The sequence below is a fragment of the Solanum lycopersicum genome, chromosome 2 (assembly GCF_036512215.1).
Source record: "Solanum lycopersicum chromosome 2, SLM_r2.1".
NCBI lineage: Eukaryota > Viridiplantae > Streptophyta > Magnoliopsida > Solanales > Solanaceae > Solanum > Solanum lycopersicum.
In genome coordinates this window covers 15,464,107-15,535,502 of record NC_090801.1, presented here as the reverse complement: position 1 = coordinate 15,535,502, position 71,396 = coordinate 15,464,107, and the positions used below count along the sequence as shown (strand labels likewise).

Below are 71,396 nucleotides of genomic sequence, written 5' to 3'. Positions count from 1 at the left end.
ATTTACATCTGGGCAGCAAGCTCATGTATTATGTTTTAGTAGTAACTTAGCATGGTTGGCCCTTTAACATATGTTATTTGTAGTTTTGATGATTTGACAAACTTAGGGACCTCATAAAGATACCGGGTTTTCTACTTGAGTATTGCAGGTGTATTGTTCGAAGTATTGCAGATTAAACAAAACTCAGGGACCTAATAGAGGTACCAGACTCTCATGATGATGAGCCAGTCAACTGCCAGCTGGAGATGGTGCAGAAAGTAGGTGCACACTTCCCGATGGCGTCAGAAAGTGTGACCCTTCCAACCAATGGCAAAGAAGTTTAGGAAAGTGACTTGCCCATATAAAAGGCACTTTCCTAAACACTTTTCTCTAGTTTTTGCAACTTGATAAACACTTTTCAAGAACTCTTGCAAAGGCTAATACAAAGCAAAGGCAGAATCATTCCTAGGACAACAGCAACATTTGGAGCTTTTCGTCTAGTTGTTTAGGAATTTATTCTCCTGTTCTTAAATTGTAAACCACTCCTAAATCTATAAAGGAATTGGTGTGTTGTGTTCAAAGTCTAGGTTGTCCAGGTGGGATAGCTTAGTGGGTAGATTGTTTTTCTACTTTGGCTTGTTGAGCAATAGAGGTCTATTGCTTAACGGTAAGATTGATAACTCTTTCTTACGTTTGGTGTAATCGTGTTTCGCTTTTGCTTTTGAAGATTAGTGAAAACGATTGAAAATCCTGTGAGACAGGTCGTGGTTTTACTCCCTTAAGCAAGGAGGTTTCCACGTAAAATCATTGTGTTGATTTTACTGCATTTAACTTTCTGGTAATTTTCTGAAGTAAAGTAAGGGACCTGATCCATTACTCGTTAAGTGAAGGCATACATTCTATCAACATACTTTTTTTTTAAGTTCATGATCCTTTAAATCTCCCTCTTTGTATATGTTAAGTCTTAGTTCTATGTTTACTCGTTTAGTTCTATCTCGTCTCTATTTGTGTCTAGCTTGAATACGTCTCTATAGGTTGAGCTTTGAATTGATTAATTATATGTGTTGTTGTTCGAACCTGCTTTCCTTTCTATTCGGACTTGCGGAAAATGTCAAATGTCCTTCCCAGGCGTCTAATTTAATGCAAATAGTATCATGTAAGGTTTATTTCTTCACTGCTTTGGCTCACATGCTAGAATGTTCAAGATTCACTCTATTGACATATGGATTTACTCTTATTTTTCTTGGTTTTGTCTACATCTTGAGCATAATGTCATATATTCCTCATCCGTCATTTCGTCATGCCCAAATGCTTGTCCCACTGCATGAAGTTTGCTGTTGATTATTTTATTCATGAGGAAAGCGAATGTGGGGTTATGAACAAGTAAATGGAGGGAGTATTAATCCATGTGTCATGTTATTTATTTTCCCTCATGAAAAATTTGCTGCTTGCATACCTAAAATTTTAATACATTGATTTGGGTGTGATTTTCTTTTAGATTTGGGTTATTTGTTTGATCGAGTTAATATCATAATCCATTAAATATGTTTCTTTCTTTAGTTGGTACGATTTAAATTTTGCTAATATAATTTTCCTTTTTTATTTGTCCCGCTTTGCATTCCCCCGTCGAGCCATAAAGGCTCAAATTATCCTCTATGAATCTTCCAGTCCCCTCTAAATGGTATACAGATCAAATGCTTGCTATACATTGCTGAATTTTTTTTTAGAAGTCGAGAAAACAAATTGATATACCAGCTGTATACACTGGTATACAGTCGGAATATATGATGCAGCCGTTCAAAAAATGCACGACGTGGATTTGATGAAAAATGCAAGTCAAGATTGATTTAATGGAATTACGGACGAGAATGAACTTAAAAAGGGGTCTGTATACAGTGATATACGCAAAATGTATACGTTGGTTTTCCAAGGCAAAAAGGCCCATAAAGCCTTAACATTGTTCAGCAGTCATTTTGGTGAAATTTGGGCCCAAACTCATATTTTGGATGAATTTTCCTAGATTTAGGACAGGTTCAAGGCTTGGTAATTTGGGTAAAAGCCCCAAATTTGACACTTCTATCCTTAGTCTTTGTTTATTATTGTAGCCTCTAACATATTATTTGATTTTTGGTTATGATTTAGTTAATTCCGAAAGATAGCTATTTTTTAGATATTTTAATCTGTTAGGACGCCAAGCATATGTTCCTCTCTAATTCGAAAGCCTAGTGTTTCAGTTCTAAATAGGGTGGTCAACGGATCAGTCATATGCCTGTATAGGTTGAGCTTTGATTCAATTAATTATATGTGTTGTTGTTCGAACCTGCTTTCCTTTCTATTCCGAGTTGCGGAAAATGTCAAATGTCCTTCCCAAGCATTTAATTTTATGCAAATAGTATCATGTAATGTTTATTAGTTCAATGCTTTGGCTCACATGCTAGAATATTCAAGATTCACTCTATTGACATATGGATTTACTATTACTTTGCTTGGTTTTGGCTACATCTTGAGATAATGTCATAAATTCCTCATCCGTCATTTTGTCAATGCCGAGATGCTTGTCCAACTGCATGAAGTTTGCTGTTGATTATTTTATTTATGATGAAAGCGTATGTGGGGTTATGGAGAAGTAAATGGAGGGAGTATTAATCCATGTGATATGTTATTTATTTTCCCTCATGACAAATTTGTTGCTTGCATACCTAAAACATCAATACATTGATTTGGGTGTGATTCTCTTTTAGATTTGGGTTATTTGTTCGATCGAGTTAACATTATAGTCTATTAAATATGTTTCTTTCTTTATTTGCTACAATTTAAATTTTGCTTATGTCATATTCCTTTTTTATTTGTCCCGCTTTGCATTCCCCCGTCGAGCCATAAAGGCTCAAACTATCCTCTATGAGTCGTCCAGTCCCCTCTAAATTGTGTACAGGTCAAGAGCTTGCAATACATTGCTGAAAATATTTTTTTTAATCCCGGAAAGTCGAGGAAACAGATTGATATACCGGCTGTATACACTGGTATATAATCATAATATACGATGCAGCCGTTCAAAAAATGCACAACGTGGATTTGATGAAAAATGCAAGTCAAGGTTCATTAATTGAATTACGGAGGAGAATGAACTTGAAAAGGGGTGTGTATACAGCGATATACGCGAAATGTATATGTTAGTTTTCCAAGGCAAAAAGGCCCATAAAACCTTAACAATTTGCAGCAGACATTTTGGTGAAATTTGGGCCCAAACCCATATTTTGGATGAATTTTCCTAGATTTAGGACATGTTCAAGGCTTGGTAATTTGGGCCAAAGGCCCAAATTTGACACTTCTATCCTTACTCTTTGTTTATTATTGTATCCGCTAACATATATATATATATATATATATATATATATATATATATTTATATATTTATAACCTTATCATTACTTTAACTTATTTCTCTTTAAAAAATTATCCCTTTAGTTCATTTTCATTTTTATATTATTAAGTAAAAACTAAGTGGTAATAAAAACAGTAAAAGAATTGAATTCACTTTGTTTATATTAAATATATTAAAATTATTATAAAAAGGTTATATAGTCAAATCTTCGGTCAATCGCGAGTTAGCGGCATTTCGAGGGCCTAACACCTTCTCGGAATGTACATTTGAACTTTGAACCCTTTTCAACTGATTTTTATCTGTTTTAAATCTTTTGACGAATAGTTTTACGTTTTTATTGATTTTAATAAAAATCAAGTGGCGACTCTGCAATTTGTGAAATCAATTTCTCTTAAATTATAAGGTTAATTGATTTTTCGAAACTTAGTCATTTTTTACTTTAGTTATATATCTTTCATAAAACGATGAGACCTTGAAGAATGCTAAGAAGGTCCTTTATGTGAAATCTTAAACCTAGTGGTAAGGTTATGAACCTTAAAGTTGAAAGTCGTAATGGTATCTTTCTTTTAATGAATGGTGGACATAAGGTTAGTTGGCTGGAACGACATCATATCATCCTTAGGGATGTCATTAAGTTAACCTCTTCTCCATTGTTAGACAGACCTAGGGACCTCTTTGGTAGGGTGAATGTGATTGGGTTATGAACTAGATGTGGAACCCTCATCATGTGATCCACAATGTGAATTACTCTATGAGAACAAAGGCTAGCACATAGTGAGTATGGTAAGGGAAGTAGATCTAGTTAACGATGATGCTAGAGTGCAAAGTAGACCCTTCATATTCCTTAACTATGTATCTACATGGGATGTGTCCAAGTTCTACCATTGAAAAGTAGAACACCCTGCATCGGACTAGTTTAAAACTCCGAATTCCATGCTTTGCTACCATGGTGCATGTCGGTTATTTTCTTTTCTAATATTATGGGATATCTACTAGTATTTGAGAAGTCTATGAAGTTTAGGTGGTGGTATGGGACGCTACCTAAACCATTGCACCCTTAGGCTTTGATTGTGGAGCTAGTTAATAAGTTTGTAAGTGTCCTTTCTATATTTAGTTAAATGAAGACTTGATTTTGTGGATTCAAAAAAAAAATATCATGAAAATTATTAAGTATGGATATGAGATAAAACGAGAAACGAAAGAGATTTAGATAACAGTACAACACATCAAATGTACATGGAAAGTAACAAGATGGCAGACTACTTGGCTAACTTTGCAATTAATGCTACTGAAAAGAAGACCTTTAGGTCATTTGAACAATTGCCTAGTATGGAGAGAAAGATCATAAATATCGAAAAAGCACAAATGCCATCCTTAAGGGTTTGCTCCAATAAGATCATTCAACAATATGTATAGGGATACTCATATAGATGCTACTAAATCAAGTTGGAGAAGCATTGACTAGCATCCTTAATACAAAGGGGAGAAGCACCAAACCTGGCAGTTAGGTGGAAGCCACAAGTCCCTGGAAGGGAGGATTACATTACCAGAAATATAATTACTGGACATTTACCAACAACAACAACAAAAAGATACCGAGAGCTAGAAAATAATAAACACCACTATGAAAAATTTACCATTTCAACAAAAGAAAACGACATAGAACACAACTAATGATTCATGCATTGTCTATCCATCAATTATAATACCAAAGAAAGCCAAATAGCTGAGCTTCTTGACAAGATAAAAGAGATAGAGAACTACATAGTAAGAGATATCATTACTAACCATTTACTATTTCAACCAAAAAAAATACAAAGAGAAAAGTACATTACCACCATATAAGCAACAATCCTATTCTTTGCTAGATCGGGAACTCCCTTCCAATTCTTCACATCATGTCTAGCATTATGGAGTACTTTCACAGAGAGCTCGGTAATAAAATCTTTAGCTCCAGGACCTACTGCAACTGTTCGATCGGTGGGATAATCACCTTTAACTTTCCACTGTCATTTTCCTTACGTTTCTTTTGGGTTGAAAGCCCTGTTGTCTTTCCTCTTCCCTTCCTTTTTTCTTTAAAAATACATAAAGATATTAAAATATTTGTAAATAAAACATATCTGATCTAGATATTTTGAAAACGGAAAAGGGCCTAAAATACCCTTAAAGTATTGGAAATGGTACAAAATTACCCTCCATCCACTTATTGGCTCCAAAATATCCTTCCCACCCACCTATTGGGTCCAAAATACCCTTGTCATCCACCTTTGGTTCAAAATTGACCACTTATTTAACGGTTTTATATTTAAACTATTTAAATATTTTCTAAAATACGTGACGCTTAACTTTTTGTTATAATTAAACTTATTAGTATAGTTTATAAATCAATCCACTACCCACCCCATTACTAATCAAATACCTCTAAATTAATGAGTCCGTCACATTAATAATGCAAGCTACTGCCAATTGAGTGTTTTTAAAAATTATAGAGGTAAAGTATCATGCATTCAAGTGACTAAAATAAAAATCACCGATTAAATTAAAAGTCTGACTATGTTCATTTTAATTATTCTTACGTCTCAATTATATTATGTTACTTCATAGGTAAATCTTTTTTAAAATAATATATTAATGTTTTTAAAACAAATCATAAATATTTATAAAATTATATTTAAAAAAAGTGCATGAATTAATTCGGGATGTATTACTTCTTTACCTCTAATCATAAATTTCTAATTCAATTTTGAAAGAAAGTGTCCTCCTTAATAAGCGGCTCAACCTAAATTTAATTGGGGCTTCGATTCGGACTCAAATAATTTTGAATGTCATTTTCAGGAATCTATAATTTCATCGTGTTTTAGTAGTGCTTATGACGATTTTGATATTATAATTGGATTATTAATTGGGTGAGGTTTAATTAGTAATGAGTGAATAGTGGGTTGGTTTATAAATTATATTAATACATTATAATTATAATCAATAGTTGAATGCCAAGTATTTTAAAAAATATTTAAAGAGTTTAATTTTAAAACAATTAAAAAAAGTGGTCAATTTTGAACCCAAAGATGAATGACAAGAGTATTTTGGAGCCAATAGGTGGATGAAAAGGGTATTTTAAAGCCAATAGGTGGATGAGGAGTAATTTTGTGTCATTTTGAATACTTTAAGGGTATTTTAGGACCTTGTCCATTTTGAAAAAAAAATACAATTTAACAAATGGATAAATTTACCTGGAGACGGGATCAAACTTACATTGGTGTTTCATTATCATTAGAAATATGCATATTTTTCATCATGGTTGGCTGCAACCACCACCACAACAAACCTATTAATATCCACTGCATGATTAGCTACAACATACTATAATATTATATAACTAAAGACTAGTCAAAAGTACAAATCATGAATTTAAAACATAGCAATTAACAAACAAAAGCAATGCCAATAGTAGAAAATAGAAATTAATTGTTTCGGTAAGTGAAAAACAATGTTTCTACAAACAAACTTATACAAACAAATTTTATCTTGATGACAAGTTGAAAATCAAAATCAATCTTCATCCTCAACTTCATCATATTCACTAGTATCTTTATCTATTGCAGAATCACTGAAGTCATCTACATTTTCCTAAAACTACTAAGTCGGCTTCTTCCTCGTTATTGAGAGGTGCATCAACACTAGCTCCATCAATATCTTCTCTTTCAATTCTGATGTTATCATGCTCCAACTCTACTTCTTCAATTGTTTCTCCTCTTTCAACTAAGTCAATCAGTTGATATTGTTCCATTTCATCTTTTTGTTCGGAAGATCATACAAATGGCGTGGTCTTACCCTTATCACTGAATGCCATTTTTCACTTTGACCATGTTTCACATAATACACTGATTGAGCATGTGAACCTAGAATGAGTGAATCACTTTTGTAATGAAGTTGTGTTATATCTACACAGACAAATCCATATTCATCTTTTTTGTAACCTCTACTTTGACTACGACCTTGAGGAGGAATTTCAAACCAATCACATTGAAATAACATAACGGATTTATTGTTCATATATTGGATCTCTAAAATTCTTCTTATCCTTAAAAAATAATCAGTATTTCATGTATGTTCATCACTCTTCACAACCACACCACTATTTTGAGTTTTCAAACCTAGCTCAGATTCCATTGTTTGAAATTGAGAACCACTCAAGATATATCCTCTATAAAAAAACTCGAGGATCTAGAGGTCTTGCCAAAATTAGTAATTCTTCAGTAATTTGGTTATCACCATTTTCCTTTAACTGTATCACCTGTAGTATTTTAATTACAAAATCACAAATAATATTAATGTTATTTAAAAGAATAAATATGCAAATCATCAAATGAATGATTTTACCTTTTTTCAAACCATAAAGGGAATTCCTCCTTGTGTCTCTTTGCTAAATTTCTATTATTCTCCTTTGTTAAAATTTCTAGATGTTCCCTGTAGATTGTGGAGATTTGAAAAAAAAATAGACATAATTGTTAAGTGTTTGTAAGAAATTGATTTAAAGGTGAGCCATATCTTACTCAATCCAAGGTCTTACTTCCTCACAATTCTGGAGAATGATAAAATGAGTCTGATTGATTTCTAAAGTATTCAAATTAGTCCGGAAACCCTCTGCTAGTGGTTTACCATGACAATTAAATATATATAAGCTATTGTTGTCAATGTTAGAAGAATTAGAATTCCTATCTGGACGATTTTGCATTGTTTCTATATCGCTCAAATATCTAGAGAACAATGTAATGCATTCCCATGCAATTTGACCCTCAGCAATTGATCCTTCTACACAATAATTGTTGCGTACATAACCTTTCAAGGTTCGTAGGAATCTATGAAGAAAAATATTAACATTTTTTAGAAATCTAAATCAAAAGAATATATTTAAAAAGTAAGAAACCAACCTTTCAATGTAATACATCCATCGAAATTGAACAGGACCACCCAACTTTGATTCATTTGCCAAATGAACCGTAACATTAAAGAACGTCGGCATGAAAACACGTTCTAATTTACATAATGTTACTAGCATGCTTTTATGTAGATGATCTAGCTTCTCCATAGATAACTCTTTAGAACACAAATCATTAAAGAACAATGAGAATTCAATTAATGCTTCATGTGCATCTTTTGGTAAAATATCTTTAATGATAAGTGGTACTATACGTTGAAAGAGAGCATGATTATCATGACTTTTAATCCCAAAAATTTTAGCTTCCTTGATACATCGACTAAAGTTAGAAGCATAAGCATCAGGAAACTTAACTTCTTTGATGAGCTGACAAAATTGAATCCTTTCGGCCTTAGACATCGTATAACTTGCTGGAGGAAGTATGTTCTATCCTCACTTTTTATGGTATGAAGGAAATTTTTTATCTTCATATCTTGTAAGTCCAATCGAGATTTCAGGGTGTCCTTTGATTTCCCTTCAAAATCCAACAATGTACCTAACACACTTTCACTAATATTCTTTTCAATGTGCATCCCATCCAAATTATGTCTCAACAATAAAGTCTGCCAATATGGAAGTTCAAAGAATATACTTTTCTTTTTCCAATTATCATGTCTTTCAGTATCTCGTTTTCTTTTTCTTGTGTTGTCATCAGTAGACCTATGCAAATAGGTATTAAGTTGCACAAGCACATCTTCACCGCTCAAAGCATGTGGTGCAATTCTTTCTTCCTTTATGTTATTGAATTTTTTTTTATTTCAACGATAAGGATGATTCATCTCCAAGAACCTACAATGACCCATATAAAATTGCTTTCGACCATGTTTCAAGTAAGAACAGAAAGTATGCACATGACAGACTCGACAAGCTAATTTACCTTTAGTGCTCCAACCAGATAAAATACCATAAGTAGGATAATCATTTATTGTCCACAACAATGAAGCATGTAATTAAAAATTTTGTTTCATAAAAGTATCATAAGTTTCAATTCCACCCCCCCATAAAATTTTCAAATCATCAAACAAAGGTTGGAGATACACGTCAATATCTATGCCAGGACCTTTCGGTCCAGGAAAAAGTAAAGATAACAAAAGATTAGATTGTTTCATGCATATCCACAGGGGAAGATTATATGGAATCATGAAAACTGGCCACGTGCTATATGAATTACTCATTGAACCAAAAGGACTAAAACCATCTGAAACAAGTCCAAGTCTTACAATACAAGGATTTGAAGCAAAATTTGGATATTTTTCATCAAAATTTTTCCATGCCAATGCTCAGTAGGATGTCGTAACACTCCATCATCAACTCGCTCATCCTTATGCCACCTCATTTCTTTTGCGGTTTCTTTTGTCATAAACAATCATTGTTATCTAGGTATAATAGGAAAGTATATAAGAATCTTTCTAGAAATTCCTTCTTTTTGTTATTCAAATTATCTGAAGCAACTTCACTATTGGAATCTTTTCCCTTTATCATTTTCCATCTTTTTTCACAACATTTAGGACATTGTTCAAGATTCACATATTTCTTTCTATATAAGATACCATTATTAACGCATGCATCTATCTTCACATAATCTAAACCCAAATCTTTTATTATCTTTTGAACTTCATAAATAGAATCTAGGAGCATATTTTCTTTAGGTAGAGCATCACTAAGTAATTTCAACAAAAAGTCAAATGAAGTATTACTCCATCCATGCATACACTTCATTTGAAAAAGACTCACTATAAAAGAGAGTTTGGAGTACTTTATACAATTTTGGATACAATTGATTTTCTGCATCTTTCATTAACTTATAGAATCTCTTAGCTTTTGTATTAGGCTCTTCGTTCGGAGACTCTGTTGTGTCATTAAACTCATCATTATTGCTGGGAATACCATGATATATATCATGCAACATTTCATAAATTAGAGCATCATCATTTGCTAAACTTGAATCTTCACTAAGATTTGTTTCATCATCTAAAGATAGATCTAGCTCGCTATGATGATCAACTTTTATATGATTGATTCATTCCAAACCTACACAAATCTTTTCTCACTTCATCTCACGTTTTCCAAAGAACATTATTGCATTTTATGCATGGACATTGAATTCTTACACCAACCTCAAAATTAGAAAATGCAAAATTCAAAAATAGCTCCACACCATTTAAATATTGTGGTAACGCTTTATTTTCAATAAGTATCCAAATTTTATCCATTTTATACTTACCTACAACAATTTTAAAATTGATTTAAATAAAGTTATATGATTTTTTTAATTTAAATAAATAAAGAAAATATTAGAGAAAAACTTCATATTATAAAAGGTCAATATAAAAATTTGAAAGACCTTGTAAGACAAATAATTCCTTTTTTGTACATGTACATCTACGGACATCTTTAAAAATAATTTGTATATCTACAACCTCTTATACAAAAGAGTATAAAATAGATAAGATTAGAATAGCTTAACAATTCAAATTCAAATCCGTATGTGATATTTCAATATCAATAGAACACTTAATAGAGTTAGAAATATATATCTCCATATTGTTTGAAATGTTGCATTTCCATAGTACTAAGACATCACATGTATCTTTACCATATAGAAGAAACAACATGAATAAAAGTATGGTAAAGATGGTTATGCAGGCAAGTTATATGTCATATCTTAAGTGAGAATATAAGAAGTTCAGTTATGCAGGCAAGTTATATGTCATATCTTAAGTGAGAATATAAGAAGTTCATAGGCAGAAATGGCAACAAGTTGGTCAACTGGATCTTCTGACAAGCATACACATGACCAAACTGTATTACATCAAAATTATTAAAAAAAATGTAAGTAAGAAATGAAATAAAAAAATAAATTATGATCACACCTGTTTACCACTGGTAACAGGTCGTCGTATTGCTCCAACACAAACAACGTTAACTTTAGTCGTGTCAATAGATGGAGGATAAGACCCTGTAGAACAATAAGCCATGCTAAGAATATTAGTATAATTTATCGTATTTTTTTATTATTCAATAAATGTTTTAAACTAACAGAAGAAAAGAAAATTTCCTCTTGAGACACCAAACCTTAAAACTAATGAGGGGTTGTTTAGTGTAAAATGATGCTGACTGCTTACTGCTTTCACTGTGTTGTCCATTTTTTTAATTGAAAAGAATTAATTCTTCTATAGTAATTATTATAGTATTTGCTAATATATGTAATTGTTATTGAAAATTTAAATGTTTATATGTGCAATTACATATTTTTAATTATTTGTATTGATTGGCGCCTCGATTAAAAAAGGGGAGCGGCGAGGCGAGGAATAGGAGTTGGTTAGATTTTGGACATGGAACTGGAAGAAGAAGTAAGGCAAGAAATTTATTTCTTTTTGGATTGTGATATGGATTGCAGGTTTGGGAGAGGCCTTCGGAAGGGGAGTTTTCTTGGCTTTTGAGGTAATGTGCTTGCTACGCCTATCCCTATGATTTACCAGATCATCATAAAAAAACAATAGGAGGGGATTGGAGTAGATCGCAAGCAGAAGAACGAGTTCTTTTTCGAGCTGCCAAGGTGGAAAGCACACCAACCTTCTCTTAACGACGTAGTTGCCTTGTAAAGAAAACCCTGACAGTGAAGGGGTAAGGATATCTGTGTGTGAAGATAGTGAAGACTTAAGAGTTCGAGGAAGATCTTTTGCAGAAAGTTTTGATACGATCCAAAGGAACTTCATCACTAGTATCAACACGCAAAGGGACAGGAACAATAGTATGGGGCATTGCAAAAGAATTAGTTGACATAGGGAGAAAAGTATCATATTAACTCCAATTCACAAACCCATCTAGAGCTACTCGAAAAGATGCTTATTCTGCAAATTTCCCCTCACTCAGTGCATCAAGAAGAAGAAAAAAAGGGAGTTATTGAAAGGGGATATCCTCATCTGCTTGCGGAGACACAGTTGTAGACATGATATGAGCGATTCCGTCCTCAAAAACCTAAAAGACAACTGGATGATTCATATCATATGAAGGAAATATTTCACTTTCTTTAGGGTATTTCGAAGAAGACTCAATAGCCAAAATTCAAGCTTTTGTGATGAAGAGTAGTTGTTGGGGTTTGAGAAGAGACTTGTGGAATATGAATGATGAAAAGAATGGACAATGTGATTGTGACAATTTTTCCAAAAAAAAGGGAAGGCAAACAAATAGTCTTGTCACCTTTCGACGTCCAAAACACTAGTTGGAACCATATCTCGCAATCTTGCGAATCTCCAAGACAACAAAGGGAAATTTACTATAATATATGATCACTCGGTTCTGCCTTTTCAGGAACCAATCATTGGTTTTAATAATGATGCAGTGAATAGACTAACAAATTTAATTGATTTCCTTCACTATTTGGGGAACCATGCACTTAATTTACAAGAAGAACTACCAACTCTTTTTGAGGATCATGCTACCAATAAGAGATAGCACTTGATGTCACTTCTGTTAAACTTGCGAAATACATTCTTGTATATGGTTAACACATACATAATAGTCCCAACAATAGATGACTACTCTATGAGTCTTGGAGCCGCAACAACTCTTTGTGGAGCTGTTATTGGGTCTATGGTTGTTGCTCAGGTGTTCTCTTCAGTCTATTTTCCATTCATGGTCAAATAAATCATTGATGAAGCCTATTTTGTGCAGCAACATGGTCCTTCTTGTCGAGAATACCTTATATGTACTAGCTTATGACTTTAAATCGATATACTTACTTATAGTTGGTCATCTATTTTGTGGGATTGGTATGTCAAGGGTAGTTAATAGGCGTAAAATCACTGATTGTGTTCCTCTGCACCTGCGAATGAAGGCTTCAGTTTGTTCAAGTGCAAGTGCACTTGGAATGGCATGTTGTCTAGTTGTTGCCTACTTGTTTCAAACTAAATTTAAGTTCCTAAATATCACTTTTAACTAAGAAACTTTACCAGGCTAGATAATGGCTCTTGCATGGTTTGTAACATGTTATTCTTGTGGACTACCTTTAGAGAACCTCCAATGTTTGAACTAGAGGATGTTCTTCTACCAAAATCCAATACCATTCCTTTTATGTGCATAAGAGACAAAAAAAGACGAAGATGACGATCAAGATTGTGATAATAGTGAAAAAACTGCAGAGGAGATCCAAAAATATGTTACTTCCATCATGTTTGCGTATAAGTTTCTTAACCCATAGAAATCTTGGTGTTCTTGGGAATAGTTTTTAGTTTCTATGTCGCAATTCCTTATTTTGTACCACAATATGGATGTTCAGCTCTAATCACATTTGTAGTTGCTGAAGTACTCGAACACGTTAACCTTAAACTTCTATCTCGAGCCATGTATTCAAAGCATTCTAAGGGAACCTATAATGGTGGACTATTTCAACAGAAGCTGGAACTTTAAATCGAGTATTTGGTATGAAAGTGAATTCTGTAAAAGTTTAAAAGTCAACAACATACAGTAAATAAACATATCTTGCACATAAAAGAAAAAATAAGGCACACACATTAATCAATCAATAAATAACAAAGCATACTTGATATTTTAAGGCAAACACATTAAGCTACAACCGAGAAGGTCTTGAAAATCATAGAATTGTATAGAAGTATTGACACATCTTCTCTTAATCCCTTTGAAGTCAATACTTTGCCATGGATACGTTTCCCTCCAAATGCAAAAGAAGCTCTAACAATTCTTGATGTTAGATACATATAGGTCTTTGCTCAAATTTCAGAAAACCTTTTCTTTTGCTGTACTAACGAAACAAGTCTTGTGTTTTTTCTTTGGAATACAGCATCACACAAAAAGTAAATAAATCAAAAACACCCAAATAACTAGTACTAGCAATTTTGTTACTAAATCGTACTAGTAATAACTAGTACTAGTAATTTTGTTACTAATCTCAACAAAAAGATTAAATCAAAAAAAAATTAAACCTTAACAAACCAATTAAAATCTTAGAAAATAACCTAGGAGACTCAATCATAAGATAATCATACGCAAGAATTAACAAAAAAATTGTGAATAGAAACTACATCATAAAGAAAACTCACCAGAGATTGATTTCACCAACAACATTCTTCTTCAGTGAACCAGAAAACCTAGCTTCTGTTTTCCCTAAAACTGAAGAAGCGCTACTTATGGTAAATAAAATAAAAATTTGCGAACCTCTACAAAAGAAAATTGGCGGAAACAAAAAAGCCCGCAGTTCTATTGGCGGAAAACTAAAAACATATCTATTTTTCCACAATGTATATGTATTGTCAAATTAAATATATCAGAAAAAATAAAATATTATTGTTGCAAAATATTTTTTAAGAAAGCATCAAATTAATTAAATTATTGTCATTATTTAAGTTCGTCAAAAATATCATCGTTGTTGCAAAAATGTTGTTGCAATTTTTTAATATTTAAAATTTATTATTAATTGTTATTAACAATATAATATCGTAACAATACTAACATATTTTGCAACAACAAAAATATTGTTGTTGAAAATTTAAAAATATACCAACAATAAAATTAAGTTGTTGCTATTTATTAATATAAGCCAACGATAATATAGTTGTTGCTAAAAAGTTGTTGCTAAATCCTTTCTTGTAGTGATACCTAGGATGTAGTTTAAGACTTACATCGGTTTCGCTGTGCAATGACCAAGAATGACCTAGTGAAATTACTTAAGTCTAGATCACCTCTTGATTATCCTATCCTAACACCTCTAGAATCATTCATTTCATTGTGTGCATTACATGACGTTGGCCTCGTTCTTTCTTTGAGAACTTTAACCTTAACCGAAACAGATCATGTGAGCATCATGAAATCCAGTGCATAATCCCCACACCAAAAAGAGGTGGAAGCACCTGCCAAAGTGAACCAAAACATGGTAGCATATATAGGGAATGGAACCCTGCTAGATCCCTATATTGGCAGTGTAGGTTCAAAGACTAGGAGATATAAGGAGACCCATACCCGGAATGCCCGACAGTCTTATCTCATGAGAGTTACATGAACCTCTTCCCTTATCGAAAGAATGCATCACCGCTCATAGCTAGTCTATCGGCGCTCACTATAAAGTTCCTTTACATTCAACTCATACAACATGGAAGCTGGCTTCTAGTACGAGGACATCATAGCTCAATAAATGATTTCTCATCTCATCATTACTATTATGTGTGCATTAACTTCAATACTTTCATTAGAGTGTTCATAGAGACTGGTCTCTTCATTAGCTTTACACTCTCATAGGTGATTATGTTTTAGTAACATTTACTTAGGCTCATTTGAGATTTCTCTCATCTCTCACATTAGCCTCTTATCATATTGTCACCTCATTCATTAACTTTAACACATTTGATTTTCATCATTACTCACCCCTTCACGTGAATGTTCATTTCGTCATATGCCAATGCACTTGGCCATTTAGTGTGTTTCACACTCTTACTTAACCCTTCTAGGGTTACATCATTTTATCACATACATCTTAGGCTCACTTACTTTTAAACGTATGCTAGACTTATGAGTCACACATAAAATCCATGAGGCTTCATTCAAAGATTGTTTAAGTGATTCATATTTACCCAAGATAATGTGGTACAAGTTTTATGCATCTTGTAGATATGCCAAGATATTGATTTTAATCTTTAGACACAACATTAATTAAATATTACCTATTACTTATGTGTCAATAAGGAATTGGGCAAGGGAACCCAATTTCGGATCCCTTGAACAACACTTAATCTTATTTTAAACTTGGTAATTGCATTTTTCAGATTTGGAAGACCCTAGTTCGATGCCCATCAACCCCATGATACGTCTTTCTTATTCTCCTCTCCTTTGTCGTTTTGAGGCAAGGAGGTTGTGGGTTCAATCCCCCCACAAGCTCATTATATTTATTTTAATTTATATCTTAACTTTCTAACCTATCCAAGAGGCTTTGGGTTCAATCCCCACTGTCCACAGTTATTTCCCCTTAATTTTTCTCCTAACTCTCTCATCCATTCAATAGATTGTGAGTTCAATCCCCACTCTCCACATTTTATTTTCTCCTTTATTTTTCTCCTAACTCTCTCATCCATTAAAAAGTTGTGGGTTCAAACCCCACTCTAAACATTTTATTTTCTCCTTTATTTTTCTCCTAATTCTCTCATCCATTCAAGAGGTTTCGGATTCAATCCCCACTCACCACATCTATTATTCTTTTCATTTTTCTCATGAAATTTTTATGTAAATTTAATTTGGTAAGGTCTTGGGTTCAATCCCCAATGACCTCACATGTTAAATAAAATTTTGAAAACATAGCTCCAACTCCAAAATATAGGCCGAAACCAACATTTCAGGCAAGCTGGAAATTTGGTCCTCTTTCAATTCGTTTTTCTCTCATTTTTATGTTGATTTTTGTAGTACTTTGAGTGACATTCAGTATGCCACATTAACCTTATATGAACACCACGTTTTTAACATTTTTATACACGCAAAACACAACATTTTAACATACAAATTTGAGGCAACAAACATAGTAAATTTTCAGCACACACATGCTCAAAACAGTCAACTTAATATACTTTTGTGGAATGTATTTTTATCCCTTAATATGATTTTCGAATACACATTTAACACAACCAGACCTAACATTATCTACAAGAAGATATACCATTGGATACTTTGAATCTTTCAAAGGATCTAATTACAGGGCATGCAACGGGAACAACCTTAGTTTTTCAATCACGATTAAACTTAACCTTAAGGGTATCTTGGGAAAGGGACCAAGGGAGAAGGAACCCATACCTTTTTTACGTTAAACCCTCGACTTTCTGCCCTAAAATTTCACCCAAGATCACTTCCAAATCCCCCAAAAGTCAACACCAACTCGATGGACAAACTTCTGTTTGCCTACGTGATTGATTTAGTTTCTTTTCTTATATTTTCGTTGTGAGTTCTTCAAGTGTGAAGAAATTTGGTTTAACTACTGTTTTTTGAAGTTATTTGGCAGAGAGAATCGTGGGTGACAGTGATAGAGACGTGAGAGAGAGATGAGCGTGGGAGACAAGAGTTTTCTTAGGATTAGGACTTAGTCAATTATGGTTTTTATTTAATTATTACAAATCTGATTTCCATTTATATTAACTCAGATAATAAATGATAAGTAAAAACTAATTACATTAATTTACCAACTTAAATTAAAAATAATTAAATTCATTGCTTCCACCTGGGTTCGAACCTGGATAGCGCAAGACTTCAATTCAAGAACCAATTTTTGGCCCTCTCTCCCCAAAACGCCCCTCTACCTTATTAATTAAATAATTAACTATCTATTTAGGGTAATTACGATACTACCCTTAGCCTGGAAAAAGACCATTTTACCCCTAGACCCTCCAAACCTAAGATTTCCCTTTTTAAGTCCGGTAAAGACTCCTCCAAGTAAATCTTCGTATTCGAGAGCCCTACATGGTTGTACCCAACCTTTTCTAGCTCCACTAACTCCCCAAGTTAGTTGGCTTGGATGTAGAAAGGGTTCAGAGGTTTGGTTCTACGTGCATCAATCTGTGTGAACCCGGTCTTATAGTAGGCATTCTAGACACATTAAGCATTACTTAGCATATTTATTTTTAGTTTTGTTACAATATTCCCCCCCCCCCCCCCCCCCTTTTAGGAACATTTATCCCCGAACGACACTGCTCTTTATGAACAATAAGTAAGTCATCTATAGAGTGTATGCCTACATAGGTAATTCAATAATCCCCATTGGTGAATATCTGATTCACATATTAACATGATGGTGCACATCCTTGAAACCTACTAGTAGTTTCACATTAATAGACTAAGATACTCTTTCCTAAAATAGTCTCATCAAAACATACAACATAAGTAAACATGTAAGTCATAAAAATCAACAACCAACAACCTCATATTAATGCATAAACACCATACACAGTCAAATACTTGAAAGACTAATTAAGACTACGCACCCGAGACTTCACCAGAGGTGCCTTCCCATACCCCCCCCAGACTTGAGTGCGAAGAATCGTTGCCTCCTTGGATCCTCTTAACTTGAACAATTCGGTTGAACTTTCTCCTTCCCTTTTTCTCGACCTCTCATATACGGACATTCCTTCATCATGTGACCCAATTTGCTACAACTGTAACAAGCATTTTAAACCCTCTTACACTCTCCTTCATGAAGTTTTCCACACTTCGTACAAGGTGGCCTCTCCTAAGGTTTATCTACTTCACTATTTCTCTTAACTCTGGGCTCGGAATCCCTATCATAGTTACCCTTGAATAAACTTGACCCCCTTGGTGGGAGTCCCTTTTTAAACCTGGGTTTATCCCTTATTTTAGTACCACACTTCCTTGAAAAATTCTCCTCAACTTGCCTTGACTTGTTCCCTGCCCTATCGTGCTTCCTTTTCCTAGTTTCCTCCACTTGTTGGACATGGACCATTAGCCTGGAAAGGTCCATGCCATCATGCATCATGAATGCCCTACACTCCTCATACATATCCTCAACAATCTAAGATCCAGTGTAAACGGGAGGATTCACCCTCATGAAGTCTCTTAACCTGCTAGCCATGGTGCTGGAAGGTGGGTTATCCCTGGGAACACCTTGTTGCTCCACCTGGGCTGTCATAGAGTAAGCTTGTAAAGTAATGGCTTTGGCCATCTGTACCAAGTTTTTCCTCTTTTCTCTATCTGTCAACCTAGTTTGGTTAACAGGTATCTCCATTCCAGCAGCTGGAACCTGGGGAGGAACTTGATTTATACCAATAGTTGTTCCTCCAATCTATACGCCTGTGTTTCTCCTCGTATTCATCTTTCTAAATCTCAAGAGTTGATGTTAGATATTTTCCTAAAACCAAGAAATTATACATTAGAGAAGGCACGATAAGATCAAAAGAAGGGAATTTTTGTTATGCATCACGCAGTCTCTAATTCAGGATAGTGTGCACATCACTACCATGACTTAGAAACTACTCAACGTGGTTGATGTGAACATATCACCCTCGGAATTTAACCTAAGGCTCTGATACCAACATTGTCATGACTGGAGTCTAGACCCTAGACGAGACCGGCGTCGTTGACCTCTCAAAGGTCGCAGACAAGCCTACTTACATCATTCTTACATTATATAGGTTAATTTTAGCAAAAAATTTAAAACTTTTAGTTACTTGAAGTATACACAGACTTCATAGTAGGATACGTTATAATCATATAAGATTTATATACCTCAGTTCATAATCGTTCACAACCATCATCTAATACCATGATACTCAAATGAATGAAATAATTCATAACTACATTAAATGTGTACTTGCCAAAATGGCACCAATACATTGTTTGAAACTAATTAGAAAAAAACTCTAGTGGAACATCCTCCACTAGCTCATGCCTACATTTAAGATAGAATATAAAAGATAGGCATCCTCGAAAGCAAGAGGGACTACCAAGTCCAGGATGAATTCTCCACATTTAGATAACTTCAGCGTAGTCTCGTAATGCTCTAGCGTCCACCGACACCTGCACCTAAAAGTAGAGAGTTGCATGGGATTAGTACACACTTTACTAAGTATGGGTATATGAAAACACACACCAAGGACATGCATGATTAAGAAAAGCTCTCTCCTAACTATATGAATTATGGAAATTCTAGTCAGTGGACTTGCCAAAATCAGATTAGGAAAGTCATGTTATGAGAGTAACATGCATAATCATACGTAACATATTGCACACAATACATAACATATAGCACATATCATATTTCATATAATTCGTCCATATGACATGAGACCTTGGAATCATAGACTTGACATTAGAAATTCCCATAATGAAGGCTCAACATATTGGACCTCAACTAGGTAGCCTTCTTTAGCAAACAGAGAGTCTACTTCATTCATTCATACTTACTTCGTTTAATTTCATTCATAGGATTGTGTAAACACCAGCTATACCTAAGATGTACTTTTAGACTTTCATCGGGTTCACTGTGCAATCCAAGTATCATTACTTAAGTCCCACCTCTTAATTATCCTACCCTAACACCTTTGGTGTCATTCATTTCATTATGTGCATTACTTGAGGTTGGCCTCATTCTTTCTTTGGGAACTTTAACCTTCACCGACATAGATCATGTGAGCATCATGAAATCCAGTGTGTAATTCCCACACCAAAATGAGGTGGAATCACCTGCCAAAGTGAACCAAAACATGCTAGCGTATATAGAGAATTGAACCCTGCTAGATCCCTATATTGGCAGTATAGATTCAAAGACTAGGAGATATAAGGAGACCTATACCCGGCATCCCGGACAGTCTTATCTCATGAGATTTACGTGAACCTCCAGCCTTTTCAAAAGAATCCATCACCGCTCATAGCTAGTTTATCGATGCTCACTATAAAGTTCCATTACATTCTACTTATACATCATGGAAGTTGGCTTCTAGTATGGGTATATCATAGCTCAATAGATGATTTCTCATGTCATCATTAGTATTAAGTGTGCATTAACTTCAATACATTCATTAGAGTGTTCATAGGGACTGGTCTCTTCATTAACTTTACACTCTCATAGGTGAGTACGTTTTGGTAACATTTACTTAGGCTCATTTGAGATTGCTCTCATCTTTAGCATTGGCCTCTTATCATATTGGAAACTCATTCATTAACTTTAACACATTTGGTTTTCATAATTACTCACCCCTTCACTTGAATGTTCGTTTTGTCATATGCCAATGCACTTGGCCATTTAGTGTGTTTCACACTCTTAACCCTTCTAGGGTAACATCATTTTATCACATACATCTTAGGCTCACTTACTTTTAAATGTATGCTAGACTTATGAGTCCACACATACAAGCCATGAGGCTTCATTCAAGTTTGCCTAAGTGATTCATGTTTACCCAAGATAATGTGGTACAAGACTTATGCATCTTGTAGATATGCAAAGATATTGATTTCGTTCTTTAGATGCAGCATTCATTAAATATTTTTTACGTATGACTTATGTGTCAATACGGAATTGGGCAAGGGAACCCGATTTTGAATCCCTTGAACGACTCTTAATCTTATTTTAAACTTGATAATTGCATTTTTCATATTTGGGAGACCTAGTTCGATTCCCATCAACCCCATAATATTTCTTTCTTGTTCTCATCTCCTTTTTCGTTTTAAGCCAAGGAGGTTGTAGGTTCAATACCCACATGCTCATTATTTTTCTTTTAATTTATCTCTTAAATTTCTAACCTATCCAAGAGGTTGTGGGTTTAATCCCCACTCTCCATATTTATTTTCTTCTTAATTTTTCTCCTAACTCTCTCATCCATTCATGAGGTTGTGGGTTCAATCCCCACTCTCCACATTTTATTTTCTCCTTTATTTTTCTCCTAACTCTCTCATCCATTTAAGAGGTTGTGGGTTCAATCCCCATTCTCCACATTTTAGTTTCTCCTTTATTTTTCTCCTAACTCTCTCACCAATTCATAGGTTGTGGATTCAATCCCCACTCTCCACATTTTATATTCTCCTATATTTTTCTCCTAACTCTCTCATCTATTCAAGAGGTTGCGGGTTCAATCCCCACTCACCACATCTATTATTCCTTTCATTTTTCTCATGAAATTTGTATGTAATTTTCATTTGGTGAGGTCTTGGGTTCAATCCCCAAGGACCTCACATTTTAAATAAAATTCTAAAACATAGCTCCAACTCCAAAATATGGGTCGAGATCAACATTTCCAGCAAGCTGGAATTTTGGTCCTCTTTCAACTCGTTTTTCTCTTATTTTCTTATGTTGATTTTTGTAGTATTTTGAGTAACATTCAGTAAGACACCTTAACCCTATATGAGAACACGTTCTGAACATTTTTATACAGGCAAAACACAACATTTCAACATACAAATTTGAAGAAGCAAACATAGTAAATTTTCAGCACAGACATGCTCAAAATAGTCAACTTAAAATACTTTTACAGAATGTATTTTCATCCCTTACATGATTTAAGAATACACATTCAACACAACCAGACCAACGCATGCTTTGAATCTTTCGAAGTATCTGATTACAGGGTCATGCAACGGGGACAACGTTAGTTTTTAAATTGCGATTAAACTGAACCTTAAGGGTATCTTCGGAAAGGGACCAAGAGAGAATAAAACACATACATTTTTGACATTAAACCCTCGACTTTCTTCCCAAAAACATCACCCAAGATCACGTCCAAATCCCCTCAAAGTCAACACCAACTCGACCGACAAACTTCTCTTTGCCTACGTGATTGATTTCGTTTGTTTTCTTATATTTTCGTTGTGAGTTCTTCAATTGTGAAGAAATTTGGTTTACCTACTGTTTTTTGAAGTTATTTGGCAGACAGAATCGTGAGTGAGAGTGATAGAGACGTGAGAGATAGAGAGATGAGTGTGGGAGAGAAAAGTTTTCTTAGAATTAGAAGTCTAGTTTAGGACTTAGTCAATTAAGGTTTTCATTTAATTATTACAAATATGATTCCATTTTATTTTAACTAATATAATAAATAATAAATATAAATTAATTACATTAATTTACCAACTTAAATTAAAAATAATTTAATTCATCGCTTCCACCTAGGTTCGAACCCGGGTGGAGCAAGACTTCACTTCAAGAGCCAATTTTTAGCCCTCTCTCCCCAAATTGTCCCTCCACCTTATTAATTAAATAATTAATTATATACTTAGGATAATTATGATACTACCCTTTTCCTGTAAAAAGACCATTTTACCCCTAGACCCTCCAAACATAAGATTTTCCCTTTTTAAGTCCGATAAAGATCCCTTCAAGTAAATCTTTATATTCGAGAGTCCTACATGGTTGGACCCAACCTTTTATAGCTCCACTAACTCCCCAAGTTAGTTGTCTTGTCTATAGAAATGGTTTATAGGTCTGGTTCTACGCGCATCAATCCGTGTGAACTAGGTCTAATCATAGGCATTCTAGATACATTAAGCGTTACTTAGCATATTAATTTTTAGGGTTGTTACAAATATTTTCATAAAATTTGTGACTAAGGTATGATGGTTTTTCATACATGGGATCTTTCCTATCATGGAGTCTCATGAAATTCTAGACGGTGAAGTTAAATCCCCAATTCTAGTTTTGGTTTCTTCTAATGTTGTGGGTTATGATGAATATGGATCCACAAGTTATATTATGATTTTTCATGAGTATATTTATAGGATACCATGTTTTTACGATGAAATTACATGTACTTAGGCTCTAGCCATGATTTCACTTAAAATTGATATAATTGGGTTAATGCCATAAGGGAAATTTGTGGGCTTAGATGTCTCCTTATAGGATTGATGAATTATGATGATACTTTCCTAAGATTAGAGCATAGATAATGATCATAAAATGCAGTGCTTTGAGAGTAAAACCTAGACTCGAAATTGTTGATTATTGATTTTATGGTATGGAAGATATACTTCCCACAATGAATTGTTAAGTATCATTGAATTAATTTGAATGGTTTACTCACAAACATTATAATAGGTTGAAAGTATTTCTCACATATAATTAATGTTAACTAAAAGTATAAATCAATGATGACGCTAGAGGTGACTACCCTTGACTTCTATATTTAAGGAAATGTGGTAATTTCCCTTACTTCTTATGAGTGAACAAGAGGTGATTTTCCATGTTCCTAATATGATGAATAAACATTGAGTTGAGTACCCATGATCCATATGAAATGATGTGGAGGCGAATACCGTGTCCTATGATGTGATTTTGGAGGCTAGTGCCATAATATTAATGTAAGGCAAGAAGTGAATAGTCATTAGCCTTTATAAGCTAGGCATAGAGGTGAATGCATGTGTCTTTAAAAGTAAGTATGACTGATATGATTATGTTATGCTATGAAGATGTTTTACTTGGAGTGTTGCTAGATATTCCTTCCATGATGATTGCTTGACTAGAGATGGACGACCCAAGTCTTGACTAAGGTTAAGTGAGGTTATTTAAGGAATTATTTCTCCCTTAATATGATGCTTATTGTTTCTTGATTATGCTAATTCCTTATTTCATATCTTGACTAGTGCTTATGTTTATGTTTTTTATGCAAGCTATAATATTTAGTACATTCTTATAATAATGTGTACTCTTGCCTATATTCTTATCAAATGTATGTACCGACGACATAGATTCTCACACTTGTGGCTAGCTTCATTGTTGATCAAGGAAGTGAAGATTTGGTGTGTCCTAAGTGTGTTTGAAGATGTGATCACCCTTTTTCATTTTGTCATGTTTTAAGTATTTGATTACTTTATTGGTTGTCGTCTCAAGACTTTATTCAAGTTGTTTTAGATGGTTTGAGACTATGGTTTTAGACTTCCGCTAATCTTTATAAAAGATTTTGATTGTGTAGAAATTTTTAAATTTTTTGCACAATTTTCTATTACTTTGTTATGATATTAAAGGTGCTTTGTATGAGGCCTCTCGTGGTCTACGCCTTTTTACATCTAGGGGGTACCACTGGGTCATGACAAACTTGGTATTAGAGCATAAGATTAAGAATGGTTATAGGATGTCTCAAACCACGCCTAGTTGAGTCTTGTTCATAAGTGTGAATGTGCACATTATGAATGAGAATCTATTTGATGTTTTGGAAACTTTACTTTTTCTCTTCTCTAAGTCGTCCCATGGATTTTAACTCTATAAGTCCTTTTCCTAATCCTTACCTGATGGTTTTTAGTATATGACTATAAGAAGGTCTAATGTAAGACGGGTGGAGGGAGACAATGTTGATTAAAATATTCCTTCTCAAGTTCCTCCTAAGGATCCTCCTCATGCTTCGAATGAATCATTGAATGAGAATGTAACAAATACATAGTTTAGGTCTTATTTTTAAGTGTTGACTTAAGTAGTGATGGCTCAAGCCAATAGAGAGGTGGTAGATCCCTTACACCCAAATATAGGTACGGTGGCGGCAAAAGAGAGGGATTTTACAGGGATGAACCCTCATGAGTTATATGGCTCCAAAGTTGAGGAAGAACATCAAGAGGTTATCGAGGAGATCTACAAGATACTTGATATTATTGGGGTGACTGCAATAAGGAAGGCGGAATCGGTCACTTAACAACTCAATAGGGTTGCTCATATTTGGTTTAAGCAATAGAAAGAGGTAAGGTTGGTGGAAGTGGGTCCCATAGAATGGGAAAGGTCAAAAAGTGCTTTTTTGATCGATTTTTCCCCCTTGAAATGAGAGATACCCAAGATACATGAATTCATTAATCTTAGGTTAGGAAATATGAGTTTGATGGAGTATGCCTTAGGTTCACTAACTACCCAAGTATGCTTCTTTTATAGTGTCGGACCATATGACCAAGATGAGTAAGTTTATCTCGAGGTTGTGTAGATTAGTTTTCAAAAAGAGTTGCACCGCTACGCTTGTTATTGAAATGGACATTTCTCACCTTATGGTACATGCCCAAAAAATTGAAGAATAAAAGCTAAAGAAAACATCTAGAGAGGCAAATAGACAAAGAGTAGATGATGGTAATTATTTATATTCTAGGTCAAGGGAACAGGGTCGTTCAAAGTTCTGATAGAACATCTTTGTGAAAGGTTCTACAAATTCTCCTCAAAGGTCCAACAGTGAGAGGGCGTCTAACCCAAAACCTCAAGGAGATGGTAATAGGCCTTCAATGCCTAATTCTGCTAAATATGGGAGCAATAATGAAGGGAAGTGCTTAGCGGGGTCTAATGTTGCTTTGGGTGTGAAAAAATGGATCACAACATAAGGAATTGTCATTCGGTTGGTAGATATGGTCGTCATAGGGATCACCCCTACCTTTCATCTCGTCTAAGCGGTTTGGGTGCAAGTGCTCCTAAGCGAAACAATTTCTATGCTCTCAAAATTAGAGGTGACCAAAAGAGTTCCTTGGATTTGGTGACTGATAAGTTAATTTTTTTATATAGATGAGTGTGCTTTACTTGATCCAGGGGCTAGTTCATCCTTTGTGACTCCTTTCGTAGCTATGAGGTTTCGTGTGCTCCCTCAAGTGTTAGTAGAACCTTAATTGTCTATACCCCTCTTGGTGATTCTATGGTGCGTAAAAGGGTGTATAGAAGATTTCTCGTTTCCTTATCTATAGAGTTACTATTGTTGACTTGGTAAAGCTTGATATGTTAGACTTTGATTTCATTCTGTGTATGGATTTTTTACATTAATGTTATGCCTCTATTTATTGTAGTTACAAGTATTCAAGTTTCAATTCCCAAATTATCCTATCTTAGAGTGGAAGGTGGTAAATTTTATGTGTAGAGGTCAATTTGTTTATTACCTTAAATCTGGGAGAATGATTTTTAAGGGATGCTTTTACCATTTAGTAAGGGTGAGGGATGTAGATTCTGGAACACCTTCTCTTGACACAGTCCTCGTTTTCAATGAGTTCCCATAAGTGTTCCCATATTATCCACCCATATTCCTCCAGAAAGTGAAATAGATTTTGGAATATACCTTATTCCGAATACACAACCTATATCTATTCCTCCTTATCGAATGGGTTCAATGGAACTTCTGGAGTTGAAAGAAAAACTAAAGGATTTTTGGTACAAGGGTTTTATTTGACTGAGTATCTCTCTATACGGTTCTACAATTTTGTTTGTTAGAAAAGAAGATGGGTCTCTTTGTATGTGTATTGATTATTGATAACTGAACAAGATGACCATTAAGAAAAAGTATTATCTTCCAAGGATAGATAATATAACATTAAGAAAAAGTATCATCTTCCAATGATACATAATATATTTAATAAATATCAAGGGGCAAGTTATTTCTCCAAAATTGATCTCTGATCGGGTTATCACCAATTGAGGGTGAAAGAAGAAGATATTCCTAAAACATATTTTAGAACCCCATATCGTTATTATGAGTTTTTGGTTATTTTCTTTGATTTGACTAATTCTTTAACGATGTTTATGGAATTGATGAATAGGGTGTTTAGATAACACCTTAATATGTTTTTAATAGTGTTCATTGATAACATTTTTATTTATTCAAGAAGTGAGAACGACGAGAGTGATCATTTGAGGATCATATTTAGAATCCTTTAGGACTGAAAATTGTATGCAAAGTTAGAAAATGTGAATTTTTGTTGAGTTTTGTGGATTTCTTAGGCCATATTGTTTCAAAGCAATGGTGTTAAGGTGGATCCAATCAAGACGGATGCGGTCAAGAGTTTTCCTAGACTTCTATCACCAACATATATTTGAAGCTCCTTGTGTTTGGCCGACTATTAAAGAAGGTTTGTTGAGGGATTTTTTTCCATTTCTTCTCATTTGACGGCTTTAACTCAAAATAAGTCAAAGTTCATATAGTCTGAGGTTTGTGATAAAAGTTTCCAAGAGTTCAAAAATAGAGTTACTTCTACTCTAATATTGACTTTACCAGACTGTTTAAATGGCTTTTTGATATATCGTTATGCCTCTAGAGTTATGTTGAGATCTGTACGTACGCAAAATGGTAAGGTTATTTCCTATGCTTCAGGGAAACTAAAGGTTCATGAAAAGAACTATCCAACCCATTATCTTTAATTAGCGGCAGTAGTATTTATCTTAAAGATAGGAAAAATGCATAAGTAACCCCCAACCTATGCCCGAAACCCATAGAGACACTTACTTTACTAAGGTCCTACTTCCCGTTCTAACTTATCTTATAAATAATTTTCTATCCTTTTCGGCCCTACGTGGAACTATCATTGAAAAAATGTCAACATTCGCGATCAACAAGATAGTATCACGTAATCTGTAAAGGGGTAGAAAATTATTTATAAAATAAGTTTAGGGGGGTAATAGGACCTTAGTATAGTATAAGTGTGTCTATGAGATTTCGGGCATGGTAAAGGGGGGTACTTATGCATTTTCCCTTAAAAATATGCAAGGATTTACTTATATAGGGTCATCGTTGATGTGTTCACCAATCATACATGTTTACATATGTGTTTACCTAAAAGGACTTGAATCTTTGCCAAAGAAGGCAGCTCAAATTGTTAAAGGAATATGATATGAGTTTTAAATATCACCCCGGTAAGAAAATGTAGTACAAGATGCTCTTACTCGAATATCGATATGTATTATTGCACATATTTATCATAATAAGAAAGAGTTAGCTCGGGATGTCCATAGATTGACCCTATTGGGTATTCAATTGGTAGACTCCACCAAGGTGGTGTCATAGTTCATAAGGGTCAAAATCGTCTTTTGTGGTGAATTTCAAAGCAGAAAAATCCCTTCATCCGACTTTAATAGAATTTAAAGAAGTGGTACTTACAAATTTCGTTGAGGCATTTTCCCAAGAGAGAGATATGGTACTTAGATAGAAAGGTCGTTTATGTGTTCCATATATGGATGACATAAGGGAACATATTCTGAAAGAATCTCAAAGTTCACAATATTCCACTTAACCAAGATCTACCAATATGTACTGTAATTTATGGGAGCTCTATTGGTGGAATGGTATGAAAAAGGATATTGAGAGATATGTGGCCATAATATTAAGTATTTTAGACACCTAAATTCACTCAATTAAGTCATTCTCTCGAATCCCACAAGAGTTCCAAAAACTCCTCCAGAAAATCTCTCTTTAGAATGTAGAAGAAAACTAAAGAAGAGGAAGTTAGGTCAAGTTTAAGTCTCCGATCTTCAAGATTTTCAAAGGCTTTGTAAATAAGGTATGATTTCTTTTCATCCATGGGATCCTTCTTCCCGTTGAGTCCCCTAAAATTCCCCAATGGTTAAGTTAAATAACAAATTTTAGTTAGGGTTTCTTCCAATATTGTGAGTTATGATTTATACTAATCCAAATGGTTGGATTATAATTGGTTGTGATTGAATTGGTAGGATTAAATGTTTTTAGGATGAAACTACATGTACTCATACCTATTCCATTACTGAGCAAGAATTGATAAAATTGGATTGATGCCATGAAGGGAAACTTTATTGGCTTAAATGTCTCCTTATATAATTGATGAATTATGATTATAATTGCATAATATTAAAGAATTCATGATGATCAAGATATATAGTTCTTTGAGATAAACCAAGACTATGAATTGTTGATTATTGATTTTATGGTGTTTATAAGATACTTCCCACAATGAACTGCTAAGCATGATTGAATGAATGTGAAAAATTTACTCACATAAATGAATCTTGGTCGAAAAGATTGCTCACCTAAAATGAATCTAGACTAAAATGCTAAACGAATGAGTCTAGAGAATACTACCCTTGACCTCTATATCAAAGTACATGTGGTAATTTATCTTACTCCTTCAAATTGAACAAGAGGTGATTCCCCACATGTCTAGTATGATTAATGGACAAAGAGGCGAGTATCCATGATCCATCTGAAAGGATCTAGAGGTGAGTACCGTGTCATATGATGTAATTGTGGAGGGGAGTATCCATGATCTTAAAGTAAGTAAGACAAGAGGTGAATATCAATTAGCCTTTACAAGATAAGGGTAGTGGAAGAATCTCCATGTCATTAAATATAAGTAGAAACGATATGATTATGTCATGTTATGAAGGTTTTTGACTTGGAGTGTTGCTAGATATGCCTTCCATGATGTAACACTGACTATAAAGGGATGACCCAAGTCTTCACTAAGGTTAAGAGAGGTTACTTACGAAAGTATTTCTGTCTTATATGATGCTTATTATGTCTTCACTAAGGTTAAGTGAGGTTACTTAAGAAAGTATTTCTCTCTTATATAATGCTTATTATGTCTTGATTATGCTTATGCCTTATGTCATATGCTGACTAATACTTACGTTTTATGTTGATTATGTAAACTATTATATAAATTTCATTCTTGCACTAACACATACTCTTGCCTTCATTTTTATCAAATGTAGGGTCCAGTGACATACATTCTCACACTCGTGGCTAGCTTCATTGTTGATCAAGGAAGTGAAGATTTTGTGAGTATTGATTATGCTCAAAAATGTGATCATCCTTTTCTCTTATGGCTTTATTTATGTCTTGGAATATTGTATGCGTTGTGTCCACAGACATTATTCATTTTTTTAGATGGTTTGAGACAATGGTATTAGACTTCCTCTCAATTTTTAAAGACTTTGATTGTGTCAAAATGTTTTCAGATTTTGCACCATTTTCTATTGCTTTATGTTATGTTATTCTAGGTCGATTGTATGAGGATTATCAAGGTCTTGAATGTCTTGTTACATCTAGGTGGTACCCCTGGGTCATGACATGTTCACCAGCTTTCTTGCTTAGGACCATGCCTTATGGACACAATAGATGGTCGTGTGATAGATCAGAATGATTTGAATCATCATTGATTGTGAAAGTTAAGAGAAATAGGATCGCAATCCTATATTTTTATTCAATTAAAAGGTTTAGTTTACGATAAAAAAAATTTGACGTTTTCTCACAAGGGGGATATGGTGTATTTAATTACCAGGGTCTCCTATGTGTTCAATGTGTGGGTGTTTTGAGGCAACAGATCCTTACAGAAGTCCATAATTCTAGATATCTATCTATATGTCACTAAGATATACCATTATATACGAGAAGTCTATTGGTGAATAGCATGAAGAAGAACATCACAAAATTTGTGGGTAAGTATCTTAACTATCAACAAGTTAAAAGTGGAACATCACAAACAAAGAGGTGTTACTCAAGAGATTTTCATTCCTACATGGAAATGGAAAATTCTAAACTTGGACTTCATTACAGGTTTACGTCATACTCGAAAACAACATGAATCCAATTGGGAGATAGTGAACAGAGTTATTGAGTTAGTTCACTTTTTGGCCATCAAGACTATAGATTCGATAGAGGAATACACAAAACTTCACATAAATGATATAGATAGGTTTCATAGGGTTCCTTGTCTATGATCTCAGGCAGAGGTCCTCAGTTCACACCTCATTTGTGGAAATAATTACATGAAAGGTGTTGGTACTTATGTAAATCTCAGTACAATATTTCATCCGTTAATGGATGGTTAGGCAGAGTGTACCATCATGACATTAGAGTACATGTTGAGAACTTATGTGATCGATTTCAAGGGTAATAATATGATCACCTACCTCTCATAACTTTTGCCTATAATAACAACTTTCATTCTAACATCCAAATGGCTTCTTATGTGCACTAGATGGGTGTCGATGCAGATCTCATCTTTGTTGGTTCGAAGTAGGTGAAAACACCTTTATTGAAAAAGATTCGGTTCATGAGGCTATAGAGAAATTTCTACTCATCACTGATAGACTAAATATTGCTCAAAGTTGTTAGAAGTCCTACGCATGGGTGAGAATAAAGGACTTAGAGTTAGAAATCGATGACTGGGTTTCCTAAAGGTGTCACCTATGAAATGGGTGATGAAATTTGACAAGCAAAGAAAGCTCTGCCCTAGGTGTATAGGTCCTTAACGAATCTCAAAAAGGGTTGGTAAGTTGTCTTATAAGTTAGAGCTATCAACAAAACCAACAACGGTTTATCCAGTGTTTCACATATCCTTGTTGAAGAAGTGTATGGGTGATCTAGCATCGATAATACTGTTAGAGTGTGTGGATTTAAAGATAGCCTCACCTATGAAGACATTCCAGTTTAGATTCTTGATCAATAGGTTCGTAGGTTTAGAAATAAAGAGGTCGTTTCAGTTAAGGTTTGGTAGAGTAGTAAGTCTATACAGGGAGCTACTTAGGAAATAGAAGAAGCCATGATGTCCAAGTATCCTCATATCTTTTCTTCTGATTCAGTTTCAAATTGAGATGATAGATCCTCTCCAGCCTCGTATTTTACTCTTGTGTAATTCAATCTCGGCATCTTGTTCCCTCAGTTATGATTACATTCCAATATTTTGTATGTTCATTGAACTTAATTCAGTTACATATCAAATGGTAGGGATTTTTACTATTACCTCCAAACTCAACTTATTTAGTCTTCATTCAAGGACAAGTGATCCCAAGAGGGAGATACTATAACACCTCCGAAATATTCCTAAGATTGAACCAAGAAAAATAGGTGAACCTCAGAGGTCCATGAAACCATACATTGACCCTAGATTCCCACGCAGCCATCAATATGCCTATAAAAGCAAGCCAGATACCCCCTAAGGATAGTGAGGAATCACGGGCAACTAGACAACCCGTGGAACCCCACAGACTTTCAAGTGTGAAATGGAAGAGACCCAGTACAAACCCAACTCACTTTGAAGAACCACAGTGACCTACACGACTCGTGGTGTTTCACATGGTCCGTGAAATGGAATGTGAATGGGGCATCTTAGCCTTCAAATTTTTTATCAACTTCAATCGGCCATATCTTTTAGCTCAAAATGAATTTGGTGGGCCAGGGCCTATCAAATTAAATATCTTTCAATTCTCTTTCTAACTCCATTGATTGCTAAAATCCAAGTTTGAAGTAAAACTTTACCCCATTTCAGTAGAGTCATGTTGGGTAGGGCCACAACCATGACCGAGTTGATGGGCTGTGGTTTTATTGATGGTCCATTTGTCCACTCGTGAAGGTCATTCAGTTAATTTTAAGTCGGATAATTTTGGTACTTTCTCAATGCAATAGGTACTTAAACTACATTGGTTGATGCCTAAAATATATCATTTTACTTAATCTAAGCCTAATAATCTAGTCAGAAAATACTCAAAACCCTCATTCTCCAAAAATCGTCCAACGTAGAGTGTGAAGAAGATAAAGAGGCGAGTAACTCTCCCAATAATAAACAAAAGCCTTTTTCCAAGTTCAGCCCTAAAATCCAAATGATTTCTACGTAGATTTCGTCACCAGGATGTGAGATTTTAGTAGTGGGTTCCTTTCACCCATTAGGTCCCTAGAATAAAGCAAGTTCTTCATATTCTTATCAATTTCTCAAACCTAGAGTTTCTAGATTTTCAAGATTTCACAACAACATATTAGTTATATGTCCACACTAAATCTTGACAACGCTTTTAAAGTGTTGTCTAAAATTTTTTTGGCTACACTTTAAAGTTTTTAACTTTTCGCAATGATAATAATGGCAACATTTCCAAACAGTACTCTTTAATATTATTGTCTACACTTTATAACTGTTGTTACAACATCAAATAAATGGAAACAATTATTTTTATATATGGACACACTTTTAAACAGCCTTATTTTTATAATTTTAATAACAACACATTACAAGTGTGTCCTTAAAATTTTCACTAAAATATTATATTCCCTCCAATATTTTCAACTCTCCCTCCTATTTTTACTGGCCAAAAAAATAATTAATAAAACATTTTCTTTTTTCTTTCTCCAGCTCTACTCTTCTCCAAAATTGTTTCTCTCTTTACTCTCTCTCCAGCTTTCTCTGAACTTATCGATGAACAGAAGACGAAGAGCGAAAATTGAAGAATTGAATATCCACGAACTGAGCTAAAGATTTCTTTGATAATAAAGATCGACGAACTGAGCTGAAGCTGAACAATTGAAGAAAGACGAACTGAGTTGATGATAAACAGCTGAAGCTAAAGAAATAAAAGCTGAAGGGTTGAGCTGAAGATTACTCAAATGTCGACTTTGTCAAGCGTAAGTACCGATTTCGTCAAGCATAAGATTCAGTATCAAATATTTCTTTATTTCCTTCTTAAGATTGAACCAAAAACATTCTTCTTGTCATTTAATTGAATCTTTGTTTTGTGTTTAGAAAGAAGTGATTTTTTTGGGGTTGTTACAGCTGAAATTCCAAAGTAGGAGAAGAAAGTGCCGAAAATCGTGAACAACAAGTGTTACCTAGGCACATTCAGCAGACGAGAAAGAGGGAATTACTACTCGGAAGCCTTTGAGTCTGTTAGAATCTATCTTGTTTTCATATTGATTTCTTAAAAACATACTTATGATGTTAATTTCTCAAACTTCCTAGAAGGGTTGGGATGAGAATGACTTATGCATGGAGGGGTAATTTTATGGTGCAATTTTTTCTTATAAATAAGAACAATTGATTTCTAGCTATTTCTTTGTTACTTGAATTCAGAATTTGTTTGTCGCTTCACTATTTTGTTTGTTTGATCTTCAGTTTCAGTTAGATTGAGTCCTCGTAATGGCTGAAGGAGATGAAAATATTCTCCTTCTCTGGCAAGCATTTGTATAAATGCTCATGTATTTATGACACAACTTGTGCATGCGAATCTTTTTGAATTCTCTTATTTTACCTTATGTTTTATAATAAATGGGGCTGTGATCGGAGTCCACAATATATGAAATGAATCTTTCAAGCTTAATTTGTTATTTTCCTTCAAAGCAAACAACAAGTGATTCATTGTATCTTTCCAGAGTGTTCCACAAATATTTAAGTACCTTCTCAAGCTTGTAAAAATGCATGTAGGATAACATTCTCTATAATTTTTTCATGTTCAACACTTATCTTTTCTGGGTGATTCTCTCATGGAGTGACCTTTGGTTTTATCCGTAAAATATTATGCTGCTTGAGGATCAAAATAATTTGAAGTGATATATATATATATATATATATATATATATATATATATATATATATATATATATATATATATATATATGAAGAAAGATAATAAATAATTCTAGAATTACTTTTTTATATATGAAATGAATAATAATCAAGGGAAAATTGTATTTCACGCTAACAAAAATCTACCAAAAATGATGACAAAAAGAATTAAACAGTTTTAGAAACATCATAAGTTATTGTTATTACCATTAACTTATTTTTTTATTACTTCATTTCTTTTTTTTTATTTTGTGAGTTATTGTGATATCTATTTTATTATTACTCTATTTTACTATTACTTTAATTCAATTCTTAATATTTTTTCTATTCATTATGCTTATAAAAAAAAAGCCTACTTTTTATAGAAAAATATCATGAATTAATTATTTAAATCTTTATTTTGATTCTAATAAATATACTTGAAAATAAATTACTGTGATAAAATTAATAATATATATTAGATTGAAATTAAAGAAAAAGATGTGAAAAGTAACTTTACAAATAAAATGAACGAGATGATATATTTGTATTAAAGATGACCAAGAATAAAAATGTAATTTCATTCTTACAAAAATCCATCAAGAATAAATAATTTTAGAAACATCTTTCTATATATGAAGTGAATGATGATCAAACGTAAAATGTCACTAATGCAAGCAAAAATCTACCAAGAATGATAACAAGAAAATTAAGTAGTTCTAGAAACATCTTTAGATATTATTATTAGTATTACCTCATTTTTGTTATTTCTTCATTTTATTTATGAGTTATTGTGATATTTATTTATTACATGAAAGTTAATAAATAATGATTATGCTTAGCTCTTAATTATTATATATCAAGTATAATATTAGGTGAAACCAATCAAAATTAAAATTAAAATTAAAATTTATATGTTTATTAAATTTTATGTATTGAAATATTTTTCAATTTTGTGATATTTAATATGATATATAAAAAAATTAAAATTCAAAAGTTATTTTCTTTTTGAAATGAAATAAAAAAATAAGTTTATATAAAATCAAAAGGTGCAAGAACAGTTATTAAAAAAGAAATATATATGTGTTATTATTCAATTGGGCTTTCATATATTATTATTTTTTTTAAAAAAATTGTTTGACTTCCTTCTATTAATTTGTGCATATATGTGGAGTTTTAAAGATTTCAACATTTTAATATAGAAATATATTGATATGAAAATTTTAATTTTTCGTTTTAATTTTTAATTTGATACATATTTGAAAATTAAATAAAAAAAATGAAGCTTAAAAACGCAATGTAACAATTTAAGATATTTTTAGAAAAGCATAGTTAAAAAACATAATGAAATTTGGTTGACTCCCTTATTTTTATCGAAACAAAATAAGTTGCATATATTGTTTTAAAATAACATAAGAACTAAAAAGTACTATGAATCACAATAAAATGATAACTAAAAATATGTGATAATCATATAAAAAATTTCGTTTACTTTCCTAAAATCACTTGTATCACATAAAATAAAACAGATGGAGTAACATATATTATTTGAAAATACCATAAAAGGTATTCCATAAATTAACAATTTAAAATATTTTTTTTAGAAAGCACATAAAAAATTTAGTTCATCTTTTCAAATTTCATTTGTGTCACATAAATTGAAAGAAAAAAAACTAACATATGTTGGGTCTGCGCAGACACATTATATCTATGATATCTAGTAACATATTAGAAGAGTCTAAGAGGAAGTAGGTGTTCGTCGTCCTATCTGCTTCCTCAAAGATTAAATCTGTCTTTTCCTTTCTCTTGTTCCAAGCGGTGCTTATTCTTATCTCAATTTAGAGGCTTTCATACCAATAAGACCCATTAGATTTCAACACTGATTTCACTTCAACACCGATTTCTGCTTTGTGAATCCGTATCTTCTTCTTCCAATTTGGGTTTTCCTCTTTTTTCATTAGTGTTTTTGGTCGAATTTGCTGAAGATTTTGTTCGAATTTTCTATTTCAGCTGATCTATCTATACTATGTGAGTTCTCTTTTTTGATGCAATTTTTATTTTTTCTAGGTTCACAAATTATTTTGACTAAGTCATAGAAAAGATTTTTGAAGGAAATAATTGTTCTAAGCTTAAACTGATTATAAACATGCACTGAACTTTCTCTTCAACTGTTACTTTAGTTGTAACTTTGGATCTATAGCGTTGGTCGTTCTTACGTTTCATCTGTGCACAAGTCATTGTTGATTTGCCGCTGCGCTCAATGTCGTGTTGCTTTCCAATTAGCATAAATGGGAAGTAGTTTAGTAGACTAGCATGTGAATGATGAATATAATATAAACATCATGCTGCCAAAAAAATCACCATTTCCAAAACAGAAACAGAGGAGTGAGCTTAAACTTATTAGACACTTTTTAGCTGCACACAAAAGTTAAAAAGTGTTAATATAGGGGGCATTTAATATTAAAAGAAATGTGCATATTTACATTGTCGTATTGACCGTTTCTTTGTTTCATCTATACATACGTTTATGGATATTTATTGGCATAATGTGGGAGTAACTACATTAATCTATTGGAGTTAGTGTCATATGCATTAGTACATTTCTCATTGTCATATGCATTTCAGTTATGCATTTCTCAATGTCATTTGCATTGCAGTTATGCAAAATGCCTTTGATGGCATTAGCCGTTGATGGCATTTGTGTTAGGATAGAATTCACGCACACACATTAGATGAATGAAGAACACAAGAACATTCAAGAGAAAGAGATGAGAGATTTAGAGAGAAAGAGAAAACCCAATATTCCGTGGTAACACCCCGTGAGTAAACTTCCACGGCGGTGAGGTATATTTATATTAATAAATCAGAGTATTTTTGGTTACAGAGAATAAATAGGAAAGCCTAAAATAGAGAATAAATAGAAAAACCTAAAATTAATCAGGCTCCACTACCTAACAATTCTCCCACTTGGAGACTGACTCAGTATTCTCAAAAAAAATCTCTTCATCATCAACATCTTTACCGCACCGCAACATTTGTAGCAACAACTACAGAAGACCAACCGAGGTTTTACATAACCTTAGTTTCCCAACATCAACACATTTCGTCAACATGCCTGCCGGGTTCTTTGCACCCTCTATCTTCTCCAAGCACATATCACCATCCTCCACTGCCTTGCGAGTGAAATGGTATCGCCTTCTGATGTGCTTTGTCTTCGAATGATAGACTGGATTTTTTCACCAACTGTATGGCACTCTGGCTATCTGAGTAAAGAATCTTCTCGCTCTGCTTCTTGCCCAATTCCTCAAGATAATCTGCCAGCCATATCATCTCTTTCCCAGCTTCAGTTATTGCCACATACTCAGCTTCAGTAGATGAAAGAGAAACACACTTCTGAAACCTGGACATCCAACTCACTGCTGTTCCACCTATGGTGTAAATGTACCCCGATGTACTCTTGCTCGAGTCAACATCCCCACCAAGATCAGCATCCACAAAACCTTGTAGAGTCACCTTGCCTTTGCCAAAACAGAGTGAAGTACTGGATGTACCTCTCAGATATCTCAAAAGCCAATTCACAGCTTCCCGATGCTCTTTCCCAGTGTTCGCCAAGTACCTGCTAACAACTCCCACTACATGTGCTATAAAAGGTCTAGTGCAGACCATAACATACATCAAACTACCAACTGTTGAAGCATATGGAACAAGTGCCATGTGATCACGCTCCTAGGCAGTCTTGGGTGACTGATCCTTTGACAATTTAAAGTGGTTTGCCAATGGAGTAGTCCTGGGTTTAGCATCATTAACCCTGAATCTGCTCAGCACCTTCTCAATGTACAACTCCTGAGATAGATTTAAAGTGTCAGCAGATCTATCCCGATAAATCTTCATCCCCAAAATCAGCTTCGCTGGACCTAAATCTTTCATCTCAAACGCTGCAGACAACCTTGTCATCAGATTGTTAATCTCCCTCATACTAGATCCTGCAATCAACATTTCATCCATATACAAGAGTAGAAAGACATATGAATCAGTGTATTTCTTGAAATAACAACAAGGATCCTTTTCAGCTTTGCAGAATCCACTCTTGATCATGAAGGAGTCAAATTTCTTTTACCACTGCCTTGGTGCTAGCTTTAATACATACAAGCTCGTGGTGAGTTTGCACACCATGTGTTCCTTGCCTGAAACCACAAATCATTCCGGTTGCTGCATATAGATCTCTTTGTCCAGATCTCCATGTAAAAACGCTGTTTTTACATCCATTTGCTCTAGATGCAAATTCTCCGATGCAACAATACTCAACAGGATTCGAATAGAGGTTAACTTCACAACAGGAGAAAATATTTCAGCATAATCAATACCTTTCCTTTGTGAATATCCTTTAACCAGTAAACGAGCCTTGAACCTTCTTTTGCCATCTGGTTCAGTCTTGATTCTGAACATCCATTTGTTCAGCAAAGCTCTCTTCCCTGCAGGTAACTCAGTCAACACCTATGTGTCGTTCTTCTCAAGTGACCTCATCTTATCATCCATGGCTTGCTCCCACTTGATCGAATCCTCCACCTCTAGGGCCTCATCAAAAGACTCTGGTTCCCCCTCATCGGTCAGCAATAAATAGTGTAATGAAGGTGAATACCTATCTGGTGCCCTGATGGATCTAGATGATCTCCTTAAAACCTGCTCAGGTGTAACTTGCTCCACTTCAAATAATTCAGTAGGAGTTGGTTGAGTATCTGCTTCGACATCTCTGGGGTTACTCTTCTCCAACTCAACCTCAACTCCCACTTGCATTGTAGTATCTAGAACCTTCTGCTTTCTGTCCTTGTACAGGACAGACTCATCAAATGTCACGTCACAATGTCTTAGGATCTTTCTGTTCTTGTCATCCCAAAACCTGTAACCAAACAAATCAGAACCATAGCCTATGAAGTAACACTTCACAGCATTGGCATCAAGCTTATCTCTATTTTGTGGATTACCATGAACATAAGCGGTGCAACCAAAAGTCCTCAAGTGTGAGTACTTGAGTTCTTTTCATGTCCATACCTCCTCTGGAATCTTGAACCCTAAAGGAACTGATGGTCCCCTATTAATCAAGTATGCAACACAGCATCTGCCCAAAGTGTTTTGGGCAGCCCACAATGTATCCTCATACTCCTTGCACACTCATTCAATGTTTTGTTCATCCTCTCAGCAATTTCATTCTGTCTTGCCTTGCCAGGAACTGTTCTCATCAATCTGAATCCCTCAGCTGCACAGAATGCCTTGAACTCTGATTTGTCATACTCTCCTCCATTGTCAGACCTTATGCATTTGACTTTCAAACCGGTCTGATTCTCAACTTCAGCTTTCCACTTCTTCAAAGTTGCAAACACATCTGACTTATGCTTCATGAAGTAAACCCATACCTTCCTGCTGAAATCATCAACGAAGGTAAAATAGAATCTGGATCCTCCAAGTGATGATACTGGAGATGGTCCCCAAACATCTGTATGGACCATTTCCAACCGCACTTTGTTTGGCTCTCTAGGAGTCTTTATGAAGCTTACTCTTTTTTGTTTGCCCATAACACAGCTCTTGCAAAGACCCATATCAACAGTCTTCAGACCCGCTAATGCTCCTTTTGCAACCAACATCTTTATTCCTTTAGCACTCATGTGTCCAAGTCTGTTGTGCCACAGACATGAAGCAGAAGCACCTTCAGCAACAACGACCATGTTTATACACCCTGTAGTGGTGTACAAGGTTCCAGATTTTGTGTCACGAGCTACTACCATAGCACCTTTCACAATTTTCCACGAACCTTTCCCAAACTCTGCTGCATATCCCGTGCTATCCAACTGACCAACAGAGATCAGATATTTCTTGATCCCAGGAATATATCTGACATCCTCCTATGTCCACTGGTTTCCCGAGGTGGTCTTTAAGCAAACATCCCCCTTTCCTTCAATCTCTAAGGCTTTATTGTCAGCAAGATATACTTTTCCAAAATTTTCAAATTTGAAATTTTGGAACAACTCCTTGCTTTGAGATGAATGGAAAGATGCACCAGAATCCAAAACCCATGATTCAACCGGGCTGTTCACGCTAAGGATTAGAGCATCCCCAATGTCCTCTGCTGAATTTATAGAATCATTGTCATCTCCAAATTTCTGATTCTGTTTCTTCTTTGGCTTTGTACAGTTCGTCCGAAAGTGCCCTTTTTCTCCACAGTTCCAACAAGTCACGTTTGATCTATTCAGGGATTTTCCTCGATTCTTTGATTTTGATCGACCATGTTGATTTGGCCTTTTGTATTACTTCTCCCCCTTCGATCAACGCTGAGAGCACTGCCCGATGAATCTCCCACTTCTCGTTTGCGAATACTTTTGCTAAGAACAACATCACAGATTTCATCAAACTTCAGTTTCTCAGATCCACGGGAACTCTAATCGTAGCAAGAACAGTATCCCAAGACTCGGGCAGAGATGACGACAAAATCAACGCCTTAATTTCATCTTCAAAATTAATATCCACAGAATTGAGTTGACTCACAATCATATTGAACTCGTTTATATGATCAGAAACGGATCCATTCTCAGACATCTGTAAATTAAACAATCTACGCATCAATTATACCTTGTTCATAGCAGATGGTTTTTCATACATGTTTGACAGTGCCTTCAACAAATCGGACGTAGTCTTCTCCTTCACGATGTTGAACTCCACGTTTCTTGACAAAGTCAACCGGATCAACCCTAGAGCCTAGCGATCCTTAAGTTTCCACTTCTCCTCCTTCATGGATTCCAGCTTCACCCCGGTCAACGGTTCGTGAAGATCTTTCTAGTACAGATAATCTTCGATCTGCATCTTCCAGAAACTAAAATCGGATCCATCAAAATTCTCGATTCCAAGCTTCGAACTATCCATGTTCAGTGATCGTGTTGAATCTCCTTAGCTCTGATACCAATTTTTAGGATTGAATTCTCGCACACACACTAGATGAATGAAGAACACAAGAACTTTTAAGAGAAAGAGATGAGAGATCTAGAGAGAGAAAGAGAAAACTCAATATTTCGTGGTAACACCCCGTGAGTAAACTTCCACGGCGGTGAGGTATATTTATATTAATAAATCAGAGTATTTTTTGTTACAGAGAATAAATAGAGAATAAATATGAAAGCCTAAAATAGAGAATAAATAGGAAAACGTAAAATTAATCAGGCTCCACTACCTAACAATTTGTGCTAACTTCATTGTCACTCTTAACTCCTCCATTATCCTTGTAATTTATGTAACTCCTAAGACCATTATATACACTATTTACTACACAATAATCTTTCTATTTATTGCTAGGAAGACATCCACAACTATAAATAGTGGTGGTCTTTATTTGGTTTGAGACACACAATACACAAGATAAAAAACATAAAGTGAAAGTATAGTCTAAAAGAGAGTTCTTAGTAGTTGAAGGGAGGTGTTCAAATATGTGGAGCTTTGGACTCAACTCTTGTCCAGAGTTGTTGAGTTATAATTTGTGAAGGTTGTTGTTTTCTGGAGAGGAAAAATCAAGAGGACTACTGCTGGACCGGTGAAAACATTGGTTGTAGTAGGCTTGAATCTCCTTTAAGAGAGAGATATCCGCGCCTTAATCTTGAAGAGATTAATTTTCTTCATTTTTTATTTTCAATTGTAATCTTGTATTTTTTTTTGTTATCTAGTGTGTTTTTCACTAACAATTTTAAGGAGATTCAAAGAGGACTACAATTGAAAAAATCGTGGATGTCAAGATGGGAGACCTTAACAAGCCATTTCGGTTCAATGGTAACCATTTCAAGAGATGGAAGGGTAAAGTACTTTTCTACTTAAGTCTTCTCAATGTTTCTTATGTATTAACCGAGAAGAATCCAAATAAAGAAGACATCACCACTATGAATGATGATGAAATTATTTCTCATCTAGAGAAAGTGCAAAAGTACGATGGTGATTTATTTAACTGTCGGTATTATCTACTTAATTGTCTATCTTATAATTTTTATGATTATTATGATAGAACTTACTCTAGTGCAAAGAAAATTTGGAAGGCATTGTTGAGTAAGTATGATACCGAAGAGGCTGAAGCGAAAAAATATGCAGCTAGATTTTTTCATTTTCGAATGGTGGACAACAAATAAGTGGTAGATCAAGCTCAAGACTTCGTCATAATTTATGGAGAGTTTAGGTCCGAAGAGGTTAAAATTGGAGATAACCTTATTGTTTGTGGCATAGTGGATAAACTTTCACCTTCTTGGAAGGAATTTCAGAAAACTATGCGTTACAAACAAAAGAAAACCTCTCTTAAACCTTGATAATGAAAATCTGCATGGAATAAGAAGCAAGGGGACAAGATGCGCTTTTACAAACAGAAGAAAACAACATCTCATCGAAGGTAAATTTAATTACTTTGAAGAATGCTACTCCTGAAACTCACAAAAATACTTCTTTAAAGCCTAAGAACAAAAAATTCAAGAAAAATAATGTTAGACCTCCCAAGAAAAATAATGGTGAAAATTACCAATGACAAAATCAACAAGTTCAAGAAAAGGGACCATGCTTTGTTTGTGGCAAGAGTGGACATATTGCTCGATTTTGCAGATTCCATAAACGTGATCCTAACCCTCAGGCAAAAGTTACCGAAGAACCTTTTGTGGCGGTGATTACCGACATAAACATGGTTGAGAATGTTGATGGATGGTGGGCTGATTCTGGTGCAAACCGTCATGTCTGTTATGACAAAGACTGGTTTAAAAAAAATACTCATTTTGATGAGCCCAAACCATTATGCTTGGTGATGGTCACACTACTCAAGTGCTTGGAAAGGGAGATGTTGAATTGTGTTTTACTTCTGGAAGGATATTAACATTGAAAGATGTACTTTATACTCCTTCTATGATAAAAAATTTGATGCCTAGTTTTCTTCTTAATAAAGCAGACTTTAAAAAGATTATTGAATCTAATCAATATGTAATAGTGAAAAAAGATATTTTTGTGGGGAAGGGGTATGTATGTGATATGATGTTTAAGTTGAATGTTGAAATGAATAAAACTTCTACTTCTGCTTATATGTTTTCGTCTACTAATTTTCTTGGCATGCTCGTTTGTGTCATATTAATGATCGTTATGTTAGAATCATGAGTAGTTTAGGTTTAATCCCAAAGTGTTAGGCTTGTAGTAAAACCAGTATCACTAAAAGAACTCATTTTCAAGTTGAAACAAAAACTGATTTGTAAGAATTAGTTCATACTGATATTTGTGAACTTGGTGGAATTCTAACTCGTGGAGGTAATAGATATTTTATCACTTTCATTGATGATTTTTCTAAGTTAACATATGTTTACTTGATGAAAAATAAATGTGATGCTTTTGCAAATTTTAAAACTTATCTCCATGCTTATTGAGTCATATGTACCTTTAAATTTTTGGGGTGAAGCTATCTAAACTTCTTGTTATGTATTGAATCATGTGCTAAAAAAAAGTCAAAACTAACACCTTTTGAATTGTGTAAAGGTTACAAGACATGTTTGAATATCTAACAGTTTGGGGTTGTCTAGCCTTTGTGAGGCCAATGGATCCCGAGATTACAAAGTTGGGTAAGAAAGTTACTACTTGTGTTTTTCTTGGTTATTCTTCAAATGGTACAACCTATAGATTTTTTTAATCTTGAAGATAATATTGTGATAGAATCAGGTGATGCTAATTTCATGAAAATAAATTTCCTTTTGATACTAAAAATAGTGGGGGTCAAAGAATTGAACAAAATATTTTGTCACTACCTAGTTTTTCTACTTCTACTTTGAAAAATAAAGAAGTTAATGATTTTGAGTTAAGAAGAAGTAAAAGAGCTAGAGTGGAAAAAGAATTTGGTCCATATTTTTATGTGTTTAATGTTGAAGATGACCATCTAACTTTGAAAGAAACATTATCTTCACATGATTCTATTTTTTGGAAAGAGGTTGTAAATGATGAAATGATATCTCTAATTTTTTAAATAAAACTAGGAAGTTAGTTTATTTACCACCGGGTTGTAAAATAATTGGTTGTAAATGGGTCTTACGGAAAAAGATGAAACCGGATGGATCTATTGATAAATATAAGGCTAGGCTAGTTGCAAAATGTTTTAAACAACTAGAAGGCCTAAAATTTTTTGATACTTTTTCTCCGGTAACAAGAATTACACCCCTTAGACTTTTAGTTGCTATGGCTGCAATTTTTGATTTGCAAATTCATCAAACGGATGTAAAAACAGTTTTTCTAAATGGAGACCTAAATGAAGAAATTTATATGGACCAACCTGAGTGTTTTGTTAAAGTAGGCCAAGAAAACAAAATAAGTAAACTTACTAAATCTCTATATGGCTTGAATCATGCACCAAAGCAATGTCATGAAAAGTTTGATTCCTGCATGATTGAAAATTCTTTTAAAACAAATGAGTATGATAAGTGCATACATCATAAGTCTTGGAATAATTCACATATGATCATTGGCCTATATGTTGATGATTTGTTGATCTTTGAATCTAACATGAATGTTATTGATGAAGCTAAAAATGTTCTTAGAGGCCATTTTGATATGAAAGATCTTGGTGAGGAAAATTTTATTCTTGGAATAAAAATAACAATATCATGTGAGGGGATTTTCCTTGACCAGTCACATTACGTTGAGAAAATTTTGAAAAAATATAACTTTCATGATTGCAAGCATGTTGCTAGTCCTTTTGATTCAAGTGTTCGCTTATTTATTACTGAAAGTGAATATGATGTAATAAATCAAAAGGAATATGCTAGTATAATCGGAAGTTTGAGATATGTGACTGGTTGCACTAGGCCTGATATTGCATATGAAGTAGGAGTACTTGAAAGGTTTACAAGCAAGCCAGGTAATGAAGATTGACATGCTATAACAAGAGTTATGAGATATTTAATTGGAACAAAAAATTGTGGTTTGTTCTATAAAAAAATATCCTGCTATACTTGAAGGCTTTTATGATGCTGATTGGAACACTTTGTCAGGTGATTCTTGTTTTACCACTGGTTATGTCTTTAGTTTATGTGGTGGTGCTGTTTGTTGGAGATCAAAAAAGCAAGCTATAATTGTTCTCTACCATGGAGGCTGAACTAATTGCTTTAGCTTCAGCTAGTGAGGAAGCGAATTGGTTAAGAGATTTGTTGTTTTAAACTCCTTATTTTGAAAGACCAATTCCTCCTATTTTTATTCATTGTGATAGCACGACTGCAATTGGTAGAGTTTAAAACCATTATTACAACGGTAAATCCAGACCTACAAGGAGGAAACACAATAATGTAAGATCGTATTTGACAAATGGTACCACTAATGTTGATTATGTCAAATCTTGTGACAATTTTGCAGATCCTCTTACGAAGGCCTTAACAAGAGAAAAGGTCTGGAGCACATCGAGGGGGATGAGATTGAAGCCTACAAATCCTTGAGTCATAAATGACGAAACTCAACCTGGGGACTAGAGATCCTACAACCAGGTTCAAAGGAAAAAAACTAATCATATGATGACTTGTTGTGAAAAATGCAATATCATTTTATTCCTTCCCTATGATGTGGGTGCATTATTTCTTGTACTTTGTGAAGGTTGAGTTGATAGAACTCTTAATGAATATCTTTATCCCATATGGGTGGAGTATTAAACTTACAGGAGCACTCTCAACAGATTTCACCTATGTGATGTGTGGAAGTAGGTCGCTTCCTATGAGAATGTGGCTTATTCTCAAATGAACTCATGAAACTGGGATATCACATGACCATAACATGCTGGCTGTTAAAGCTCAAGTCAATACCTTTATTATTATGTGTGAGCAGTGATATTTAAAGTCTGAGACCACTACAACTCTGGAATAAAAGTTACTGTTTCACTAAGTGAAGATTCAATGCAGATCACAACTTCATTATGCATAGTAGTCTTCCTTTAACTGATATACTCTCTTCTCTAAATATTAAAATGAATGGGGGACTGTTAGTGTAGGGGGGTTTTAATATTTAAAAAAATGTGCATATATAGATTGTCATATTGACCATTTCTTTGTTTCATTTACACGTACGCTTGTGGATATTCACTGGCATAATGTGGGAGTAACGACATTAATCTATTGGAGTTAGTGCCATAAGCATTAGTACATTTCTCATTGTCATATGCATTTCTGTTATGCATTTCTCAATGTCATTTGTATTGCAGTTATGCGAAATGCCTTTGATGGCATTAGTCGTTGATGACATTTGTGCTCACTTCATTGTCACTCTCAATTGCTCTATTAACTTATGTAACTCCTAAGACCATTATGTACACTATTTACTACATCATAATTTTTCTATTCATTGCTAGGAAGACATCTCCAACTATAAATAGTGGTGGTCTTCATTTGGTTTGAGATACACAATACACAAGAGAAAAAACATAGAGTGAAAGTATAGTCTAGAAGAGAGTTCTTATTAGTTGAAGGGAGGTGTTCTTTTTGTGGAGATTTGGACTCAAATTTTGTCCAGGGTTGTTGAGTTATAATTTGTGAAGGCTGTTGTATCCTGGAGGGGACAAGTCAAAGAGGACTACTGCTTGACCGGTGAAAACATTTGCTGCAGTGGACTTGAATCTCCTTAAAGATAGCAAGATATCCGCGCCTCAGTCTTGAAGATATTTATTTTCTTCATTTTTATTTTCAATTGTAATCTTCTAATTTTTTTTGTTATCTAGTATGTTTTTCACTAACAAAAAGATTCAACCTTTCGCTTCAAATACCAAAATTTTGGTCTTTTCCACAAGATACAAAGAGTTACAAAAAAAAAAGAATCAAACATATAGAAGGAATAGTCTGATCAAGTTTTAATCTTCGCGTTACTTAGTGGAACAAACATATAGAAGCAAAAGAATTCTAACAAAGTTGTAGATTTTCTCAACACATGAATTGTTTTCTTGCTAACCTTAAAGGAAAGCAAGGAATTATCACTTGAAAACCAAGGTACAAAAAATGGATTTGGCAAGCAACATTATTTTTGGTAGTAGACATTTTCTTCCTGTTAACACAACTTATTTTTCTGTGAACTTATTGTGTTAGCTGTCATAACTTGTAAGAAGTCAGTATAGAATGGACTTGCTAGCAAAACTATAGAGCTTATTTTTAATAGAATACCTTTTGTCGAGTAATACACGGAAAATGACCTAAAATATTCTTGAAATATTAGAAATGGTACACAACTACCCTCTATCCACCTATTGGCTTCAAAAAATCCTTTTCACCCACCTATTGGATCCAAAATACCCTTGTCATCCACCTTTTGTTCAAAGTTGACTACTTATTTAATGATTTTAAATTTAACGTATTCAAATATTTTTTTAAAATACGTGGCGCTCAACTATTTGTTATAATTTAACTTATTAATATAATTTATAAATTAATCCACTATCCAACCGTTATTAATTAACCCCACCAATTAATAAATCTGCCCCGTCACTAATGCAACAATAGAAAATCAAGTGCCAATGAGTGTTTCAAAAAAATTGAGGTAAAAATGTCTATAGAAGTAAAGTATCATAAATTCAAGTACTCAATCAAAAATTGTTAAAATCTAAGTTTCTAAATAAAAATTATCGATGAATTTAAAAGTTTGACTATGTTCATCTTAATTATTCCTTCGTCTCAATTATGTGATGTTGCTTAACAAAAAAATTTTCTAAAAAATAATATATTGAAGTTTTAATATTTAAAACAAATCATTATACTTAGTAAATATATTTTAAAAACGTGCATGAATTAATCCGACATGTACTACTTCTTTATGTTTAATCATAAATTTCGAATTGAAGTTTGAAAGAGAATATTATTGAAATTGTCCTCCTAAATAAGCGGCTCAACCTAAATTTAATCGGGACTTCCATTCGAACTCGAATAATTTTGGATGTTATTTATAGGAATCTATAACTTTGTCGTGTTTTAGTAGTGTGTAAAATATTTTGGTATTATAATTAGTTTATTAATTGTGTGGGGTTAAATTAGTAATTAGTGGGTAGTGAGTTGGTTTATAAATTAAATTATAACCAATAATTGAGCGCTAAGCAATTAAAAAGTATTTAAACAATTTAAATTTAAAATAGTTGAATAATTGATCAATTTTGAACCAAAGGTTGATGACAAGGGTATTTTGGAGTCAATAGGTGGATGAAAAGGATATTTTGGAGCCAATAGGTGGATGAAGGGTAGTTTTATACCATTTCCAATACTTCAAGGATATTTTAGGCCCTTTTCTGTACAAAAAATACCTCAAAAAAAGTTATAACATGCACCAATGACCTAATAATATCGTGACGATTAAAAGAACAATACTTTACTTCTTTTCGTTACTGCCTGAAAAATGACCAAATATTGTGTATATGCCCCAAATGACCAAAAAATCAAGCACACATGAACAATAAAAAAATGCCTCGAATTTGTTTTGCTTGCACCAATTACAATGGAAAATCGTGATGAGTAAGATAACAAAATTTTATTTCTTTTTGTAACTGCTCAAAAATGACAAAATATTACGTTAATGCCCCAAAATTATCGAAACATCAAGAAACACACAAACACAATACAAAAAATGCCTCAAATTTTTTGACTTAACACCAATGACCCTATAATATCATGATGAATAACAGAACAAAACATTACTTCTTTTTGTAATTGCCCAATAATGACCAAAAATAAAAGAAACACAAACAATACAAACCTTTAAAAAAGTTTGAATTGCACCTATGAACTTAGAATATTGTGATGAATAACATAATAATATTTTACTTCTTTTCTCAATTGTTCGAAAATGGCCGAATATTAAGTAAATGCTCAAAATGACCAAACAATCAAAGAAACCAACATATACAATATGAAAACACCTCAATTTTTTTTTAATTGAGCTAGTGATCTTAGAATATCGTGACCAATAGGATAAAAAAAGCTTACTTCTTTTCGTAATCACTCGAAAATGAACCACAAATCAAGAAACACACATAAACAACAAAAAAAATACCTAAATTAGCGATTTGCACTAATGACCTTAGAGTTTCGTGAAGAATAACATAACAAAACTTACTTGTCTTTGTAAATGCCCAAAAATGCAGAATATATCGTAAATTCTCCAATATAGCCGAAAAATTAAGAAATACAAATAAATAATACAAAAAACATCTCAAAAAGATTTGGACTTGCACCAATGACCTAAAAGTACCGTGATCAATAACAGAACAAACCTTTATTTCTTTTCCTAACTGCCATAATATTACATAATTTCCCCAATGTGGGAGAAAAATCAATAGACACATGAAACAATACAAAAAAACCTCAAAAAAGTCTCGACTTGCACTAGTGACATTAGAATATCGTGATGAATAACTAAACAAAACTTTACTTCTCTTTGTAACTTACCAAAAATATCAAAAATTACGTAACTATCCCAAAATGACTGAAAAACCAAGAAACACACATAAAATAATACAAAAAAACACCTCCAAATTTTTTGACTTGCCCCAATGACCTTAGAATATCAACACAATTAACATAACAAAACTTTTTTTCTTTTCGTAATTTCCCCAAAATAGTCGAATATTATGTAAGTACTTTGAAATGGCTGAAAAAATAATAAACACACATAAACAATGCAAGAAAACACTGTTAACAAATTTTGACTTGCGCCAATGACCTTAGAATATTGTGATGAATAACATAACAAGACTTTACATCTCTTCGTAACTTCTCGAAATTGGCCGAATATCAAGTAAATGATCAAAAAATCAAGAAACACACATAAATAATACTAGTTTAGCCTCAGAAAATTTTTGATTAACACCAATTACCTTAGAAAATAACGACGAATAACGGAAGAAAACTTTACTTCTTTTCCTAACTGCCTGAAAATGGCCGAAAATACTAGAAAAACACCTCATAATTTTTTTGACTTGCACAATGACCTTAGAACATCGCGACAAGTAAGAGAACAAAACTTAACATCATTTTCATAACTAGCCGAATATTGCGTAAATGCTACAACATGGCCAAAAAATCAAGAAACACATAAATAATATAAAAATTGTGTCAAAACTTTTTGTCTTGCACCAATGACCTTAGAATTTCATGACAAATAACAAAAAATAATTTACTTCTTTACAAAACTGCCCGAAAATGATCAAATTTTACGTAAATGTCTAAAATGACCAAAAAATAAAGAAACATTCAAACAATACAAAAAAAGACCTTAAACTTTTTTAACTAGCACCAGTGACCTTAGAGAATCATAATGAATAATAGAACAAAACCTTACTTCTTTTCGTAATTGCCTGAAAATGGCTGAATATTACATAAATGCCCAACATTGGTCGAAAAATCCATAAACACACATCAACAATAAAAAGTGCCTCACAAAAAAATTTCAAATTGCACCCACGAACTTAGAATATCATGACGAATGACCGAACAAAACTTAACTTCTTTTTGTAATAGCCTGAAAAATGACTGAATATTATGTAAATGCCCAAAAATAATGAAAATTCAAGAAACAAACATAAGTAATAGAAAAAACTCGTAAATTTTTTTATTTTTACTAGTGACCTTAGAATATCGTGATAAATAAGAGAATAAAGCTTTACTTCTTTTCGTAAATGCCTGAAAAATGGTTGAGTATTACTCAAATCCCTCAAAATGACCGAATAATCAAGAAACACACATAGACAATACAAAAAATGCTTCAAAAAAAATTTGACATGCAATAACGACCCTAGAATACGATGACAAATAACGGAACATTACATCTTTTCGTAACAACTTGAAAATGATCGAATATAACATAAATTCCCCCAAAAGGTTGGATAATCAAGAAATGCACATAGGCAACACAAAAAACACATAAAATTTTGAATTTGCACCAATGACCTTAGAATATCGTGACGAATAATAGAAAAAATCATACTTGTTTTTGCAACAAGCAAAAAATGACCAAAAAATCAAGAAACAAACATAAACAATACAAAAAACATCTCAAAAGAATTTCAACCTGCACAAATAAATTTAGAATTTCATTACTAATAACTATTCAAAACTTCACTTTTTTCATAACTTATGCTTCAAAATGAGCGAAAATCAAGAAACACACATAAACAATACAAATAACTCCTCAAAACGATTTTGACTTGCACCAATGGACTTAGAATATCATGACAAAAAATAAAACAAAACTTTACTTCTATTCAGAACTACCCGAAAAATGGTCTAATATAACGTAAACGTCCTAAAATGGCCGAAAATTAAGCACACATAAACAATACATAAAATACCTCAAAACAATACTGAGTTACATCAGTGAACTATGAATATCGTGAAGAATAGTATAATACCTTTACTTCTTTTCGTAAATGACACAAAATGACAAAATGTTACGTAAATGCCCCAAAATGGCCAAAAATCAGGAAACACATATCAACAATAAAAAAACGTCTCAGAAAAATTTCGACTTGCACCAATGACATTAGAATTTTATGAAGAATAAAAGTACAAAACTTTAGTTTTATGTAACTACCCAAAAATGACAAAATATTACGTAGATGCCCCCAAAATAGCAAAAACAAATCAAGAAACACATACAAACAACACAAAAAATGCCTTAATAAAAAATCGACTTGCACAAATGATCTTAGAATATCGTGATAAATTTAACAACGAAACATTACTTCTTTTCGCAACTACCAAAAGAGGCCGAATATTATGTAAACACCCCAAAATGAACAAAAAATCAAGAAACACACATAAGCTTTTAAGAAAAGAACCTCAAAGATATTTTGACTTGCACACATGACGTTAGAATATCGTGATGAATAACATAACAAAACTTTATTTCTTTTCGTAACATCCAAAAATGGTTGAATATTAAGTACATGTCAGAAAACAACTGAAATATCAAGAAACAACATAAACAATATCGGAAAACGCTTTAAAATATATTGAATTGAACTAATAATATTAGAATATCGTGAAGAAAAACTTAACAAAACTTTACTTCTTTTAATAACTTATCGAAAATGGTCGAAATTAGACAAATGCCCAAAATGGAAAAAAATTCAAGAAACACACAAAAATAATACAAAAAATGCCTCAAAATTTTTTGGCTTGTACCAATGAACTTAGAATATCGTGACGAATAACAAAAAAAACTTTACTTCAGTAACTATCAAAAAATGACTGGATATTACATTAATGCCCCAATATGGCCAAAAAATAAAGAAACACACATAATTAATACAAAAAATGCCTCAATTTTTTTGACTTGCACCAATGACCTTAGAATATCATTGCGGATAACAGAATAAGACTTTACTTCTCTTCGTAACTGGTTGAGAGTGGCAGACTATGACGTAAATGCTGTAAAATGGCTAAAAAATCAAGAGACACATAAACAATACAAAAGTCGCCAAAAGAATAATTCAACTTGCACCAATGACATTAGAATATCAAGAAAATAAGAAAATAGATCTTTACTTCTTTTGGTAACTGCCCGAAAATGGCCGAATATTACGTAAATGGCCAAAAGATCCATAAACAATATAATACAAATACAATACAAAATTTAACTTCTTTTCGTAACTTACCAAATATTACGCCGATGCTGAAAAATAAAGAATAACACATATACAATTCAAAAATGCTTCAAAAAATTTCGACTTGCACCAATGACCTCAAAAAACCGTCACATATAAGAGAACAAAACTTTACTTAACTTCCAGGAAATGGTTGAATACAACGTCAATGTCCCAAAATGGCGGGAAAAAACCAAGAAACACACATAAACCAGACAGAAAACACCTCAAAATTGTTTGACTTGCACCAATGACCTTAGAATATAGTTACGAATAACACAACACAACTTTACTTCTTTCTGTAACATCCTTAAAATTATTCAATATTATGTAAATGCCCCCAAAATGGACGAAGAATCAATGCCTCAAAAAAATTTCAACTTGAACTAATGACCTTAGAATATTGTGACACCTAATAGAACAAAACTTTATTTCTTTTCTTAACTGTCCAAAAATGGCCAAATATTACGTAAATGCTTTGAAATGACAAAAAAATCCAGAAATACACATAAACAATACAAAATATACCGCAACAAAATTTTAATTTGCACCAATGATTTGTTGTCAGATCCGGGGACTACCCCTTAGACGTAACCGGCGTCGTCCTAAGAGAGAACTAAGATTAGCCTCGTAGCATTCATCATTACATTCATAGGAAAGTGTGGAAAATTAAAACTTATTCCATCTACATCTACTTCATGAGGCCTACTTAGACCTCTCGCTTATGCATAATATTAATCCATAACGATTATACATAGATCCCTCATATAAGAAGATTACATAGTCTTCTACATTTATTGCATATATATATAAGATTCACCATATAGTCTTAAAAGGGATGTCTCATATTAAACCATTCAAACATAATCGAACAATATGGACATGCCCTTACACAATGTATAACTTCCACTTAGGGCTTACAACAATATCTCGAAACAATTAAAATGAAATGATCGTCTTTAGACTATAACAAAGAAACATAGCTAGAGTAAGAAAAGGGCATCATCCTCGGACTTGAGGAAATATCCACACTTCAAGAATATTCCAAGCCTTCCTTTCAGATGGAAACAATCTCCTGAATGGTCGAAACCTAAAATGTTGGGGGAAAAGGGAGAAATGGGGTTAGCACATCACTTGTACTAAGTATAAAATCATATGCACATACAACATAGAAATCATGCCAAAAGGGACATTTTATAAAAGCATGCTAAGTTACTTTAAATATACATTATGCACCACACAAGAACACATATAAGACAAGAATCATATCTCTCTCAATGATACAAGCATATTAAACACAAGACCAACCTACTTAAGTTAAGCCAAGTCAACATGTGTATTGCATAATATAACTCATAATTAATACAACTCTACCATCATAGTATAACCACAAAACATATTCATGAGTATATAACATTGCAACATAAGTAAAGACCCTTATCCATAACCCTTCACCAAGTCTACTAGTGAAATGGTTAAATAAAGCCCTATAAACTCACTCAACCAAGAAAACTAGTCAAAGTATTATGAATATGTAGATATCATACCATAATAGGTATTCCTCCTCCCATTTAGCAATATGGACCATTAACATGAAGAATCAACATAAGCATAACATATAAGAACAACTTTCTAAGACTTCCCTAAAGCATAATTAGTGCAATGTATAGCTGAAGTTCCATACCCCTACCTAGACTAAGTCAAATCCCTTAGGTTATTCTAGTTAGAATTCACTTTATTATTCCATTTTACTTTTGGGAATATCTTGCCTTTAAATGACATAGACCACATGAGCTAATGTTGAATCCGGTGTCATGGAACGCTATACCAAAGAAGGTAGATTACTTGCCAAGGTAGTACCAAAACATAAACATAACATCTATGTGGATCCACTATCTAGTATTCCGACAACATAGTTCAAGAACTAGAAGATGTGTTTGGGACCCTCTTTATTCTACATGCATTTTATTCTCCAATCTCATCAGCACAATATTGATCCTACCTTTCCGATGTGGGAAGGGACACTCCTCACTACTAGTTTACTCGGTTCTAAATTAGAGTCCCTTTTCAAATGTCTTTCATTTATTATCATAATGTAGTTTAGGTCATAGGGTTCATCCCTTATATATTCATATTCATTATCTAAATAGAAATTGCATGAGTAGGTCCTGTCAATACAATTCATACATGTGATGTTAGCACATTTACATCACTATATCATAATAAGGAACATCAATAATTGATCACCAATCATATATCATCACATCCTAGACAAAAATTCAGAAGCCATAAATCAAGAAATTTTAATTAAACATCATACCAACCCTAATAATTCTTATCATAAGGTGTTGTTCTATAAAATATCATCACTAAACACAAGTAATCATAATTGAAGTGAAGGTTTGAGATCACAAGACTTACCCCATCTCCTTCACAAGACATCATCTAAGGTTTTACCATAAACCATCCAATTAACCTCGAAAATGGGTGTAATATCATAATACAATAGTAATTAATACAATAATGAAGACAATTAAACTTAACAAATCTGATGAAGAAGATGAACTCCAAGAGAGCTCCAAGAACTGACGTAGTTAGGGGAAAATGTTTAGGATTTTTTATAAAAGAAATGGGTAATGGATTTTAATGGGTCGGGTGGATCCGGGTGGATAGGGTGGTTTGGGTCAAACTAATTATATTTTAATTAATTAAATTTCTAACCAATTACAACATGCCACGTAATAAATGAAATAATTAAATATATTGACTAAGTAGTCTGTTAGCCAAAAGGGCAAAATAGGTCCCTAAAGGTTAACCCCAAGTGTATTTTAAGGCTAAAAGATAAACGAGGGGTATTTTTGTACCAATTCTAATACTATAAGGGTATTTTAGACCCTTCTCCCATTTTGAAAATAATATACATTTTGTTCTTTTATTCATCAAGATATTCTAAGGTAATTGGTGCTAGTCAAAAAAATTTGATGCATTTTTTTTACTGGTTATGTGTATTTCTTGATTTTTTAACTATTTAGGAGCATTTACGTAATATTTGACAATTTTTTGGGCAGTTACGAAATGATGTAAATTTGTGTTTTGTCATTCGTAGCGATATTCTAATTGCATTAGTGTTAGTTGAAAATTTTTTGCGGTGTTTTTTTGTATTATTTATGTGTGCTTCTCTATTTTTCGGTCATTTTTCGGCACTTACGTAATGTTCGACCATTTTCGGGCAGTATTGATATGAAGTGAAGTTTTGTTCTGTTACTCGTTCCATTATTCGAAGGTCATCGGTGCTAGTAAGAATTTGTAAAGGTTTTTATACTATTTAGATGTGTTTTTGATTTTTTTCTTGCATTTTTTAGCATTCTAGTAATATTCCGTTATTTTTGGACAGTTATGCAAAGAAGTAAAGTTTTGTTCTGTTATTTGTCACGATATTCTAGGGTCATGGTTCAAGACATAATTTTATTATGGCGCCTTTTTTATTGTTTATGTGTGTTTCTTTATTTTTCGGCCATTTTTGGGCTGTTACAAAAAGCAGTAAAGTTTTGATATGTTATTCATCACGGTATTCTTAGGTTATTGGTTCAAATCAAAAAAAGAATTAAGGCGTTTTTTGTACTTTTATGTATGTTTCTGATTTTTCGTGCATTTGGGGGCATTTACATAATATTCGATAATTTTCAAAGAGTTACGAGAAGAAGTTAAGTTTTGCTCTATTATTCGTCACAAATATTCTAACTTGATTGGTGCAAGTCGAATGCTTTTTTAGACTTATTTTTTTTATAAATTATGTGTATTTCTTGATTTTTCGGCCATTTTGAGGAATTCACGTAATATTCGTCAATTTTTCTGCAGTTAAAAAAATAAGTAAAGTTTTGTTCTAGTATTCGTCATGATACCTAGGGTCATTGGTGCAAGTAAAAAAAATTTGAGGCATTTTTGTACTGTTTATGTCTATTTCTTGACTTTTAATCCGTTTTAAGGCATTTACGTAATACTCAGACATTTTCTGGTAGTCACAAAAAAATGTGAAGTTCTGTTCTGTTATTCGTCATGATATTTTAAGATCATTGGTGAAAGTCAAAAAATTTTGAGGCTTTTATTGTATTGTTTATGTGTGTTCCTTTATTTTTTGGTCATTTACGTAATATTCAGCCATTTTCTGGGCGGTTACAAAAAGAAGTAAAGTTTTGTTATGTTATGTCACAATATTATACTGTTATTGGTTCTAGTTGAATTTCTTGAGCCGGTTTACATATTATGTATGTGTATTCTTGATCTTTTGGCCATTTAGGGGGATTTACGTAATATTTGGCCATTTTAAAATAGTTCAAAAAAAGAAGTTTTCTTCTTTTAGTCATCATGATATTCTAAGGTTGTCCATGCAAGGCGTAATTTTTTTGAGGTATTTTATGATTTATGTCTGTTTCTTGATTTTTTCGGCTATTTTAGGGGATTTACGTAATATTCGACCATTTTTGAGAGGTTTTAAAAGGAAGTACAATATTTTTCTGGTATCCGTCACAATATTCTAAGGTCATTCGTGCAAGTCAAAAATTTAGAGAGGTGATTTTTGTAATGTTTATGTATGTTTCTTGATTTTGGGCCATATTAGGGCATTTAGGTAATATTCGGTCATTTTCAAGTAGTTACAAAATGATGCAGTATTTTAGTAATTCGTCATGAAATTCTAAGGTCATTTGTGCAACTTGAAATTTTTATATGACCTTTTTTTATTGTTAATGTGTTTTTTTATTATTCAGTCATTTTAGGCATTGGCGTAATATTCAGTCAGTTACAAAAAGAATTAAAGTTGCGTTCGCTTATTCTCAAGATATTCTAAAGTCATTGATGCATGTAAAATTTTTTGAGGCGCTTTTGTATTGTTTACGTTTGTTTATTGATATGTAAGCTATTTTGGGGGCATTTACGCAATATTCGGCTAGTTTTGGCAGTTATAAAAAGAAGTAAAGTTTTGTATTGTTATTCGTCTTTTTATTCTAAAGTCATTCGTTCAAGTCATAAATTTTTGGGCGTTTTGTATTGTTTATGTGTGTTTCTTGATTTTTAAGCCCTTTTGGGGCATTTACGTAATATTCTGCCATATTCGGCAGTTACGAATAACATGCATAGAAATTGTAATGTGGCAATAGAGGCCAGTCTTCTTCATTTGCTCCACCAGACAGGCTGTACCTAGAGGTGCTATATCCGTTACTAGTAGAGGAAGAAACTGCCTCTATGTTATCACAGGTCGCCAAGAGCAAGTGGATTCTCCAGATGTTGTTACTAGTATGATCCAAGTCTTTAAATTTAATGTATATGTTTTTCTAGATTAAAGATCAAGTTTATCCTTTGTAACTCTGTGTGTTGCGATGAATTTTAATATTCCTCTGGAGAAACTTTGTGAATCCTTAAGCATTTCTACACATGTTTGTGAGTCTATTCTAGCAGAGAGTCTATTGTGATAGTCCTATTTTCGTTAATCACACGATTTTCATGATTGATTTAGTCTAGTTAGACATGGTAGATTTTGATGTCATTCTTGGTATGGACCGACTTCATGCTTGTTATGCCGCAGTTGATTGTAGAACTCGAATTGTCGAGTTTTAGTTTCCAAATGAGCTAGTCTTAGAGTGGAAAAGAGTTAATCAATGCCTAAGGGTCATTTTATTTCGTACTTAAGGAAAGGAAGTTAGTTTCTAAGGGATGAGATTGTCACTTAGTTCGATTTAATGACTATACTGTTAAGATACATTCTATTAAGTTAGATTCAGTAGTAAAAGAGTTTCTAGAATCTTTTTAGATTATATCCTCGAAGTCACTCCTAAGAGAGAGATAAAACTTTGATATAGATATTCTTCCAGATACTCCTCCTATATCTATTCTGTCATAAAGGATGGAAACAACAGAGTTTAAGAGCTTAAAGAGTAGTTCAAAGACCCCTAGAGAAATGTTTTATTCGACCAAACATCTCACCTTAGGGAGCTCTAGTCTTATTTGTGTGAACGAAGGACGGTTCCCTTAGTATGTGTATAGATTACTGTAAGTTTAACAATGTTACCATCAAGAATAAGTATCATCTTCCAAGGATTGATGATCTTTACGATAAAATTTGGGGTGCCTCATTTTTCTCTAAGATAGACCTTAGATCAGGCTACCATCATTTAAGAGTGACAAAATGAGATATTTCAAAGACAAATTATGAGCTTTTGGTTATGCCCTTTGGTTAGATGAATGCACCTTCGACATTAATGGACCTTATGAATAAAGTATTAAAACCTTATTTAGATATATTTGTTATTGTATTCATTGACGACATACTAATCTATTATAGGAATGAGGAAGCTCATGCTAGCCATCTCAACACAATTCTATAACTTCGAAAGATAAGGGGTTATATGCTAAGTTCTCTAAATGTGAATTTTGGCTCAAGTTTGTGGCATTCTTGGGCCACATAGTTTCCGGTGATGAAATTAGAGTTGATACCTAAAAGAGAAAGGCAATGCAAAATTGGCCTAGGCCTATATCTCTAACCGATACGAGGAGTTTCTTGGGTTTGGATGGATACTAAATCTCTAATCGATATTAGATGTTTCTTGGAGTTGGATGGATACTATAGAAGGTTAATAGAGGGGTTCTCATCCTTTCGTCTCCTTTGACCAAGTTAACCCAGAAAATAGTAAAGTTTCAATGGTTTTAAGCTTGTGAGAAAAACTTTTAGGAAATGAAAAAGAGATTTACTACTGCCCCAGATTGGACCTTACAAGAAGGTACTCAAGGTTTTATGGTGTATTGTTATGCATCTACAATTTGTTTTGGTGGTGTATTAATGCAAAATGGAAAAGTTATAGCGTATGCCTCCAAAAAGTTGAAAGTTGAGAAGACGATTTACCTAACCCATGACATAGAGTTGGCTGCTATAGTATTTGATTTGAAGATATGGTGTCATTATTCGTATGGTGTTTATGTTGATATATTCACTTATCAAAAGATCATTCAGTATCTGTTTACTCAAAAAGAGCTTAATGTAAGACAAAGGAGGTGGTTAGAACTACTCAAGGATTACGATAGACTTCGGTATAAATATTCTTATAGATACTATTCTCATCCTTTTCATCTCTTTTGAAAAAATTGACTCAAAAAATAGTAAAGTTTCAATGTTCATAAGTTTGTGAGAAAAGCTTTCAGAAATTGAAAAAGAGGTTGACTATTGCCTAGTTTTTACCTTACAAAAGGTACTCAATGATTTGTGGTGTATTGTGATGCATCTAAGGTTAGTTTGGGTTGTGTATTAATGTAGAATGACAAAGTTATAACTTATGCCTCTAGACAATTAAAAGTTCATGAGAAAAATTACCCTATCAATGACTTAGAAATGGCTGTTGTAGTATTTGGTTTGAAGAGATGTGACATTTTTTGAATGGTGTTCATGTTAATGTATTCACTCATCACGAGAGCCTTCAGTATGTGTTTATTAAAAAACAACCTAATCTAAGACAAACGAGGTGGTTATAACTACTCAAGAATTATAACATGAGTATTCTGTATCACCTAGGTGAGGCTAATGTTGTGTTGATGCCTTGAGCAGGTTGTCTATGGGTAGTACCACCCATGTTGAGGAACAAAGAGAGAGTTAGCAAAAAATGTGCATAGACTATCACACCTAGGAGTCCTAATAATGGACTCCACAGAAGGCAGTGATGATGAATGAGAATAAATCATCATTAGTGTCACAAGTGAAAGAGAAGAAAGACCAAGATCCAAGTTTTGCTTGAATTGAAGGCAACCATTCACAAGAAAAAAGTATTATCTTCTGAACAAGGGCGAGATGGTGTATTGAGATATCAAAGTAATTTGTGTATGCTAATGGTGGATTTACTGAAAGAGAGGATTATGGAGAAAGCTCATAGCTCCATAAATTCCATACATTGGGTTCCACAACTATGTATCATGATGTGAGAGAGGTGTATTAGTGGAATAGTATGAAGAAGGGCATTACAGAAGTTGTTGCTAAGTGTACAAATTGCCAAGAAGTTAAAGTAGAGCACCAATGGATCAGTGATTTAGCTCAGAATATGGAAATTCTTTAATGGATGTGGGAGATAATTAATATTTATTTCATCACAAACATGATTTTATTTGGGTTATTATAGATCGCATGACCAAATCAACGCACTTTTTCGAGATAAAGACTACCCATTTGGCAGAAGATTTTCCTAAGTTGTATCTTAAACAAGTAGTTAGACTTCATGGGGTTCCTTTCTCCATTATTTCATACAGAGGTGCACAACTTACTGCACAATTTTTGTAGTCATTCCTAAAAGTCTTAGGTTCAAATGTGAACTTAAGTACTGTTTTTCATCCTCAAATACATGGTCAAGAAAAATGCACTACTTAGACCTGAGAGGATATGTTAAGGTCTTCTGTGATTGATTTCAAAGGGAATTTGGATGATCACCTACCTCTCATCGAGTTTTATTACAAAAATATTTACCACTTTAGCATCCAAATGTCTCCTTATGAATCTCTTTATGGAAGAAGAGGTAGAACTCCTATTGGATGGTTTGAAGTTTGTGAAGAAGGGATGACAGGTACGAATTCAGTTGATCAAGCAATGGAGAGTAATTCAAGAGATGTTGAAAATGGTGTATAATCGACATAAATCCTACACTGTTGTTATATTGGACCTTATCAAATAGCCAAGAGGATTGGCAAAGTGGCTTCTGAATTTGAGCTACCACAAGAATTAGTAGCAATTCATCCGGTATTTCACATCATTATGTTGAAGAATTGCATGGGGTTGATCATACCAACCGAAATTAATGGGATGAAGGATAATTTATCTTATGAAGAGATTCCTGTTCAGATCCTAGATCGCCAAGTTCAAAATTTGAGATCAAAAGAGGTAGCATCAGTCAGTGTCCTTGGAGTAACCAATTTATTAAGTAAGCTAATTTGGAAACTAAGGAGGATATTAAGAAGATATATCCACATCTCTTCGAATCTGGTAAAGTTCTGAATTAAAGTACTTATCCTTTCTTGGTAATTATTTATAAGATAGTATCTTGTTTTGCATTTGCTTGTTGGGATTGGAACTAAATGATTGATATTACAGCCTTAGCCTAGTATGAGTAATCTCACTCGAGGAAGAATGTTCCCAAGGGGGAGATTTACTAACATCTCACAATTTGATATAACTAGGAAGAAGCTTAGAATTGGAAATAGTCATTTTTGGAAATAATGAAAATCTAGAAAATTTTGTTAAGTTAGGAAAAACTATGTTTGGTCCACTTCACACAACCATAACTCCTAGCTCAATATGATTTCGGTGTAATTCAACGTATGCTAGGAAATCTATTGGAATAATATTTCCAACATCGCTGAGTTTGCGTGATTCCTAGTTCATATGAATGAGTTATGCCCTTTTAAATTTAGGTTGTTCGAATGAGGAAAGTCCAATCCGGATTTTGAAGGGTAACTTTGTCTTTTCCTTACACAATTAGTTAATTTGTTTTTAGGACTTTATAAAAGTTTAAATTAACGCTAGGTCCTGGAAAAAAGATAAAAGATGAGAAAGGAGAAGAGAAATCAAGAGTCGTCAAAACATTCGAGTTTTGCTTATGGATTTCGCCAAGGGTTTAATCCTACTAGGTATGTGAGATTACATAGAGTTGGGGTAGTTCAATCAGGCACCAATCATGATTCGATTAAGCGAAATGTGTTTGATTTTAAAGTTAACCCTTTGAGTTCTTGATGAAACCTTGATATTCAAAGAGCCTTACACTAGTTTTCATAGATTAGTAATCGCATTCTAAATGAAGCAAGTGAGAGAACTTTTGATTTCAAATTACAGAAAGAAGTATGTTTTTAAACTTTAGAGTTAGTATCCTATTTTTGGAGTAGTATTAAGTACCAATATGAGGGAGAGTTCAGATAACCCAAAGCCCCCGTAAATCATGTAGCCATCATGGGTAGAAAAGAGTCATACTTTTTAGACGACTCCTTATTCTTTATAGAATAGACTAGTGTATAAACTTAGTAGTTCAGGTTTTTTGCCCTCGACAAGGTATAGGATGACCCTGACAGTGTGAGGCGACATGTTATATCATCACAATATCTCTTATGTGATGGTTGTCGGTTATAGATACTCCAACACAAGTAATTGTATTATTATTTACACATTTTATGGTATTTTTACTATCATTTTCAGAGTTATAGTACACAGAGTTGAGATCATGTCTCAAACCACTTTTCTTTATATTGCACTTGTTTTAAACTTCTTTATATTGAAATGAGTTAAGTTATATTGAGTTGAGTTGAGCAAGGTAAGTTCTTCATATTTTTTTGAAGCTTATGTTATCTTTAACATTCCAATTTGTATACACACACGTTCAATGTACTAATGTCAATTTGCCTATATCTCTTATGATGCAGATGCAGTAACAAGGACCATCAGCCAACGTCTCGTTGATCTACTTTCGCACTAATAGTTAGTTGGTTAGCATTCTTGTATTCCAAAGGAATTCTTTTACTTTGCTTTCAGTATTTTATTGTTTGAACGATCAATGGTATTTCCACGACATCTCTCTTTGTTTTAGGGTCTTCGTTGACAGTTACAATCAGTTGTCTTTACATTATCCTTTCATTTTTTAATACTTGAGTTGCCATTTTGTCCAAGTTGAATATTTGACGTTTAAATGTTCTAAGTGAACAACTGAGAAGAGATGCATTAAATCTTTGTATTTATTCTATTAAGTTTTCCGCTGAGTAAGTAAACCAAGCAAAGGGTTTGCTTGGGGCCAGCAATGTTCTCGAGTGTCAAACACGTCCAGGGTGTAGGCTCGAGGCATGACAAATGTAACACTCTAAAAGTTTAAAACCTAATCTAGAGCCTCACGTGAATTTTTAAGGCCTATAACACTGTTTTAGGGTCAATAGTAGTGTATAAAAGTTATTTAGGAAGTTTTAGATTCAAAACGTCATGGAACATCCATGATGTTTGTAGACTAGTGCAAAAGGTGCTAGTTTGCCTTAGCCTATTTTACAAGGTTTTAAGAGTCGTAAATTGATGAAATTTGGTAATAAGGTGTCTACACGTATTAGTGTAGGTTTAAGGTCGAAACGTCTGGGTACGAATCTCCAAGGACCACTCATAGGGTCCTTGAGGTGGACCCTTCCATTTTGACAAAAAAAATTTCATGGACATTGTCTACCAATGAATGCAGACGACAAGGGATGTTCTAAACGACAAGGATTCTATTTCCTCCATCGATGGTCACTTAAAATTTTTTCATAAAGTTCATTTGGTATTTCTCTGACCAAAATGACAGTTGCACAAGATGGAGGGGGCTCTTGGCCATCGACTGACCTACGGCCCGTAGGTTAGGTCTGTATTTGTTGTCTAGCTTTTAGTTGCTTCATTTTATTTAGTTAGTTAGTTAGTGAGTTAACTAGTGATTAGGGTTGGTTAATTAAATATATAACCTACCCTAAGTGTAAAACCTCACTTAACACCTCTCAATTCTCAAACCCAAATCTCTCTTCCTTTTCTCTACTTTTTCTCTGCAAAAGAAGAACATAATTGAAGGGCTAGGTCAAGGTCATTAGGAAGCAACAAGGGTACTTTTCTCCATCAATCTTCGTCAATTAAAAAGTTCTGGAATCCTTTCACCTTTAAGATTCCATTCCCCAAAGGGTTCTTCAAAAATTGATTTCAAAAAGACGAGTTTCATGTGGGTTTCTTTCTAATACTATTTCGGTCTTATAAATTGTTTTGCCTATGGTTTGTTTGGATTAATATTCTTAATTATGATTTATTATTATTCAATTATGCTATTTCTTGATTAATTAACCTAGAAGGTAAAGTAGATCATGAAATTGACCAAAGTCCATAACATTAAGTTATGAATTAGTGATGAATTGATGTGTAGTGATTCATTTAACTTTATTATTGTATTAATTACTAATGCATAATGATATTACACCCATTTTTGGGTTGAATTGGATGGTTGATGTTAAAACCTTGAATGATGGTTTGTGAAGGAGATGGGGTAAGTGTTGTGATCTCAAACCTTTACTTCAATTATGATTACTTCTTTTTAGTAATAAAGTTCTATTCAAGCACGCCTAATGATAAGATTGATTAGGGTTGGTATGATGTTGAATTGAAATTTCTTGATTTATGTCATGTGAGTTTCTGGCTTCACTTGACCATTGCACTAGTATACTTTGTGAAGGGTTATGGATAAGGGTCTTTACTTATGTTGCAATGTTATATACTCATGAATATGTTTTGTGGTTATACTATGATGGTAGAGTTGTATTGATTATGAGTTCTATTATGTTATATACATGTTGACTTGGCTTAAGTTAAGTAGGTTGATCATGTGTTGAAGATTCTTGTATCATTGATAAATATATTATTCTTGGCTTATATGTGTTCTTGTGTTGTGTATAATGTATTTTTAAAGTAACTTGGCATTGTTTTAAAGAATGTTATCTTTTTTGGCAAGATTTGTATGTTGTATGTGCATATGTTTCCATACTTAGTACAAGTTATGTGCTAACCCCATTTCTCCCTCCCCCCCAACATTTTAGGTGTCGACGGTTGAGGAGATTGTGGCCATTTTCAAGGAAGGATTTGATTCATTCTCCAAGTGTGGGTATGTCCTCAAGTCTGAGGATGATGCGTTGTTCTTACTCTAGCTATGTTTCTTTGTTATAGTCTAAAGATAATCATTACATTCTACTTGTTTCAAGAAATTGTTTCTAAGTGGCATTTATATATTATGTAAGGGACTACGCCCATATTGTTAGATTTTGTTTAAATTGTTTAATATGAGACATCCCTTTTAAGACTATTTTGTGTATCTTGTAAATATGTTCTATAAAAGTAGAAAACTATGTAATCTTATTATATGATGGGTCTATGTATAGTCACTATGAATATATTATGAGTAAGCGAGAGGTATAAGTAAACATCATGAAGTAGATGTAGATGAATTTTTTTTAATTTTTTCACTTTTAACCTATAAGTGTAATGATGAATGCTAAGAGACTAGTCTTAGTTCTCTCCGAGGAAGACGATGCCGATCATGACTAGGGGGTTCTCCCGAATGAGACAAAACTGGTATGAGGTTTAATATCCCCAGAATTGATGTCTCATTAAAGTACGTCTATGTATATTTTTATTCATAATTGTGAAGCGCGCCATGCTATAAATGAGAGACTGTGATGCTTAGGATTCTCTCATCTTCTTGTATTTTTATGTCGTGCCTATAGAGTCTTATTATGTGCTTTCACCTAATCCTTTTATTGTGGTTATAAATATAAATACTCGAAGATCAGCTGCTATAAGGGCCGAGCAAGAGATGGCTAAGGTAGGTAATAAAGTTTTGGTTGTTCCTCTACCAATGTCCGATGATGAGATAATGGAAACTTTTCTCAATTTTCCCAAGCTATGACCTCTCAAGCTAATGCATTCACTTCTCAAGTCCAAGCTATGACGGCCCAAGTGAATAGAGTGGTTGGACCTCGAGTGCCTCAACATGCTAAAACTATGGCCTCTAGTTTGAGAGACTTTACTAGAATGAGTCCACCTATTCTCTTTGAGTCGAGGTGGGATGAGGAACCTCATGATTTTCTCGATGAGGTATATAATAATATCTATGTTTTTGGTCTGACTTCAATTGAGAAGTCCGAGTTGGCATCCTATGAACTGAAAGATGTGGCCCAAACTTAGTACGTTCAATGGAGGGATAATAGGGCACTAAGGGGTAGACCGGTGACATGGGAGATCTTCAAGAGGGATTTTATTGATAGGTTCTTTCCTAGAGATTTAAAGTAAGTTGAGGTGGAAGAATTCATCAACCTTCATCAAGGAGGTATGAGTGTACCTGACTATTCTTTGAAATTCACTAAATTGTCCAAGTATGCTCCTTAGTGTCAAACCCAAGGGATGATATGAGTCATTTTCACACGGGGGTGTCCGAAGACTTGGTTGAAGAATGTCGTTCGGCCATAATACATGATAATATGAACGTTTCTCGTCTCATGGTTCATGCTCAACAAGTGGAATACCGTAGGTTAAGGAGGAAGAATAAGGAGTCGAAGAAGGCAATGTCTTATGAAGGTGGTTCTTTAAAGGGTAAGCTTGACATTCAAGACAAGCCTAGGTTCAAGAAGAGTTTTTCTAATCAAGTTCCCTCCAAATTTCCCAACGCTCGTGATGATAGGGTGTCTAACCCTAAGTAACAAAAGGGAAGAGTTACTAGATCACCAAGTAAGAATCCAACTTGTATAATGTGCGGAAAGAAGTGTGTAGCACCCAGTTCAAGCAAAGAATAAATATCAATACAGAAGACTTGTAACATACTGGTCACCACATCGGGAGAACTCTCTTGTTCACCCTTACAACGAAGAGCATAAAAGCGATTCTTCTTTGGAACATTCACATTAGAACCACTAGCTTGAGCTTTCCCACTTCTTTTATCTTGCCCATTCAAATTAAGGCACTCCCTAACCTTGTGGCCACTCTTTCCACACCCGAAGCAATTGTCCGTCCCAACAAGGCAATAATTATAATGCTTCATGCCACACTTTACACAAGATTGCTTCTTACTTGGTGAGCTAGTACCTCATCCCTTTTGAGACTTAGGGTTAGACACCCTAGAATCACGAGCCTTGGGAAATATAGAGGGAACTTCATTAGAAAACCTCTTCTTGAACCTAGGCTTGTCTTGAATGTCAAGCTTACCCTTTGAAGAACCACCTTCATTAGACCTTGCCTTCTTGGCCTCCCTATTATTTCTCCTTAGCCTACTTTATTCCACTTGTTGAGTATGAACCATGAGATGAGAGATATTCATATTATTATGTAGCATAGACTAACGACATTCTTCAACCAACTCTTCAGACACCCCCGTGAGAAAAGGACTCATCTCATCCCTTGGGTTTGACACCAAGGATGGAGCATATTTGGACAATTTAGTGAATTTCAATTAATAGTCAAGTACACTCATACCTTCTTGACGAATTTTGATGAATACTTCCACCATTTATTCCCTCAAATATCTAGGAAAGAACCTATCAATAAAATCCCTCTTGAAGATCTCCCAAGTCACCGGTCCATTCTTTATTGCCCTATTATCCCTCCATTGCACGTACCAAGTTTGGGCCACATCTTTGAGTTGATAGGCCGCCAACTCAGCCTTCTCAATTGAAGTCACACCCATAGCATAGAGAATCTTATAGACCTCATCACAAAAATCTTGAGGTTTCTTATCCGACCTCGACCCAAAGAACATAGGTGGACTCATTCTAGTAAAGTCTCACAAATGAGAGGCCATAGTGTTAGCATGTTGAGGCACTCGAGGTCTTACCTTCCTATTCACTTGGGAAATCATTGCTTGGACTTGATAAGTGAAAAAATTAGTTTGATAAGTCATATCTTGGGCCAAATTAAGAAAATTGGCCCTTATCTAACCATCTATCATTGGTGGAGGAACAACGTGAACTTCATCACCCTTAGCAACTTCTTCAAGTAGAGGCACTTGGTTGTCTTGTGGAGGCACTTTGTTGTCTTGACCCTCTACGTTAGCCATCTCATCCTTGGAATTTCTAGCAGCTTTTCTTCGAGTTTTCTTACCTATAACCAAGACACAAGGTTTAGGTAAAAGGACATAATAAGACTCTAGAGGCACGATATAGGATTTCAAGAAGATGAGAGTTTCCTAAGCATCAGATAGTCTCTCATTAATAAGTGTGGTACTCTTCACAATTATGAATAAGAATCTACAAAGATGTTGTTTAATGAGACGTCAATACTAGGGATATTTAACCTCATGCTCTAATAAACATCCGGGAGTACCCCCTAGGAGTACCTGCGTCATCTTCCTTGGAGAGAACTAAGACTAGTCTCTTAGCATTCATCATTATATTCATAGGTTAAAAGTGCGGAAATTTAAAAAGTTTTCATCTACATATACTCTACGAGGTTTACTTATACCTCTCGCTTACACATAAAATATTCATAGCGAGTATACATAGACTCCTCGTATAAGAAAATTACATAGTTTAATACTTTTATGGCACATATATATACGATACACAATAAAGTTTTATAAGGGATATCTCATATTAAACCATTTAAACAATTTCAAATAATATGGGCAGAAGCCCATACACATTGTATAAATGCCACATAGGGCTTACAACAATATCTTGAAACAAGTAAAATGAAATGATCGTCTTTAGACTATAACAAAGAAAAATAGCTAGTGTAAGAAAAAGGCATCATCCTTGGACTGGAGGACATACTCATAATTGGAGAATGATTCCAAGACTTCCTTGAAAATGTCCACAATCTCCTCAACAGGCGGAACGTAAAATGCTTGGGGAAGAGGGAGAAATGGGATTAGCACATCACTTGTACTAATTATGGAATTTTACTCACATACAAAATAGAAATCATGCCAAAAAGGGACATTTTATAAAATCATGCCAAGTTACTTTAAAAATACACTATGAACAACACAAGAACACATATAACACAAGAATTATATATTTCTCAATGATACAAGCATATTCAACACAAGACCAACCTACTTAAGTTAAGCCAAGTCAACATGTATATAGCATAATATAAATCATTATTAATACAACTCTACCATCATAGTATAACCACAAAACATATTCATGAGTATATAACATTGCAACATAAGTAAAGACCCTTATCCATAACCTTTCACCAAGTCTACTAATGATGGTCAAGTGAAGCCCCATAACCTCACTCAACCAAAATCTAGTCAAAGGATCATGAATAATGTACATATCATATCATAATAGGTATTCCTTCTCACACTTAGCAATATAGACCATTAACATGAATAATCAACATAAGCATAACATATAAGAACATCCATCTAAGACTTACCTCAAGGCTAACTAGTGCAACGTATAGGTAAAGTTCCATACCCCTACCTAGACTAAGTCAAACCCATTAGGATATACTAGTTAGAGTTAAATTTATTATTTCCATTTACTTTTGGGAACATCTTGCCTTAATCAAAATAGACCACATGAGATAATATGGAATTCAGTGTCATGAACCCTACATAGAAAGAAAGTGGACTACTTGCCAAGGTAGTACCCAAACGTGAACATAGTATCAATGTGGATCCATTAGCTAGTATTCCTATGGGGAAACATAGTTCAAGAACTAGGATATGTTCTTGGGAACCTCTTTATGCTACATGCATTATAGTCTCCAATCTCATGAGTACAATAGTGATCGTACCTTTCCTATGTGGGAAGGGACACTCCTCACTACTATTTCACTCGGTGCTAAGTTAGAGTCCCTTTTGAAATGTCTTTCATTAATTATCATAACTTAGTTTAGGTCATAGGGTCTATTCCTTATGTATTCATAGTCATTATGTAAATACGAATTGCATGAGTAGGTCCTTTAAATACAATTCACATATGTGAGGTTACCAAATTTACATCATCATATCATAATAAGGCACATAGGAAATTCATCACCAATCCTATATTATCCATACTAGCCAACAACTCACAAGACATAAATCAATACATTTGAATTCAACATCATACCATACCTAATCAATATTATCATAAGGTGCGCGTCAACAGAACTTCATCACTAAACACAACTAATCATAATTGAATTAATTGTTTGAGATCACAAGACTTACCCCATCTCCTTCACAAGACATCATCCAAGGTTTTATCATCAATCATCCAATTCAACCCAAAAATGGGTGTAATATCATCACGCTATAGTAATTAATACAATAATGAAGTCAATTGAATCACTACACATCAATTCATCACTAGTTCATAACCTAGGTTAGGGACTTGGGTCAATTTCATGATCTACATCACCTACTAGGTGAATTCATCAATAA

General features: G+C 33.7%; 2 long non-coding RNA genes and 1 pseudogene across 2 annotated transcripts; all 3 read left to right on the top strand.

The window, feature by feature from the left end:
• The first annotated feature begins 11,089 nt into the window (after positions 1 to 11,089).
• Positions 11,090 to 13,448, top strand: LOC138342330 (SPX domain-containing membrane protein At4g22990-like; annotated as a pseudogene).
• Positions 13,449 to 33,581: 20,133 nt separating this feature from the next.
• LOC138342270 (uncharacterized) lies at positions 33,582 to 34,376 on the top strand. The gene is made up of 2 exons (XR_011215126.1): positions 33,582 to 33,913; positions 34,032 to 34,376. It is a non-coding gene; the product is annotated as an uncharacterized lncRNA (long non-coding RNA).
• Positions 34,377 to 36,565: 2,189 nt separating this feature from the next.
• LOC104645634 (uncharacterized) lies at positions 36,566 to 47,633 on the top strand. The gene is made up of 2 exons (XR_011214424.1): positions 36,566 to 36,857; positions 44,358 to 47,633. It is a non-coding gene; the product is annotated as an uncharacterized lncRNA (long non-coding RNA).
• Positions 47,634 to 71,396: the final 23,763 nt, after the last annotated feature.